Consider the following 72,089-nt stretch of genomic DNA (forward strand, 5'->3'; position numbering starts at 1 on the left):
TGTATGAATGTTTACATATGTAAATGTTACGTGTATGCCAATGAGTATGTGTGTAGGATAATCCCCACATTTGATATCCTTATCACCCACTGATTTTTTTTTGTTCTTCTTTTGAGATGTTTGCGAATCCTAGTTCGAATTGTATTTGAGGAGATATAAGGTAATGTCTTACATAAGACTACCTGAAGAGGTTTCCTGAACAGGGTAGATCATTGACTGGTGTAAAATGATTAGGCTTTAAACAAAGCTCGGGGAAGAAGTGTCTTAGAGAAGACTGAATAAGGAAACTCTTTGAAAGAGCAAGGTATGTCTTTAGAAAAGATTAGGTAAATTTTTGAAGAATATTACTTAAAGAAGTTAATATACGTCTTAAACAAGACTAAACTAGAAAGGCTCCTGAAACGTTTTAAACAAGATTACCTAGAAAGGCTCCTAAAAAGGATATGAAACGTCTTAAACAAGACAACCTTGACAGGTTCCTATAAAGGATATGAAACTTCTTAAACAAGATTACCTAGAGAAGCTGAGATATGTCTTAGAGAAGATTGGATAAATATTTGAAGAATATTACCTAAAGAGGTTGAGATATGTCTTAAACAAGACTACCTAGAAAAGGCTCCTAAAAGAAGATATGAAACATCTTAAACAAGACAACCTTGACAGGTTCCTATAAAGGATATGAAACGTCTTAAACAAGATTACCTAGAGAGGCTTCTAAAAAGATATGACATGTCTTAAACAAGACTAACCTAGAGAGGTTCCTTGAAAGGATATGAAATGTCTTAAACAAGACTACAAGGTTAACTTAGATATGTCTTAAACAAGACTGACATAGAAAGACTCCTAGAGAGGATAAAAACGGTCTTAGTGAAGGCTACCTAGAAAGGTTGATAAGCGTCTTGGAGAACACTACCTTAAAAGGTAAGAAATTCTTTGATTGTTTCTGAATTGCCTTTGAAGAGAGGCCCGGAATGAAGCATCGAAATTGTTAGGATTAAATCGTTGAAACGATCGTATTTGCACCGTATTTGGATGATGATATCCTTTTGACTTTGGAGTGACCTGAAGAGGCAAATGTTGATTTCATGCAATGTTATGATGCATGTGTCATGTAATGAGATTCTCAAAATAAATGAGAATTATGTATGCACGATGATCCCACATTGTAGGTCCTAAATAATACAGGCGTAGGAAGGCCAATTATGCAACAATGCTCCTTGTGTGATACTAGCGTGATTTCCCCAATATCAAAAAATTTGAGAGACGCAACAATTATCCTGAAGGGAATATCCTTAGAGGGAACTCGGATATTACCATGTCATGCCACGAACCTGACATGTATTGCCCCAGTATTTGAATTCTTGAAAGATATGCCCCAGTCGATAGGATCATTGATTGTATGCTCCTGTAATCCTCGAAATTTTCGCCCCTGTTTAGGAAAACCCCCTAGATGTGGTTCCCCCGGTTCAGGGATCTTTATCAGCAATGATCGCCTTTGATTAACCCAATCTCCCTGATGCTAAGTATCGATTCGAATGTGAAGCAGATGCTTTTCAAAATTAGTCGTGCGTCTTGGTCGTGTCCGATGGAAAAAAAATTCGTTGAATACTCCGAAATGAGATGATGTCTTCTAAGAGATTACCTGAAGAGGTTCCTGGAAAAGATATGAGATCGTCTTAAACAAGACTGTGCTTTAAACAAAGCCCGGGGAGGCACGTTTGTAAAGAAGGTCAAAAGATTCCCATAGAGGACAAAGACTATTTTAAGGAATGTAGTGTTTTAAACAAAACTCAGGAAAAGACATTTCGAAGAAGACTACCCTAGAAAGGATGGGATACCGCCCTGAAGAAGACTGTACTTTAAACAAACTTTGACAAGGTTTATAAGAGGAATTTGAACATGTCTTAAAAAAGACTAACTGAAAAGATTGACGGGTGCCTTAAAGAAAATTACCTAGAAAAGGTTCCTGAAAAGATGAGGGATATTTTAGAGAATATTACCTGAAAAGGGTAAGGAATATCTTAAAGAAGGCTGCTTGAAAAAGTTAAGAGATGTCTTACAGAAGACTACCTAGAAAAGGTTCTCAGAGAAGACTATCTGAAAAGATTTATGAAAATGACGAGAGACACCTGGAAAGGTTTGTAGAAAGAACGAGAGGATGTGTCTTAAAGAAGACTATTTGAAAAGGGCTCCTAGAAAGGACAATAGATATTTGAGCATGTCTTAAAGAAGACTGCCTGAAAGGATTAAGAGACGTTTTAAAGAAAATTACCTAAAAAGGTTCCTAGAAAGGATGTGAGAATAGTATTAACACCATCTTATATTGAGTGACCTTTGCAAAGTGCCCCCAGGTAATGGATTTCCCCCATGGGCTATTCAGCATCATTGAGAGATTCCATGGATCTTGATGAGATTGCCCCAGATAAATAGGATAATAACGGGCTATGCCCTGTGTATCCAATAGCCATCCGAGTCACGCGTAAGAGATATTTCTTCTTTGATATGCTTTTAAAGCTATTTCGCCTGTCGGTAGGATTTTTAGCCATTAGCCATACCCCATGCAACTTCTCCCCGATGTTAAAACATTTGAATCTATATAGACCAGTGTGCTTTACGATGGAATTCATAAGATGCGAATGCATATGTCTGTCTTGAAAGCTTAAAAACATTTTTGATTAAAACAAAGTTTTTTTTTTTTAGAAAGTGATATCAACTCAAGAGTTATAGTAGACCTTAAGGAGTCGGGATACCTTTTGGTAACGGTATGTTTTCAAACTAACCATGCTTCAGTTAGGACTTTTAAGGGTTGTAACGTGGCCTGGTTCACGGTTTTAAGAAACAAAGGATAATGGCTCAAAGTTTATTTGTACTCGTCCCAATCTTCGTGACGTTTTCCAGTCCTACGCTCAGTTAACTATGCATTTAAGCTCCAAAAGACTTTGGGAATTATAACATTGACATTTATGATGGTTCAAAAACCAAAGGTTTATCTGCAGAGGCAGTCATCCTCCTTTTGTAATATTTTCCTTTTGTCGAGGGTATGTAGTGACTTCTTTTTCACTTTATTATCCCTAATTTTTGCCTGTACTGTTTATTTAAAACTACAGTCAGCGGGATGCCCCAATTTTGCCTAAGTCTCCTTAATAGGTTTTGACTTGGCGGGCCTCGCGTTGTTTTTTCTTTTTCTTTGCGGCTATTGACTGCCGGACTTAATGATGACGGGGAACCATCGGTGATTATGTTCAAAGGAACAATTTGGAATAATTAAGTTAGCTGAGCATCTACCCTACCCCAGGTTATATTTTGAGGGTTTTTATTTTGTACGTGAAGGAAAACTCCTACTTCTTAGGCTCAAAGGGGTTGACGAGGGATTAACATCCTTATATCTCCACTGTATTGGAATTGAAACAATGCCTGTACATCGTCAACACGGTCCGTTCGAAAGCGTACTGTATGAGATTGTGGTATCGTTTTCGTCATTCTCCCTCTAAAGGTACACATCTTTGAACAAAAGTTGAATATCACAAATAATAAAACCAAGTAAAAACACAGTTTTGAATATAGTGAAAACACTAGGAATAAACCAAGACAAACGTAAGCAATGCATTAATGATTATTGTAAAGTACATAGCGTATACCGTAAAACCAATGTTTAAACAAACAGAAAAGAAATTGCGAATGAAAAAACAAAACTAATGATATAAGAAACCCTCCTTCTAGCCACTTATAGCATTAGACTTGCGAGACTCTTCGAACTCAATGAGTCCTTATTCAATTAAATCTTGGATCTTGTGCTTTAACGGCCCACAATCTTCTGTATCATGACCAGGACTATCTGAGTGATAAGCGCACCTAGCATGATGCTAGTACCCAGGAGCGGGGTTAGCTGGAGCTGAGTATGGAGGTAGCAGAGTTATCAGGTTCTGACTGAGCAGATGTTGTAAAGCTTGAGACAGTGGCTTATGCAACAGGGTGAATGCTCGTTTTGGCTTTGACCTCCAGGTGCGTTGGCCACCCTGTTGCTTTTGCTGATCCATTGATTTCTTTTGCTGAAATCTTGTCCGATAAGACGGTCGGGATGTTAGATTATCCTTCCCAATGGTCTCTTGCTCTGAAGGCAAAAGAGAAATCTTCTTTCAATGCCATGAAAGTGATATGCATGCCATGAATGATATGTTTTATTCATGTTTATGTCTTATCCACATCCATTGATTAAATATAATAACTCCTTTTTTTTTGTTTCTCATTATTTTCGTGGATAAGACATGATGCAAGAATGCACATGATGCATGATGAATGCCACAGTTATACGATATATATATATATATATAAAATAATGAAAACGTATAATTAAACACATAAGCACATAAGCCCTAGGTTCATAGGATCGACGTAACGGCTTAGGGTGGCTACCCTTCCCATTGATATGTTCTAGAAGGTCTCATGGAACGTTCGTAGCCGCCGAGACTTTTTGTCTCTTTGGATTTTGGAACAACTCATTGGTCCATGAGGTTCGAATTTTAGGGGTTGGTTCCCAGAGAGACCAGCTAAATACCCAGTCCAGCCCTCAACAAGGTCGAGCCTCGTATCAGACCTTTCTGAATATTTAACCCACTCTGAGTGGAATTATAATAAGACTCGTAGGCGATGTAATTCCCCTCTGGTCAGTATTATAATTCCCACGCTTAGGTTTAACAACAGTTTTATAATCCCAGCAGTGCAAATATATTAATATACATTTAAACATTTAATGCAAATATATTAACATAAGCAATTAATATTTAGGCAAATAATAATAAAAATTAAATAAATAAACCAGAAATTAAATATTATTTTTTTAAAAAAAAAAAACATAACCCTAAATCAAACCCTAAAAATGGCGAATTAGCCAAACCCTAAAAATTTGCCAAACCCTAAACAGTTTATCAAACCTAAACCCTGCCAAGCCTTAGGAGCATAATAATTCACCATTGATGATTTGTCCCCAGCAGAGTCGCCAGCTGTAGCAACCTGCCCTAAAAATTAAAGTTATTTAGAATCGCCACCTATTCTACCAGGGCGAATAGGAAACCCTACGCAGTTAAGAGATTCAGGGTAAGATTATTATAATCAGGTCGAGGGAAGGTGTTAGGCACCCTTAACCCTTTCCTAAGGTTTACATTATAAAGTTAAGGTTTGTGGCTAAAAGATAAAGAAAGATGACAGACAGGAATGTTTAGGATAATAGCTAAAGAAGTGAAAAGGGCGATTTGAACTGAATGGAGGTTTTAGGGAAGGGGACTTGCCTTGGTTATCCAAGTGCCTACGTACCTCCTTATGGAGGATCAGAGTCTACGTAGTTCGGGAACAGGGTTGTACGCCTTTGAATTGATTATGAAAGTGTTTGAAGGCTTTTTGAATGGCCTGTCGTAGTTTTGGAAGTTGTGATTTGAAAGGCATCTTGAATTGCCTGATTGGAAAGGATGAAAATCCGTAGTGCCGTGGTTTAGTGTGTTTTGAAGGTTTTGGCATACAACCCTGATTTGATTTGGCACCGTTAGATGCGATGATCAATAGATTTGATCAGTATAGCTAACGGGTTAAGGGGCATTGCTGGTTACTCAAATCGATAGATTCATCGTCGCGGGCAGCAAATTAAATATCTTTTAAATTATATATATATATATATATATATATTTTTATCTCTCGTCTAATGCGACTAATAGATTTAGTCGGGTCGAGGAGAGAATTAAGCTAGAATCAATTATATTATTAATAAATAAATTAACTAAAAAAAAATTATTTCTCGTCTAATGCGACTAATAGATTTAGTCGGTTCGAGGAGAAAATTAAGTTATATAAAAAACAATCATTTAAATAATTAATGTTTTGCAAAAATAATTAATTAAATCTTATTTTAAAGGCAGGGGGTGTATCTTATATTTGGCAAGTAATTTGGGGGGGGGGGGGTGCGGATAGGTATTGGGTTTAGCCCATGAAGCTAAGGATCCGTTGGATCCAATGTTACGCAGGCGCATGATGTTACGGTGTGTGTAGGGATCCAAGCCATTTGATCTAACGTATGAACATCCAACGGTCTGCATGCTTTCTTTGATTTAGGGAGTACGATGAGAGAGGCACACTAAATCACGTTCAGTGGCGTGCCAAGTGGCCATGAGAGGCCAAGTGGCAAAGATCTGACGGTTAAGAGGAGATTGGCCCTAAAAAAATAAAAAAAGGGAAGAACAAAAATCATTTCTCCCAATCCCTCTCTCTCGTTCTTCTTCTCTCTTTCGTTGGCTCTCTCTCCTCTCTCAAACAACAAACCCAGCAAACTTAAAAACGCTCCACCGTGAGCCGCCCCGAGAACCGCCCTCCATACCCAGTTTCCGATTAACACCCAACCGGAAAACTCATATGTTCATACGCCTCGAACCCATAACACATAATCCAGATGAAGATCCATATGATCTTCATCTTCAACCTTCGAACCCCGCCCCAAATACCAGAACCCTAACACCTTTTATGAACCCTAATCCCCAATCATGAACCCTAGCCACTTAATTAAACCCAAATTCACAGATAAACACACATAATCATGCCATCGAATGCGCCCTAAGCTAAGTTTAATGTTCGATTACCTTGTGTCTTGCGTTCTGGTTTGTGTGTGCTTCTAGTTGCTAATCCTTTTCTCTTATCGCAGGTACAAAGACAGAGATGAGGATTCGATTCGCTCAGAGTTCACGGCGCCTTCAAGCTATCTCTCCAGAAATTCTCCCCCTCTAACCTAATTCTTCTTTTTCTTTTATAATGTTAGGGTTTAGACTTATTAGGAATTATTAGATTTAGGATTTGATTCGTTCATTGATCTGTAATTGATTCAATCTTTCAATAAAAATCCTATTTTGATTTTGTTTATGAGTTTAGATTTGATTGCAAATATTTCTCAGATTTCATTCGTGATTGAAGATTTGATTGGATTAGATTCCGATTCTTGGACATTCATGGGCTTGGATTGATTTCGCCGCTAGGGTTTGCAAGGTTGATGGAAGCGGCGCTGCAGATTGGAGGGGAAGGTGAATAGCAGCCGGGTTCAACCCGATCCAACTCGACCCATGATCCGGCCCTATCCCAGTATCCACGCGGCCCAGTTTATTAAATTTCTTTTCTCGTTTTGGCCCAAACGGACAATAAAAAGAAACAAGCAAACAAAACCCAATAACCCTTTTTTTACTCATCCAATTATTTTTAAAAAAAGAACTAATTAGTTAATAGATATCCACAATTAATTAATAATGGCAAGGTTAATTTTAACTGATAGACAAATAATAAAGATTACTAATATTCAATAAACAAATAAAATTAATAATACTTTTCAATGTAAACGTTAGTGAAATATAACATGGGCTTTCAATACTTTGTATAATTGGGCCTACTGCTTGAATCCAAAAAAAAAAAAAAATAAATACTTGCTATTCCAACTCCCATTTTATTTTAACCAATTGTTAAGAGAATTTTATAAGAGATCGAGTTTAATAATAGATATATTAAACCCTATGGCTCTTAATTTTTAACACACTTAACAAATTGAAATGGGAACTGTATCGGGTAAATTTTGGGGTATGACACACTGTTTGTCCGAAGATACAACAAGTACATAAGGAAAAATGGAGCAAAAAATTCCAACAAAAGTTTGATCAACTATAGGAAGCAATTCAACAAGTCCAAACAAGATGATAACAAAACTCACAAGAATCAACACAAAACTCACAACAAACCTAGAAGAGCTTACATAGCATGGGAAAGTGAGTCCTCAAGTGAAGACTAACCAAGCGATGAAGAAGAATATGCAAACTTAGGTCTTATGGCTCATCAACACAAGAAAAAGAAACGTGTAAGTCATCTAAAACCTGAACTTGTAGATAAGGTATCTCATGCTCAATTAAAATTAGCTTTTGAAGAACTACATAGAGACGCGATTGAGGCTTTCAAACTTTTGGCCTCAAATAAGAAATTTTTTTCATATCTTGAATCAAAAGTTTAGAAGACCGAAAAGAACATGGAAGCCTTAAAACAATCTATGCTAGATATTCAAAAGAATAAAGTTGAGGAAGATCCTCCATCATGGTTTGGTTGTGAGACATGTCACATCTGGCAAAAAGAGGTAAGAGATCTTAAGGCCAAATTAGATAAGGCTCTACAACCAAAAGTGACTTTTGTCGTTGATCCTACTAAGTTCAAAAGATCGTATACTCCTTTGTATAGAAAATACACTTTTGTACCAAAAGTATCAACCAGTAAACCAACACATTCTCATGATATTACTTGCTATTATTGTTGCAAAAAGGGGCAAACCATTGAAAAATTCAAATTTAGGAGAATTCTAGTTCCTAAAGGAGTATTTCAATGGTTGCCAAAGTGCAACAATTTATGTACTCACTACTAAGGACCCAATGAAAATTGGGGACCTTCCACTCTAAATTAATTTTGCAGGAAAAGTGTCTTGACATTGCCGAAAGGTTGTGGTTCCTTGATAGCGGATGTTCAAGACACATGACGGGAGAGATATCACTTTTTGTTGAGTTTCATGCTAAGAAAAAGGGGTATGTCACCTACGGAGACAACAATCGGGGAGCTATACTTGGTAAAGGAAGTGTAGGTAACCCATCTACCACAACCATATCTGATGTATTACTAGTAGAAGGTCTTAAACACAATCTCTTAAGTATTAGTCAATTGTGCGACAAAGATTTTAAAGTCACATTCACAAATTCTAATTGCATAATCGAACATATTAAGAAAAGAGATATTGTGTTTAATGGCACAAGAGTCAATAACATTTATATGCTAAATTTAGACGAAGTATCTAAGTCAAATGCCAAGTGTCTTATTGCCTTAGGCGAAGACTCATGGCTTTGGCATAGACGCCTTGCTCACATAAACTTTGACTTACTAAAATAAGGTTGTTACAAAGGATTTAGTAACCGGTTTGCCAAAAATAAAATTTTTAAAGGATCGTCTATGTGATGCATGTCAAAAGGGGAAACAAACAAAAGTTTCATTTAAATCAAAAAATATGGTTTCAACATCACGACCCCTTGAACTTCTTCACATGGATCTCTTTGGCCCTTCAAGGACTAAAAGCATAGGTGGAAACATCTATGGTTTTGTCATTGTTGATGATTACTCTAGATTCTGTTGGACAATCTTCCTACCTAGTAAGGATCAAACGTTTCCCGCATTTACTCAATTTGCAAGGTTGTGTCAAAACAAAATGAACACCAAAATAGTTGCAATCCGTAGTGATCACGGTGGAGAATTTGAAAATTATCATTTTGAAAAATACTGTGACAAACATGGAATTGATCATAACTTTTCAGCTCCTAGAACACCACAACAAAATGGTGTGGTCGAACGTAAAAATCGTGTTCTAGAAGAGTTGGCAAGAACAATGCTCAATGAAGGAAATCTACCTAAATATTTTTGGGACGATGCTATTAGCACTGCATGTTATGTTTTGAATAGGATACTAATTCGTCCTATACTAAACAAAACGCCATATGAACTATTAAAGGGTAGAAAACCTAATGTGTCACATCTCGACGTCTTCGGTTGCAAATGTTTTGTGTTAAATAACGGTAAAGATAACCTTGGTAAATTTGATGCTAAAGCGGACGAAGGCATATTTCTTGGATACTCTCAATCTTGTAAAGCATATAGGATTTATAACAAAAGACGACTTATCGTTGAAGAATCAGTTCATGTGTCCTTTGATGAATCTTACTCAAAATGTATCGAGAAAGGTATCTCTTTTGATAGTGCAGGCCCATCTTCTAAAGATATTGTAAAAGAAAAGGAAGAAGAAAGTGAGATAATTAAATATGAAGATGCTAAGGAAGAGGAAGATAAATCTCATGATAGATTTGAAGAAGAAAATATCTCAAGCAACGTAGAACTTCCAAAGGCCTGGAAAATAATAGTAAATATAACCTTGGTTAATTTGATGCTAAAGTGGACGAAGGCATATTTCTTGGATACTCTCAATCTAGTAAAGCATATAGGATTTATAACAAAAGACTACTTATCGTTGAAGAATCTGTTCATGTGTCCTTTGATGAATCTTACTCAAAATGTATCGAGAAAGGTATCTCTTTTGATAGTGCAGGCCTCTCTTCTGAAGATATTGTAAAAGAAAAGGAAGAAGAAAGTGAGATAATTAAATCTGAAGATGCTAAGGAAGAGGAAGATAAATCTCATGATAGAGTTGAAGAAGAAAATATCTCAAGCAACGACAATCAATAACATAAATATAAATTTTATTAAATTTAAACATTATTTTTTTAAAATTTAATATTTGAAGATAAATTTTATTAACAAATAAATAAAAGGATTAAATATATTTTTTATCCCTATAAATATCCCAACTTTCATTTTAGTCCCTAATTAAAAAAGTAATATATTTTAGTCTCTACAAAATTTGTATGCATGTAATTTTAGTTTCTCCTATTAAACTAATGTGTATTTTTGAATGATTATTTTGAAGACATGATTAGAACGTTATAAAAAAAAAATTCTGAAAAAAAGAAACTCAAAAAATTTATCATTATCTTTTGAAATTTAAAAAATTTATATTTAATTCTTCTTATTTTAAAAAATTCTAAAATTTGGTAAAATAATGTTTTATTGTATTCTAAACATGTATGAAAAAAATTATTCAAAAATTTGAAAGTCTAAGGACAATTAAACAGTTTTCTAAATTTTAGAAAATAACAAGGACTAAAACTGTATGCATAAAATTTTTGTAGGGATTAAAATATATTATTTTTTTAATAGAGACTAAAAATAAAAGTTGAAATATTTATAAGAATAAAAAACACATTTAACCCTAAATAAAATATGAGATGATTAAATATTTGAAAATTAATTAATTTATATTTTTCAAAAATACTAATGATTACATTTAAAGGCATATTTCTTGGATACTCTCAATCTTGTAAAGCATATAGGATTTATAACAAGAGACGACTTATCGTTGAAGAATCAGTTCATGTGTCCTTTGATGAATCTTACTCAAAATGTATCGAGAAAGGTATCTCTTTTGATAGTGCAGGCCCATCTTCTAAAGATATTGTAAAAGAAAAGGAAGAAGAAAGTGAGATAATTAAATATGAAGATGCTAAGGAAGAGGAAGATAAATCTCATGATAGATTTGAAGAAGAAAATATCTCAAGCAACGTAGAACTTCCAAAGGCCTGGAGAAACTTAAAAGATCACCCAATTGACAACATCTTAGGTGACATCTCAAAGGGCGTTACAACGCGCTCCAAGATAAGTAATTTTTTGTCATCATTTTGCTTTTGTTTCACAAGTTGAGCCGAAAAACGCTAAAGATGCATTACTTGATGAGCATTGGCTAATGGCCATGCAAGAAGAATTAAACCAATTTAAAAGAAATGATGTATGGGACCTTGTCCCTCATCCGGGAGAACATCAAGTAATTGGCACTAGGTGGGTTTTTCGTAACAAACTTGATGAAAACGGAGTTATTACTAGAAACAAAGCTAGGTTGGTAGCTCAAGGCTACAATCAAGAGGAAGGTATTGATTATGAGGAACCATATGCTCCCGTAGCACGTCTTGAGGCAATTCGCCTCTTACTTGCTTATGCTTGCTCAAAAGATTTTAAACTTTTCCAAATGGATGTTAGAAGTGCTTTTCTAAATGGTCATATTAATGAAAAGGTCTATGTAGCTCAACCACCCGGTTTTGAAAATTATAAGTATCCAGCATATGTTTACAAGTTGAAACGTGCTTTATACGGTCTCAAACAAGCCCCTAGCGCTTGGTATGAGCATTTAAGAAAAATTTTACTTAGTCAAGGATACTCTAGGGGTAAAGTTGACACTACTCTCTTCATTAAAAGAAAAGAAAAAGATATACTCTTGGTTCAAATTTATGTAGATGATATAATTTTTGGGTCAACTAATTCAAAACTTGTCAAAGAATTTTCTAAGCTTATGCAGAGTGAATTTGAGATGAGCCTCATGGGGGAATTGAACTTCTTCCTTGGTCTTCAAATCAAGCAGCTAAGTCATGGGACTTTCATTTGCCAAACCAAATATTGCATCGAATTACTAAAGAGATTTGGAATGAGTGAGGCAAAGGAGATTGATACACCTATGGCCACAAACGGTAACCTAGGCAAGGATGAAAACGGTAAGGAGGTTGATGTCAAATTATACCAAGGCATGATAAGCTCTCTATTGTATCTCACGGCCTCAAGACCGGACATTATGTTTAACGTGTGTATGTGTGCAAGATACCAATCTTGCCCAAAAGAATCACACCTAAAGGCAGTAAAATGAATTCTAAGGTACCTCCGTGGAACTACAACATATGGTCTATGGTTTCCTAAGGGAAATGAATGCTACTTGGTGGGATTCTCCGACTCTGATTTTGCTTGGTGCAAATCTGACAGAAAGAGCACTAGTGGCACATGTCATCTCTTCTCAAATTCATTGGTAAGTTGGCACAGCAAGAAACAAGTATCAGTCGCGTTATCAACAGCCGAAGCAAAATACGTAGCTACCAGAAGTTGTTGTGCGCAAATATTATGGCTCAAACAAAAACTTATTGATTTTGGTATCAAACTTGACCGCATACCAATCATGTGTGACAACACAAGCGCCATCAACTTAAGTAAGAATCCTGTTCTACATTCACGAACCAAGCATATAAAAATAAGGCACCACTTCTTAAGAGACCATGTAGAAAAAGGAGAAGTTGTGTTTGAACATGTTGAGAGCAAGAAACAATTAGCGGACATCTTCACGAAACCTCTTGCAACCGAGCCTTTCTTCAACATTCGCATAGAATTAGGGATATTGGATATCTCTAATTTAAGATAAATATGGTTATGGCTATCTATTTATATTCATGTCTATCTATCTATTACATTATTGATGCTAACATCTTACTCTAGTGTGAAGGTAGTACGCAAACTGACAAGGATTGTACTACATTGATCGAGGTAACATCCTTCTACTTATATCATGATGACACAATATCTAAAGATCGAGAAAGCGGTAACATGTTTGTTGTTCACTTCCAAAAATATTATTGATTTTGTAATATGTAATCAATTAACATGCTTATAGTGACATCCTATGTGCTTATCATTCTTCTCAATTACCTATAGATTATTATACTGTGTGCAAATTTAGTGTGACTTCTCCTATTACCTTCTGTGTTTCATTTTGATGTTGTCAAATGGGGAGTAATATGAGAGTACGGGGGAGCTTACGCGTTGAAGTACGGGGGAGCTTGTATCATTCAAACAATATTTTCCATCATCAAAAAGGGGGAGTATGTAAGTGCATGTACACACTCAACAATGGTTTTTGATTCATGGAAAACATCTAAGTGGAACAAACTTAAAGCAGTAAATGAATGACATAAGAAGAAACAAGTTTTGGCAAGTTTGAACACATTAGGTCGACTCAACATAAGCCTAGGTTGACCTAGACCACTGCACAAACTCTATGGAGGATTCTAGTCCATTTAGGTCGACCTACCTTCAACCCAGGTCGACGTAAACTGAAGAATCAAATTGTCTTTCAAGTCTGCCTCATTTAGATCGACTCAGCAACCCACCTAGGTCAACCTGATGAAATTAAAATCAATTACGTCGACCTAGAACCTCCTCAGGTCGACGTATCTGAAGAATAATTAACTGACTTTTGAATCTGCTCCATTTAGGTCGACCCAGACATCAAGTAGGTTGACCTATCGCGCCAAAAATGTTTGAAAATTTCCTCTGTCTTCAGCCTATCTTGCTAGCACCTATATATATTATTTCATGGTAATTATGGAAGGTCAACACCAACAACTGAAAGATACATAAAAACTTCTCATCTTCTCTCTTCTTCTTAACTCCAACACAATTACACATAACAATTCTTGTGGTGAGGGTTTATGATCAAGATTGATAACGTTCATGGAAAGGGATTGAAGGTTCCTAGTGGGTGAAGATTTTGGGGTTATTGGTGAATAAAATCTGCGGATTTTTGTCCTCCAAGATTGGTGAATTTTGTGGGTTTTTGTCAAGAGGCTTCATCAACGATTCAGCTGAGTGTAGAAGTTGAAGAACAAAGGTTCGATCAATTCACAACACTGCAGAAAGGGAATCAACGACAAGCTCTTGGAAGACACTTGATCTTGCTTAAGATCAAGGGGAAGGAGATACAAAGAATCAACATAATCGGTTTTATCGTTATTGCTTTGTTATCTTCTTGTATAAACGTTTTTCAATCAATAATGAAAGACATCCCAATTCCCGTTTGGAATTGGGGGCAGATGTAGTCGTAGCGAGGACGACCAACGAACTGCCTGAACAAATATCGTGTTCTCTATCGCATTTATCTTTTCGTTTATGTTGTGCTTATTTCTGGTTATAATTGCAAATTGATTAACAAATCAAAGTGTTAAACTTGTGTGATAAAATCTGCAAACACATCACAAGTCACCACACATTGATCTATAACTCAATTTGGTTATTATACACCACGTGTTTGATATATTGCTTACTTTGGAAATTATTCATACTGCATAGTATAGATCGTTTCCTATTGCTTACTTTCATCAATCAAATTCATTGGAAACAAGCTTATTTAAGTTAAACATTTAAACGATTTATCTTATCAAATAATTTGTTGATTCATTGAAAGTACTTCCATCTAGAATGGTTGGCAAGAACAATGCTCAATGAAGGAAATCTACCTAAATAATTCTGGGCCGATGCTATTAGCACTGAATGTTATGTTTTGAATAGGATACTAATTCGTCTTATACTAAACAAAACGCCACATGAACTATTAAAGGGTAGAAAACCTAATGTGTCACATCTCCACGTCTTCGGTTGCAAATGTTTTATGTTAAATAACAGTAAATATAACCTTGGTTAATTTGATGCTAAAGTGGACGAAGGCATATTTCTTGGATACTCTCAATCTAGTAAAGCATATAGGATTTATAACAAAAGACTACTTATCGTTGAAGAATCTGTTCATGTGTCCTTTGATGAATCTTACTCAAAATGTATCGAGAAAGGTATCTCTTTTGATGGTGCAGGCCTCTCTTCTGAAGATATTGTAAAAGAAAAGGAAGAAGAAAGTGAGATAATTAAATCTGAAGATGCTAAGGAAGAGGAAGATAAATCTCATGATAGAGTTGAAGAAGAAAATATCTCAAGCAACGACAATCAATAACATAAATATAAATTTTATTAAATTTAAACATTATTTTTTTAAAATTTAATATTTGAAGATAAATTTTATTAACAAATAAATAAAAGGATTAAATATATTTTTTATCCCTATAAATATCCCAACTTTCATTTTAGTCCCTAATTAAAAAAGTAATATATTTTAGTCTCTACAAAATTTGTATGCATGTAATTTTAGTTTCTCCTATTAAACTAATGTGTATTTTTGAATGATTATTTTGAAGACATGATTAGAACGTTATAAAAAAAAATTCTGAAAAAAAGAAACTCAAAAAATTTATCATTATCTTTTGAAATTTAAAAAATTTATATTTAATTCTTCTTATTTTAAAAAATTCTAAAATTTGGTAAAATAATGTTTTATTGTATTCTAAACATGTATGAAAAAAATTATTCAAAAATTTGAAAGTCTAAAGACAATTAAACAGTTTTCTAAATTTTAGAAAATAACAAGGACTAAAACTGTATGCATAAAATTTTTGTAGGGATTAAAATATATTATTTTTTTAATAGAGACTAAAAATAAAAGTTGAAATATTTATAAGAATAAAAAACACATTTAACCCTAAATAAAATATGAGATGATTAAATATTTGAAAATTAATTAATTTATATTTTTCAAAAATACTAATGATTACATTTAAAGAGTTTATCATGATATTCTACTCGTGGTACAATGCAAAATCATATGAGGTGTTTCTCATTGTTATTTTTATAGTTGCTTTCCTTTTTTTTTGACATCTTTTGTTTTACATCTTATCATTTGTTTTAAAGTTTTTCTATTTTATATATATTTAAAAAAGGTAAACCTAATGTTAAAATAAAATATTTTATATAAATTAAAAAAAATAGTTTTTGAAAATAATACTTGATTTTTTTTAAAAAAATATCATTGATTAACTATAAGGATTAAATAATTTAAAAGGATATGTTTATTTTTTTAAATAAATAAAATAAAACAATAAAAATACTAATATAATGTGTATTGGAAGAAAAACATGATTGAACTTTAATCTAATTTGTTTTTATATATAAGTATCATGCCTTATGATTGAAACACTTCACATAGATAAATGTTTAAAAAAATAGAATACTTAATTCTTATTTATTTAAGAATCAATTGTTATTTTCTTTTTTGTGTGAATGAATATATATATATATATATATATATATATATATATATATATATATATATATATATATATATATATATATATATATATATATATATATAAATTAAAACCATTTCACTCCAATAGAAAATCAACTAAACCTAAATAAAAAATAGAGAGAAATAAGAATATCAATTTTTGTTGTAAAATACTTAATATCTAACTACATTTTCTATTTCTAACCTACAAACAAATATAATAATAATAATAATAATAATAATAATAATAATAATAATAATAATAATAATAATAATAATAATAATAATAAATAGAGAGTTTAGATAGAAAGTATAATTTTATTGAGTTATTTTGTAAAATAAAAGTTAAGAAAGAAAGTCTATTACAAAACATCAAATATAACAAAATATTTAAATAGTACAGTATATTTGATCACATTTTGTGCCAGTGTTACAAAGTAAAAAAATAGATTCGAACGGGAGACCTACAGGCTTCAAGAGCTTGCCCAATACCGCCAGATCAATTCTGTTAGTTGTGACAATAATAGCGAAAATTATATTTAATATTTAATATTTATTTTAATCTTTTACGATTCAAGGCCCCCGATTTTTTGAGGCCCTGGACCGTGGGTCTGGTTGCCCTGGCCCAAGGCCGGCCGTGGGGATTGATCCACTCAACTTGTTGTCATTCAAAAACAATGATGTCAAGTTTCGAAGATTCAAAAAAGTTTCAGGTATTTGGCTGTGGAAACGGTTTGATTTAAGATTCAAATAAGAAATTCCACTTATATTGAACAACCAAATAGGAAAATTAGAGGAGAAATCAGAGGTCAATATATTCAAGTGTAGTGAAATTGGCATATTGAAGAGATGCGCTCACTCTTTCAAGTACGCAATTACTCAAATGTAAATCAAAAAGCAAAGAAAACTTACTGAACAACTGAAGCCATTGAGTTTGTTTGTGGAGATTAATGGAATCCAAGTTGAGATATTCTAAAGATGATGATAGACGAAGAAGCCATCTTAAATCATCAACTACAAGATTCTCATTTTGTGACAAGTCAAGATGAACAAGATTGGAAAAGTCGCATTTTAATTTAGATATGGGTTGGTTCTTTGGATTAATTTTTTTGTTGGACTATATGGAAATGTAGGAATGAGATAATTTTTAATGGGTTGGTTTTGTCTAAGTTCGATGGATTGGGTTTTATTAAATTCTTTTCTTGAGAATGGTTCATGATTTTTTTTAAGGTGCATGACACAATTCTTTGGCCGGATTGGTGTGTCGATCCGAGACCGTTTTTGTAGGAATGGATTTGGTGTGATTGGTTTTTCCGGTTGCATCCGGTTTGGGTTTGATGCCCCCTTTGTTTCTTTTTCTTTATTGTAACTTTGTTTGAGTTGAACACCTCTAGTGCTTGTTATTATAATCCAATTTGCTTATAAAAAAGAAAATAAAAAAAACATGGAATTCACCTGACAAACAATGTGCTTTGTTATTTTGCTTTTCAAAAATAATATTGTCATCAGTGGAACAATGGAGGTTAAGATCTGTGACTCTACCATTGATGTCTTTTAAATCATTGTTATGCACTATTTTTTTTATCGAGTAGTTTATAATGAAGCTAAATAAAAAGAGCGGTTGAATTCAAAAAATATGTTAAAACTCAAAATAAAAACAAAATTTTATTTTGAAATTTCAAAATAGACACCAAAAGCCACCATTGAGATGATTCACACAAAAACTTAAATTACATAATTTTGTAAAAAATGAAAATAACACTAGAGTTTATTAGACACCACAATCAAAAGACACTCCAAATACAAGACATGGTGTGTCCATTAAAGTCGCCAAAGACAATAAGTCCATGATGTTTTTACCTGACAAAAAAAACAGTAAAAATATCATGAGTTACATTAATTCACGAAATATTATGAATCAAATTATATTATGAAAACTTTACACCAATTAATCATTTTTATGTGGAAAGTAAAATTTAATAAATAAAAGTAGTAAGAGTAATAGTGATTAGTCATAAAATTTTAAGAAATTATTATGTAACAGATCATGTTAGTCTCCAAAATTTGTACTTAACTTTCGTCATTACGAGAAAAAAGTATGCCTTGAAGTTGCAATGAATTTAATTTTTATGAAGTTTTTTCTAAATAGTTTTCTAAAAATATAAATGCTTACTTAAATTAATTTTAAATGTGTAATTGAAAGGGAATAAAAATAGTTAATTTGATAAGTATACAAAATACATCTATATTAATAAATTATTTTTCTTACCTCCATGATAAATTTTCAGGCAAAGGAGTTGATTTCAGAACCATCTTGACATGAACCAATCTTTGACATCATAGAGAAAATTGAAGTAAGCATGCCTCCATGTCCGTTTGAATAAAAGGGTACCAAATACAATCCAAAAGCTTGTTGCAAATCCAACTCCCATGCCCATGTAGAACCATTGCATTACCTCAGATTCTTCCTCTTCATTTTCCATCAATTTTGTGTCACCACCACCCGGGGCTTCATTGTTGTTGCATTTCTCAATAAGTGGAGTTCCACAAAGTTGAGGATTTCCAATATAACTAAGATTTGAAAAGCCTTGAAGTTGAGTTCCTAATGGGATTTGACCTTGAAAGTTATTGAAGGAGAGATTCAACACTTCAAGAAAAGACAGAGAAGACATGGTTTGAGGAATTTCTCCTGATAGTGTGTTATTTGAGAAATCAAGTGACTCTAATGCTTTCATGTTTCCTATTTCTTCCGGTATGTTTCCTATTAATTGGTTTTGTGACAAGTTTAATGATTGTAATGCAGTGAGGCTGAATACTTCTAAAGGGATTCTACCCGACAAATGGTTGTTAGAAAAGTCAATAACACGCATATACTTGTAATAGTTTAAGTCGATGCCCTTTGCTAGCAATGGAACTTCTATACTATACAAGAAACCAATACTTGGAAGGTTGATAATGATTTTAAATTCATCCCTTTCTAAAGTATTATTGGAAATCATGGCGGTGATATTATGTAGGCAGTGAGGTATTGTCCCTGTTAATCTATTGCTTGCAAGATCCAAGACCATGAGAGATGATAGTTGACATATTTGTAGAGGAATATCACCACTAAATTCATTTGATCTTAATTGAAGAACTTTGATATCATGTCCAATCCAATTTGATATATTTCCCGAAATTTTATTTCTACCAAGATTAACAATCACAAGTTTTGGTAAACTTTTTAATGACACAGGTATCTCTCCATGCAACTTATTATTATAAATATGCGGTGACAAAAGGTTGGATAATGTACCCATTGAGGGTGGAATCATGCCAGTTAGATTATTTCTTCTCAAATCAACATGAACAAGTGATTTCCAGTTTTTCCAACATTCAGTGAGCTCTCCGGATAAATAGTTATTAGATACATCCAAGTACTTCAAATTGTTTTTCTCTTTCATATTTTGGCACAAGAGAGAAGAAAGAGATCCAGACAAATTGTTACCACTTATCCGAAAAACCCTCACATTTGCCGTTAATTTAGGAAGATCACCACTCAAACCATTTCCATCCAGCACTACATTATTAGAGTTCAACAACACATTGGAGATGTCCCAAGTCATGTTATTGTTGGTTAGATAGAGATATGCACAATTATTTGCCAAACTCCAAAACATGTCTTGAGATACATTTTTAAAGAAGGAGTATTCAATTTTTAAAGTAGTTAGAGATTCTTGAGTATACAGCCATGGAAGAAGTTTAACATCTGCGTACTGCAAGTCGAGTCTTTGAAGTTTAAAAGGAGGCATCCAGTGGGATTCAAAATCAAAGACAATGGAGGGTGAACCCAACCCAAGTTCTCGTAACTTTGAATGCTTTGCAAAATTTCGATCAGATACAACTCCAGTCAAATTGTTCGAAGAAAGATCTAGTGATAGTAAGGATGATAGATTCCACAGAGTAGTGGGAATAACACTAGTAAGTAAATTCATGGAGAGGTCAAGGTTGCTTAGCCATGCAAGTTGGCCTAATCCATTTGGAATTGTTCCATTCAACTTGTTGCCTCCTAAATACAATCCATGCAAGTTTCGAAGATTTGATAAAGTTTCAGGTATTTGGCCATAGAAACGATTGTTCCCAAGATCCAAATAAGAAAGGCGGCTTAGATTGAACAACCAAATAGGCATTTCTGAGAAAAAATCATTGTAAGAGAGATCAATATTTTCAAGTGAAGTGAAATTGGCACGTAGAACAGATGGACTCGCATTTTCAAGTAGGCAATTACTCATATATAACTCGGAAAGAGAAGGAAGCATAGTTAATATTTGAAACCATTGAGTTTGTTTGTGGAGATTAAGGGAATTCAGGTTGAGATATTCTAAGGATGATGATAGACGAAGAAGCCATCTTAAATCATCAACAACAAGATTCTCATTATAGGACAAGTCAAGATAAACAACATTAGAAAAGTTTCCACTTCTATGAAGAGGGTTAACTAATGACATGTTTTGACAATCCAAGGGTGAGTGTATGGCTTTGAAGTCATGATTGCTTAAATCCAAGTAGTTCAAAAATTCAAGTTCAAATAAAGAAAGATGGAATTCACCTGATAAACAATGCGTTTTGTTGTCTCCATAAGTGATACAACGGAGACTGAGATTGATGACTCTACCATTGATGTCACAAAGAACTCCTCTCCATTCACAACAATCTTCTTTATCAGACCATGATGACAATATGTGTGATGGATCAGTGAGTCCATGCTTAAAACATAGAAGTATTTGTTTATCTTTTTGGTTGCAAGAACCCTTTGTTTCATATCTGACTAAATTGCATATGATTATGAATGACAATAATAGAGATAGCAGTTTGGTTTGGGGAGGGAATCTCATTCTTAGCTTGAAATCTCAGTAGAAATGAAGGTTTAAAATATTGTATTGGCTTCAGGTTGGTTCTCAAGTCTACCTTGATTGCATTATTTATAGGTTGCAAATATGGAGTATCAATTGGTTTAAAGACCATAATAGTCTTCTTTTTTACATTGGATGCGTTGTAGTTGATTAATCACATGCAAAGATGTTTAATTCAATAGAATGAATGATTGATTCAAATTCACTATAAATTGGGATAACTTCAACTATATAAATTAACACATAAAAAATTATGGACTTTTTTTTTTTTTTAAGATTTAGTATACGGATCAACACATTAAAATATGATAAAAAAAATCTAACACATAAAAATGAAATTTTTGGAGATATACCTCCACATAAAATATTGCTATTCTCTGTTTCATAATAGAAGTTTGTGAATTGATTATAAGTATTATTGGGATTAAATTTTTTTCTCATGTTTTAAAAAACTTTTATTTTGTTACAATTTTAAATGAAAACTTTTTGATGTGTTTTATTGTCTTATGCTCCCTTTAATCAGAAAAAAAAATTAATATGATATTATTGATAGAATTAATTTAAATATTCTCTAGATAATAATATAAATTTTCTGTTTCTTAAAAAATTAAAAATATCATACAAAGTGTACCTCACTTATTCGTGATTTAAAAGCAGCACGTGTGGAATGTGAATTGGCTTACCAGACCTTGACTCATGAAGTCTACCCTAAGTTTTATTACATGAGTTTGTACATGTTTGTTTTCTCTATATATATCATCATGATTGTTTGATATATTGATAACTCGTAACATTATTTCAACTTAATAATTCATACTTACGACTTTTGAACCGTAACTTTAAATTTGTCACACGTTTACCTAATTTTCCCTACCATTTTTGTCACATAATGTTTTTATCACGCTTTAGCTTGTCTCGCTAGTTTCGTTCATCTTATTATTGTACTCTATTGATAATGATTATTCATGCGATGTTGAAATCAAACTATTCTAAGAATACAGTCAATGTCGTTGACGCATTAATTGATGTTTTCTTCAAAGAGAATTTGGTTAGAACTCTCTTCATCAAAATATGCATGATGTGAGCTTACCTTTTGGAAAATTGTGAAATTTTTTTAAGATATCACATGAATCACCTTTATCAACAGAGTACAATAATCATGAGATAGACAAAACACTACAAAAAAGTAAAAAAAAACTCATTAGTGACGTGAAAATCACGCCACAAAGTGCAAAAACACATCACAAACCAAAATTTACGACGTGAAAAGTTACGCCGCAGGAGATAAGGTGGCAACTCAGTAGTGACGTGATTTTCACTTCACTAAATAGTGAACTGAAAATCACGTCACTAAATTTGGACCAAACTTGTAAATAACAGAATATTTTTTTGAATTGTAAAAACTTGAGCATAATAAGATATTGCTTTTCATTTATTAGATAACTTTTCTATTTTAAAAAAAAAATCATCATTCACTTTAATAATTTTTAATTTTGACATATAAATATATAGCATGCTATTTTAATTATTATTCTCTTATGTATTTTATTTAAAATAACTAAATATCTAAAGACAAATACATTAATATTGGGTATGAGTTAAACCCATTTTAATACAAAAAGTACATAAAATGAGAAAAAAAATATGGTAACTAAAATTTGAAAAAAATTGTTTCAATACTCACTACAAAACAATATTAATTAAAATTCAAGCATGTTTCTTGTACATTTCTAGATTCATTATCAAGTAATTTATTCAGCCTTATGAAGTATAGTTGCTGCACTTGAGAAAGAACTAGTTTTTTTATTAGTAACATAACCCAAATTATTATTATTATTATTATTATTATTATTATTATTATTATTATTATTATTATTATTATTATTAATTGAGTGAAGATTTTGTTGATGATGATGCAAATATTACATTTGTTATTATCGTTAAGTGCAATCAAACCTTAATATTATTGTATCATAACTTCTTTATAGAGTTTGTTAAAATTTTATTAGAGATATTTGAAGTATCACATCAGGATGTTGTTGTTAAACTAACCTATGTGATATAAATATAAAGACCATTTGGAGTGGTGGGCCCAGTAGCAAATTTTTTTTATTAAATTAAATTAACATACAAGTATTGTGTTACTTTATGCAAACATTGATGTATCAATTAAAATTAGAGAATTTCTTTATCCACCTCCCGATCTTTTTGGTGACCCTCAACAAAATTCCGTAATTCTCCCTTTATTTCACAAATGCATTTCTGAAGTTCACATTTTTGTTGTTTAAATAAAACAGCCTCCCCCCAAAATCATTTACCCTAAATCATTCAAAAATCTAAAAATTCGTCTGAACCAGTTGCATAACCACAAAAGGCAAATTCAAAGACCATCAAAGACTCTTAAACTACTTCTAAAGCACCTCCAACAACATCTCAAATCTGTAAGTTTTCTAAACTTTCAATTTAGGATTGAAATTGATATTAGGGGTGTTATAGTGTAGTTCATTTAAGTTATTACATGTCACTGGTGTTGTTTAGATAGGAAAATTGAGGTTTTGATGCACTTAGGGCAAACTTTTGGGTTTCTGCAAAAATGGTGTCACGGGTATTTTCGGAAATGCACTTCCGAAGTTGACCCAAATGTTTTTTTTTAATTTTGTTGATTGTTTAGCCTTCTAACATGTTCGCTTATGGATTTCAATTGTTTCAGGAAAATGGCAGACAACCCAGCTAGAATTAGACAGGGGAGAGAGACATGGACAGCGTCACGCGAGCGGGCGGCGCAGCTGGCATCGACGCTGGGACGGGGTAGAGTACGAGCACTCGTCCAGACAGATGAGCCTGGTTCCTTGTCTCACTATGCCAAACAAACACATAGACAGCGCTTTTTTTGGCCTTTAGCAGCACTTTAAAGCGCTGTCTAAGCCAGCGCTGCTATAAGTAATGGCAGCGCTTTGGATTAATTCAAAAGCGCTGCTATATGTCCCTTTTAGGCAGCTTTATGACTTTAAAAGCGCTGCTATATGTCCACTATAGACAGCGCTTTTGCATTAGACAGCGCTTTTGTCAGTACCCCTTTAGCAGCGCTTTTGCATTAGACAGCGCTTTTGTCAGTACCCCTTTAGCAGCGCTTTTGCATTAGACAGCGCTTTTGGTCATCATTTAGGCATTACTTTAGATAGGCATTACTTTAGATAGCGCTTTTTTTTAAAAGCGCTGTCTATTCCCACCTTTAGGAAGCGCTTTTCCCCACTTCAGGCAATGCTTTTCTCTTTAAGCGCTGTCTAATGTGCACGAAATTTTTATAATATAATAATTATTTTCACCATATTTTGCACCAAATTTGGTAGCTTTAATATATAAAACAACAACTTGAAATTCTATATATATATATATATATCACCAAATTTACATATAAAAAAAATCTACATAGATAGAATTGATGATATATACAACAACTTGAAAACTCTAAAATGCTAAATTGATGTTAAAAGTACATATTACTATCTTCGAGAATTTCTAAAAAACAACAACAATATTGAACTTGTTAGCTCTATCTTTTACATCTGCACCTATATAATATCTTGATCCATCACACATTTCAGATAGTGTTTTGGTGTTTCACTAATTTTAAGGGTTGTGACAGCATACCCTCCTCACTAAAGCCAAACAGAGATGACGCTTAATATCTCTTCGAAGATCCTTTGGTAGGCTCTGAACTAAAATATCTTCATCTACTCCACATGTTGCCAACCACTTATATTAATCATACCGTCTCACACGCTCTCTAAGCTCTTTTCAGAGCAAGCGATGATGCATCCATTGTTCTGAATCCCGCCTTTTGACTCTCATTTCCTCAAGCCTAAGGGTAAGGGACTGAAGATATGTCTGCAATCACGGAAAATAAAGAAACCTCAGTAACAATGATAGTTTACAAACAATCTGATATTTCATAATTTAAAGAGAAACAACATTCAGAACAAGCTTAATAGAGTCAAGAGCTCAATCCTTATTATCCACGTGTTCCTCCTGTGAATGAATAATTTTACAACATCTTAAGGCAGAACAACCTAGTTCTCAACTACGAAGCACATAAATTGATCCTAAAGCAGTCACAACAGAAACAATTATGTTTAGAGGAATATATATCAGGTGAGAATATGAGTGTGAGAAGAGCTAATCTTGATCAGCCATGACAAGAACAGTTATGGTCCAAATAAAACTCTTTTCACACTCTTATAGATATGCCTCCAACCCCATATATATATATATATATATATATATATATATATATATATATATATATATATATATATATATATATATATATATATATATATATATATATATATATATATATATATATATATATATATATATATATATATATATATATATATATATATATATATATATATATATATATATATATATATATATATATATATATATATATATATATATATATATATATATATATATATATATATATATATATATATATATAGGGAAAAAGACGGGTAATTCGTAACTGTCACATACATAAGCTACAAATTTATAATTTCTTGAAATGTCACATCAGTCAACATGAAATGAAAGAGTTGAGAGAAATAAAATTGGTATAAGACAAAAGCAATAAATAGAGCTAGATAGCAAGAATAATAGTGTTTATATAACTCAAATAGAACAAGGCAGGGAAGATAAAAACAAAAACAAAAAAAGATAAAAAAAAAACACTTACATGATTGGCAAGCGTGTATAACATCAAATAATATATAGCACCTGCCCATGTAGTTTCAGCAAAAACACACTAAATATTTTGTTGAAAAAATATTCTAAATTAAATTAAAAAGATAAACTTCAATATTGAATTTTAAGCTTGAAAAATATGTTGGTCAAACTGGAACATTGTTAGTGGAACCAGCTAGTTACAGTTTTTCATTTATATGAAAGTACAGACATGGCCCCTCTTCCATCTCCTGCCTACAAAATGCCTTTAATTTCAATTAGAAAAGTTTAGTCCAACACTTTTATTATAAATACACGAGGTAATCATATTCAAACAAATAATATAATATGTGATATATACAAAGCAGGACAGTTCAAAACTAACATAAACTCAATGAAATAAATCCACAAGGAGAAAACAATTGCAAAATATCAAATAAGAAAAAACCACCTTACACCCTTTTCCATTATGCTCTAACAAGGAGAAAACAACTAAGATGGAACTGTACATAAGTTTTGTCTATTAAAATATAGGTTGGGAAGTTTTGTATCTCACTTCAAAGAATCAAATGACATTACTCATATTTAGAGAATTGAGCAACATACCTTGAAACCATTAAACATTTGTTTCATCACCTTTTATTAGGAGCTCTAAATCTTCTAAATATGTATAGACATTCAGTAATCAGTATCTTAATACAAGTTTTAAGACAAAGCAAAGTAGACTAGTTCATAAGACACCTTACACAACCTAATGCTTATTTGAGAAGATGAATACTCATTGTGAATGAACTTACCACAAAACTTATCATTTCTTCTATAAATTCATAAGCCTGCCTAAGCCTCCTGTCAACAATATGTGAAGTGGCTCATTGAGATGCTCATATCCTGTTCATCCTCTCTATTTCTCTTCCTAAAGATTGATATGACAATAATTTCAGTTTTTAAACAAGAAAACATACACAACCAAATAAATAGAAAGAAACATCATATATTTTTACACATTTTTCCTAATACCTAATACATAGAGAGCCAACACGAATATACCTGATACTGCTTAAAATGAAGAAAACCTATCAGATAACAAATGTGGATTAATAAATCAATTAATATCTAGTTAAAATCTAAACTGAAACTTAATTAGGTTGATTACTCGTATGAGAGCAACAATAGTAACTTAATAAAATTACATAGTAAAACAGGAACATATGACCAAGATTCAACATAAGATAAAATAAAAGGTTAGCACATGCATATTAAATAGCATACATACCCTCATCCATGTCATCAACTACTACAAATTTCTCATACAAATGTTGATCTCACAAACAGTGAGGTGTAGAAGGAATTCCATTTATTCCTCCATTATAAATCTTATAAAGAGCAATATCACCAACAACAAAAATAACTATTGTTTTCATTATCTAATACATTTATTCTATTGTCTAGACATCTTTATTATTTAAGGTTTAACCTTAAACCTAAACCAGCTCTTTAACATTAAAATTAACTAAACAAGAGTAGAAAAACACAAAATACTAAATATACAATAATTAATAGAGTTTCGTGTGAATACCTTTTTGTTCTCTATGAATGGATTATTTAATAAGAAAATGCTATAGAAAAGATAGATTATAATACATTATGACATTATGATACACTAGAATTTAAACATCATCTTAATGCATGAGAAAAAGTTCATACCAAACGGCCATTTCCATGGAGAAACCACATGTAGTAGTAACAGCTACCTCAGAAATTTCATTTTTATCTTCCATATGTTTCTTTATGTAAATCTATAAAGCTTTGTGATGAAATCAGGTCTCACCTGAGGACCAATTTTATTTCCAGTTTGTGTTTTGACAAAAACAGGGTATTATTGAAAATCCCCTTCACAATCATAAAGGGAAAGTATTAAATATTAAGTCAAATGAAATTCTGAATATGCTCACTGAGTCGAGTTGAAACCAACGAAATCAAATAATTAATAAAAATTAAAATTAGAGGAGAAAGACAACATAGAGAGATATACAGACAACACAAGATCATGAAACATGACTAACTTTGAGAATTTTGACTAAACCCAAATCAGAATCCATATCTATATGCACTGAACAATATAGTGTTATGAATGAAGAAATACAAGAAACTCACATGTGTAAAATAGAATCTCTAGTGGTGTGAGCTAGCTAGTTGCTACTAAGATCTTTGCAAATCCTAGCAAACTCAGCAGATCGCATCCTAACAATGGCATGATATTCAGCCTCAGGAATTCCAAGGTGTTCTCTATCAATGTCCAAGGTGTTTTCAACTATAGACTCCACGCATATGAAAATTATACTAATCACATGAATCTTATGTGAATCGATAGAGGAAATGAAATGGAAATCACGGATGAAGAGTACGAATCCAGATCTGAGAATGATGGGAGAAAAACATGACTTACCTGATTGGGATCCATGTGTGAAAAGGAGAGCTTCAGAAGAAGAAAGAACGAAGCTTGTGAGGAATCAAAGACGACGGAGCATACCCATAGAAATCCAATTAAAACTCACGCAGCAATGTGCATCACAGCTACCACACTGACCGCAACCGTGATCGCAAATTAAAATCATGCAAGCAACAATAAATTAACACTTAGCAAAGTCAACTAAACAATTGACACCATTCAATTCATCCTAAAGAAAATGAACAAAAAGAAGGTCCAGTATTGCAATAACCAACCTATTCACATAATTCTTGAATGCAGAAAGTAACTACATCATAATGTTCTATTTATCGCTGCAAATGAATAACCTCCGGACACCGTCGACAACGCCGTCGTTAACATGACCAGCAGCAAACCCATAGAAATCAGTTATAAACTTACCAACCGAAACAAGATGATCAAAAACATAATTAGGGATAGGGATAAGAAGCATCTCAACTTTGATTCTCTTGTCATGGTAATCAACGGCATCGTTTTTGAGAATTTCGAGAATCTTATCGACGACGAATCTAACTGTACTGAGCGGCTGACCGGGGAGGGACTGCTGGATGAGGGTGAGGAGATTGTCATAGGCGGCGCGGGTTCTCTTGGACTTTGGTTGGTAGACGCCGTCTCAATGACCGGGAAGATGCTTTCGTCTTCGACGTGGATGGCTGGGAATACGAAGGTGTCATTTTCGACGCGGTACATGTCGAAGGGGTTGGGTTTTGGGATTATAGAAGGAGGGGAGAGGGGTAGAGGGTTTTGGGGGATGTACGTGTATTGCTTGAACCGCGATTCTGCCATTTTTGACTCAAAGGGATGATGAAAGAACCCTAATATGTTCGAGAGAGGGAAAATTGTATACGATTCAATGAAAGTTTTCTCCTTTGGTAAGGTTTTGGGTTTGAAAACATCTAATTTAAGGTTTTGGCTTTGGGAGAACGGTTAGATTTGCGATTAAAAATGTGTTCATTTCCTTTCACTTCTGTTCCTTCTTGTTTATGAGTTATGGATCTTCTTCTTTGTTTTGTAGACACGAGAGAAAGAAACCATGAGATGAAGTGAGAAATCCTAAACCAGATCTTACTTTTTGTGTAATTAATTTGTCCATTTCTTTTAACTCACAATTGATTAAAATAATTTAAATTAAAACAAAAACTAAACCCCTATAAAGGCAGGGGTTCGATCCCTGTGGTGAACCTTTTTAATTTTAAACAAAAGAAAATATTATGACTCTAGACAAATGGCAGCACTTTTAAAGAACATCTTTAGCAGCGCTTTTCAGAAGCGCTTTCTAATATGTGGCCTCTAGCAGCGCTTTTATAAAGCGCTCTCATACGTATAACATTTAGCAGCGCTTTTTCTCAATTTAGTAAATAGTTTTAATTTTTTTTAACTTACAGCAGCGCTTCAGGATTAAAGCGCTATCTTTGTTGTGCTGCCTAAAACCAGCGCCTTTTTTTTTAGGATTTATAGCAGCGCTTTGGGAAAAAAGCGCTGTCTATGGTGTGCTGCCTAAAACCAATTTTGACGTAGTGTCTGGATTGAGGAGTCGGCTGGCTCGGGTAATTTCTTCCCGCCAGGAGGAGGAGGAGGTGAGATACCAGGACGCGGAGGAGGAGATACCTGATGCTGATCCTCCACACGGTGAGGAGGAGGAGGAGGAGGGCTACCCGGGAGGGCCTAGGGACACGTCCGTGCTGATTTCCTACCACGAGCACGTCGCTCGACGTGTATGGGAAGGAGAGGTATTTTTTATAATTTATCCGACTTTATTATTTAACGGTTTTTTATTTAGCTTTTTATTCTATATTTTCTTAACGATCTAATTAACAAATTTTTTTGTTTTTGTTGTAACAGGAAAGGCCGACTTTTAAAATGGTGAACCACGCGCGGAAGCTTTTTGGTCTCTTTAAACCAGAGGCGCAGTGGTTTAATGATGCGGTGACTGCTTCCGGGCTAGGTGGGTTGTGCATGACTGGGTATACCACCATCAGCCACGGCATGCAGGGGGATTTTGTGGAGCGATGGCATAGGGAGACGTCTTCTTTCCACTTACCGGTTGGGAAGATGACAATCACCTTGCACGATGTGCATTGTCTTCTCCACTTGCCGATTAGGGGGGTGCTGCTGAACCATTCCCGAATCTAGAGGGTCGATGCGATCGAGTGGATGGAGATCTATCTGGGTATGGACCCTTATATGGTTGATTATGAGTGTCGGACGACAAATGGGCCTCATATCCGGTTCTCCACATTGAGCGATCAGTATGAGCACCACTTGGTGGCGGCGGCCGATTCCGATGAGGCGGATAACGACCTATTTATGGAGTATCACCGTGCCTGCACTCTCCGGTGCTGGTTCATGTTTTTGGTAGGCACTGCACTCTTTGTGGACAAGAGTGCATGATACGTCGACGTGACATGCCTCTGCTACTTCATGGACGTAACTACCATTCACCAGTGTAACTGGGGGTCAGCTATTCTGGTATACATATACCAGAAGCTGAATGAAGCCTCCAACTGGAGGACACCGGATCCTCCACACTCCTGACGGTACGTTTCATTTTAATTGTTTCACATTTATTTGTGGTTCGTATTTATTTTTAATACATTATCGTATTTGTGTTTCAGGGATGGATCATCTCCTACTTCCCCCGCATCCACGGCTTCGCCATTGATCCTGCGTACGATGACGCCATGCCCAGGGCCGCCTGATACGTTCTCTAAAGGGGGAACAATCCAGTGGGACCATATCGCGGGTACCTCGACCGCACAGCTCACGATGACATTCGTTGGAGGCCATTTAGTGACTACACTATTGTTTCCCCAAGGAGTAAAAGAAAGGATTGACTGTTACTTGGTCTGACGAAGACTCAGATTCCGAAAAAGAAACTGCAAAACATGTTAGAGTTTCAACAAGAATCTATGAATCTGATGATGATTTCAGTGATGATGAGCTAACCTTTGATGAACTAGCTGCCTTGTACAAGAAGTTGTGTAGGGAGAATGTTGAAGTCTGCAAACAAGTGGAGAAGCAAGAGATAATCATAAGAGAGCTAGAAACTGAGAAGAATAAACATCTTGCAACCATAGACTCCCTCAATAGTGAAGTAAGCATGTTGAAACACAAACTTGATCAAATGACCAAGTCATTCAAAATGCTGAACAACGGATCTGATATTCTAGAAGAAACTCTGGAATCTGGACAAAGAACAGGAGACATGTCTGGAGTGGGATTTATGGCTAAAGAGGAACTCATCTCTGGATTCAGGAGAGCAAAGTCTGAGACCTGTGTGACCAACCAGATGTCAGCACCAATGTCACAACTTCAAGACAATAGAAGAATGAGGCATTCAAAGAAGAAATTCCAAAAATGGAAGTGTCATCATTGTGGGAGATTTGGTCACATAAAACTGTTCTGCTTCAGAATAGTTGGATATCCAGACCACCCTCATCGAGCCAAACCCGAGTTTAACACCTACAACAGAAAGCAACGATGGGCAGCTAAGAATGTTGCTCTGGTAGCACACACTTCTCTAAGGATGCTAGCAAAAGAAGATTGGTACCTTGAAAGTGGTTGTTCAAATCATATGACCGGGAGGAAGAGCTCTCTAGTAGATCTCAAACTAGAAGGAAACAACTATGTAACTCTGAGTGATGGAGAAATAAGAGAAGTCAAAGGCGTTGGAAAGACAGACGGGGTGGGTATACCTATTCTAAACAATGTTCTACTTGTACAAGGACTGGCTGCAAACCTTATAAGCATCAGTCAGTTGTGTGATGAAGGATTTAATGTCAGATTCACCAAAGAAGAGTGCATCATCACTAATGAAGCAAATGAGGAAGTCATGATGGGATTTAGGTCTAAGGATAACTGCTATCTATGGAAGCCTGACACACCTGTTCACCCCTCTGACTACTCCATGATTAAAGAAAAATTAAAAGTTTACCGTCACGAATCTGATGAATCTGATGAAGAATCCTAGGACGGGGAACTCACCATAAGTGAACTGTCTACTGGTTTTTCTGAGACCTGTTTACTGAATGAGAAACTGTGTTCAAAAGTAAGGGAGTACAGAAGTATCAATAGATTTCTGCTAGAAGAAAGAGTAAGCCTTGTGATGGACATTACAGATTGGGAAAGAAAACTGGAAAAGTCAAATGTGAGCAATGATCCTAAAAGACTATCTGAAAGCAATGTCATAGAGAATGTTGCAACAACATCTAAAGACATTATGACAGAAAAGTGTATGTTGGGTATCTACTACCAAAACATATTATAGCAATTAACCCACGTGAGGGAATACTATTTGGGCTTTGTAAAAATCCATGTTTTGAAATTTCCCTCACTCAGTGTGCATATAAAGCTCCCTCGATCCCCTAGTATTCTAAAAACGACAAAACTTTTCTAGTAGTTCTGCTAGCTACTCCCTGGGGTTGAACTACTTCAATTGTTCTCACAGGCGTGAAACAAGTTCTGGTTCTCAAAGATTCAGAATGTCTCAGCAATCGAATGATGAATCTCCCGTTTTGAACTTAGCAACACTGGAAGAGTCCTCTAACCCTAATAGGATTCTTAAGGTTGCCCCTTTAAGGACGATTAGCAGTGACGAAGTAAAGGCCACAAAGCCTAAAACGACTCATGCAAAACGGCCGAAGGAGGGTATCCACAACAAGGGTACCAAATCCTGTGCATCTGCTACCATGGAGGAACTTACTAAAGAAGGATCCAAATATGTCGATAGCGCAATTACCAGGATTGTTACTCGTATTCTGAAGGAGAATCATCAAGTGCCTGGAATATCTATTCCTCTTCAAACCATAATGGCTAATCCCCTCAATAACACCAGTAAGGCTGAGACTGTTCACACCGTTGATAGTGACCTAGAAATCAACAAGGATGAACAAGGGATTCCTAAGAATATCAATGTTACTGAGGATGTCAATGACATCGACAATAATGAGCACCCTAAGGCCAATACTGAAATTGATACTAATGTGGTAGACTTAGATGAGTACTCTGCCGATGAATTACTTACCTCCTTGAATCTTAGTGTAGCCAACAGGCTAATGACAAGAAGAAAAGGCAAAGCTGTTGTACAAGGATCTCCTAAAAGGAGCACTCAAGTAAACAACCCTGCCAAAGACGCTGTCAGGAAGAAGAGTACTTCTGCAGGTCCTGTTAAGAGCAAAGCTGTAACCAAGAGTAAAGGGGTTGGTCCATCAAAATCTTGGAGTAGGGTCATTCCAAAGAAAAGAAAGGAGCGGGAAATTGTTGAACCTGAATCTGATGTTGAAGTGAATGTCCCTGACATTCCATCGAGGAAGAAGCCTACAACCAGTAAGCTTGTTGCTAGTATTCCTGAAGTTCCCATTGATAATGTGTCTTTCCACTATGCCTCTAGTGCCAGCAGATGGAAGTATGTTCTCCAAAAGAGATTGGCTGTTGAAAGGGAATTGGCTCCAAATGCTCTTGAAAACAAGGAGGTCTTAGAGCTGATTCAAGAAGCTGGGCTGCTAAAAACTGTTTGCAATCTTCCCAAATGTTATGAGAAGCTGGTCAAAGAATTTGTGGTGAACCTATCTGAATATTGTGGCAACAGCAGGAGTGCAGACTACATAAAGGTGTTTGTAAGAGGTAAGTGTGTATCGTTCTCTCCTTCTGTGATTAATAAATTCTTGGGAAGAACAGATGAAGCTCAAACTGAGCTGGAAGTAACAGACAACCAAGTTTGTCAAGTGATCACAGCCAAACAAGTAAAAAGCTGGCCCATGAAAGAGAAGCTAACTGCAAGAAGTTGAGCATCAAGTATGCAATGCTTCATAAGATAGGAGCAGCTAATTGGGTTCCAACAAATCACAAGTCTACAAATCGCAAGTTTTTCTCTGGTATGGTGTGACAGGTTGTTTTAGCCAAAAATTTGCCAAAGGGGGAGGTTGAAGGTGTTTTCATGTTGGCTGCATTATTGGTAAAACATACCTGGTTGATATTGTTTTATGCAGGTTGCATATGTGTGAAGCTAATGCAGTTTTTGTAGTGAATGTCATGATCGATGTCATGACATCCGTGTGTGACAGCATGAGTTGTTATTGTTTATTAATTGTGTTTCCTGATTTATCCCTTTTATCAGTTTAGGAAAATTTTTATTGAGTGCTGCATATTTCGTCCAGAAGATCCTGCTGACAGAACATTGTGTATGTGTTTCTTGATTGAAGCTTTTAAGCAGATCAAGGTGTGTTTTTTAAAGTGTCTTCTATCTGTAATTGTTTATGTGTTTATGTGTAATCACTGCTGTGATTGAGGGGGAGTGGAATGGAAATATTCCATATCTAGGTAGAACCTAGGTAGAAGGGTCATTGGGTAGTGATTAAGTGAGAAGTTGTAAACGGGGGAGTTTAGCTTTGAATTGATACTATTGATAGTGGACTTCATCCCTGGCTTGGAAGCCCCCAGAGTAGGTTGTTTGAACCGAACTGGGTAAACAATTCTATGTGTTCTTTACTGTTTTTTTATGCTGTTTTGTTATTACTGTCTGTGCTGCGTAATTGTGGATGTCATAACATCCAGTTTGACATCGAGCGTGTGTTGCTAGAATTTTCAAATTGGACTCACTACTCACACTTGTTATTCTAAACAAATACGATTTAATTGTGGTTAATTTCATAAATCATCGTTTTACCACGATGCAACCATAACTAATATTTATTATCATGTACTAAATTACCATAGTTAAATTACAATTTGAATTTGTTTGAATATTTGCAATGTTACCTTTTTTTAGATATCAGTAAAAACTGCCATTATTTAAGATGCTTTTGAGGTTTCTATTTATTTATTTGGGAATCGTACTTTCAACAAATCTTTGTCCAAATCATAAGAATTTCAAGCGTTAAGAAATTGAGCCATCTGCAGTTCCTTGGGATTATCATATCTTATAGCTTTAATAACCTTGCCAAATTGAGTTTTTACCAGGGTAAAGAATTATTTTATCTTGATATTAGCCTCTGATTTGTTAGCTATCAAGTAAATCCATGTAAACCGACTAAAATCATCAATAATTATTAGAAAGTATGACTTTCCACCATAAGTAATTTTTCCAAAAGGACCCCATAAATCACAGTGATAAAGATCAAAACAATTGGGAGAAAAATTATTAGCAAATTTGAAAGGAAGCCTTTTTAATTTGGCAAGGGGAGAAATGACACATTTATTGGAATCAAAGTCAATGGGCTTAATGATTTGTATTTTACTACTAGCAGTCCTTAACATAGAATCAAAAAGATGTCCTAACCTATTATGCCATAGTTTGGCATTGTTATTGTGTGAAACTGAATTACAATAGCTAAGAGTATTACAAGACCTATGTGAACTATCAAGAGGCTTAGAATTGTTGGTTCTGAGAATGTATAATCTAGAGATGAGGTCACCATTGCCAATCATCTTGGATTGTTTGGTGTCCTGAATGAAAAAATGATGACCATCAAAAATCAATTTTAGATTGGCTACCAAAAAACAACTTAGCAACTGAAATTAGATTAACATGAAATGTGGGAATATGGAGGACATTATGAAGAACCAACTCATTATTGATAATGACTTTTCCAATAGTCTTTACAGGAATTTGGACTCCGTTAGGAAGAGTGACAACCTTAGCTATCAAGGGTTTATAGGACTCAAAAAGGAAATGTTGCAGCAAATATGGGAATTAGCACCTGAATTTATGATCCAAGTACTAGAGGATTGTGATTTATGTGAGTTAATAGTGGAGAAACATATACCTATGATTGAGTTGACAGATAAATTGGGTTCAGAAAATCCAGACTTGGACATTTAAGCTTGCATGTAGTCAATAATCTACTAGAAATTTTGTGAAGACATAGTTGCCTTATCAGATCCTGTTGCATTGCTTGAAATGTTCTGGTCATTACCATTGTTGCTTGGTTCCAATGGCTTAGAACCTTGAGCAGTTTTCCTATATCCTAGAAGATAGCCATGAATCTTGAAACCCTCTTTAAATGACATATACCAACGCTTTTAAAAGAATGTTTTGTGTATATGATTTATAAAACCACTTTTATAATAAAACCGTTGTCTAATGTTTAGATTAGACAATGCATATTAAATGAAAATGTTGTTTAAAAATATATAGCATCGTTTTAAGTAAAAAGAATTGTCTAAATGTTGCTTACAACAATGCTTTTTACATGATAAATAAGTGTTATCTTTGTTTACAACAACACCAAAATAGATATCACTTTAAAGAACTTTCTAATGTCCATAAAACCTTTGTCTAAAGCTTTATCTAAAGTTTTTTTCAGAAGTTTCCGTCACTGCACTATTAGAATTTAGAACCTCTACTTTCAATCACTAGTGTTTTTTTTAAGCAAGGAATATATTGAAATTAGAACCAAAGTTCTCCAAACTTGATAAAAAAACGAAGATAAGTTAGATAGAAAAATTACACACTAAACGATATCTATGATAAGTAAAACAAATGATTTTTGTTAAACTCGTAAAAGTCACAATTGGGATAGTTAATTTTTTCGATAAACGCTCATTTCCAGACCAAAGCTTTAACGTCCCAAACAATATCCGAAATATTCCACGAGTCGCTTCTAAAAACTATTCTGTTTCTCACTGTCCAAAGAGTCCAACACAAAGCCAACCAAACTACTCCCTCCTTTTCTTTCTTGGTCTTTCTGAACTTGCAGAACAAAGACCATTTCAAGAAACTTTCCTTAAAACCAACCGGTTTATAGTCGACCAATTCAATCCAACAAGTCACTTCTTTGCAAACCAAAAGAGAATTGCAGCATAGAAGAAGAGAATGAATGGATGTTTCTTCTTTCAATCACTAATTGTTAAAATTATTAATAAATAATAATAAATTTATAAGATATTCTTTAATGGGAAGGGATCATTAGACACCGGTGTCAAACACTAACTCTTGACATCAAATTTTATCCGTTTAGTATTATTAATCTAAAGGTTAGGATATATTCACTTAAAAACTAACATGAGTTTTTTAAGGAAATTTATCTTACCCATTGAATCAATAATAATAAATGGATAGAATTTGGTGTCAAAAGTTAATGTTTGATACCGGTGTCAAATGATCCTCTCCCATTAATTAAATACTTATTATTTTTCATATTTTTACAGCAACTTTAATTATGGAATTATGTTTTCTTTATAAACCATTTTTATGCGTTATTTTTTGCCGAGTCATTTATAATGAAACAGTATAAAAAGAGTGGTTGAATTCAAAAAATAGGTTAAAACTCAAAATAAAAACAATTTTATTTTTTAAATTTCAGAATAGAAACCAAAAACCTCAACTGACACAAACTTATACTTTATAAATTTACACAAAGCTTACATTACATAATTTTGTAGACAATAAAAATAAAACTAAGGTTTATTAGACACGACAGTTAAAAGACAGTCCAAATACAAGGCGTGGCGTGTCCATTAAAGTGGCGAAAAGACAATAAGTCCATGATGTTTTTACCTGTTAAATAGAAAAATAAAGATATCATTAGATACATTAATTAACGAAATATTATGAATCAAATTATATAATCAAAGTAAAGGTAGCATGGTGGGCATACACAGGCATTACAATTTTACACCAACTAATCATTTTAAGTTGAAAGTAAAATTTGGGTAAAAATAAAAGTGGAAAGTAAAATTTAATAAAATTTAATAAAAGTAAAATCATGTTAGTCATCAAAATTTGTAGTTAATTTTCCCTCATGTGTTACGAGAAAAAATATAGAGGTAAAAGATAGTGCACGTAAAATAATTTGGTTTTTTCTTTACCCAACTCCCTATAGGGGTCACCTCCAGCGAAAATTCCATTTTACCCCTGCTTCGGAAATACATTTCTAAAATATTTTTTTTTCTAAATTTTTTCAGACATCGGAAGTGCATTTCCGAAAAAATCCCAAAAATTGGGATTTTGATTAATTCGGAGATGCATCTCCGAAAAAACCAAAAAAATCTAAAAATTCCAAAAATTAATTTTAGAATATGAATTAATTTATATATTATAAATTTGATATAATTTATGAGTAATAAATAATAATAATTATATATTTTGATATAATTTATTAGTTATGAATAATAATTATTATATATTTCTATTCTGATTCATATTTTAAAATTTAAAATAATTTTAATTAAAAAAATTAAAATAATTTCACTACAAAATGAGTTATAATTTTTTATTTATATATTTATATATTTATAATAATCATTATGTATTTACAAAAAAAATTAAAAAAAATGAGTGTTTTAATTTATATATTTATATAATAATTATAATAATTATTATATATTTATAAAAATTATTATATATTTATATATTTTTATAATAATTATTATATATTAATTATAAATATATTTATATATTTATATAATAATTATAAAAATTAAAAAATGAGTATTTTAATTTATAATAATTATTATATATTTATATATTTATATATTAATTATTATATATTTATATATTATATATTTATATATTTCACTTACAAAATTAATAATTATTATTATATATTTATATATTTCTATTCTGATTCATAATTAAAAATGAGATAATTTTTTATTTAGTTTAATAAAATTAAAAAAAGATTTTGTCTTAATTTTATTTAATGAATAAATTTTATATTTAATTCTATATAATTCAAAATTTATTTATGGAATTAAAATGTTTTTGATTTATATAAGTTAGTAAAATAATTTTTAACTTTCAAATAGTTTAGGATATTTTGATTCACCTTGATTTTATTGATTCAACTTCATTTTATTGATTCACCTTGATTTTATAACTATTAATTGTATTGATAAACATTCCAAGACCAATTTAGTCTTGGAATATTTCGGAAGTTCATTTCCGAATTCCTCCAAGGGGGTGCGTCCGGAGATGAACTTCCGAAAACACCACATTTTCTGAAAAGTAACTTTATTTCGGAGATGCATCTCCGAAATCAATATTTTATATTAAAAAAACACGTTTTCGGAGATACATTTCCGAAAACACCATTTTTAACAAAAAAAAAGTACCTTTTCGGAAATGAACTTCCGAAACAAGGGGTAGTGTGGTAAATTCACCAGGGGTGGGCAAGAAGGTTAGGAGGTGGGTGAAGAAATTTTCAATAATTTTACACTGTTATTCAATTGGGATTCATCTATTAGCCATATCACATAATTTATTTTAAAAATAACAGTGTGACTTGACATTTAATATGGTTGTGATAGGTTGACAGTAAAAATATATCTTAAAAATGTATATTTTATCTGAGAGAAAACGTTTTCTGCAAATAGTTTTCTAAAATTATAATTGCTTAGTGCTCACGTAGATTAATTTTAAATGTGTATTTTAAAGGGGATAAAAACGTTAATTTTGATTACTATACAGAAATACTTTTAGATTAAGCTTTTCTTCTTACCTCAGACATAAGTTTTCAAGCGAAAGGGTCTATTTCAGAACCACCTTGACATGAACCAATCTTTGACATCATAGAGAAAATTGAAGTAAGCATGCCTCCATGTCCGCATGAATAAAAGGGTACCAAATATTATCCAAAAGCTTGTTGCAAATCCAACTCTCATGCCCATGTAGAACCATTGCATTACCTCAGATTCTTCCTCATCATTTTCCATCAATTTTGTGTCAGCGTCACCTAGGGCTTCAATGTGGTTGCATTTTTCAACGAGTGGAGTTCCACAAAGTTGAGGATTTCCCATATAACTGAGATTTGAAAAGCCTTGAAGTTGAGTTCCTAACGGAATTTGACCTTGAAAATTGTTGAACGAGAGATTCAACACCCCAAGAAAAGACAGAGAAGACATGGTTTGAGGAATTTCTCCTGATAGTGTGTTATTTGAGAAATCAAGTGACTCTAATGCTTTCATGTTTCCTATTTCTTCCGGTATGTTTCCTATTAATTGATTTTGTGACAAGTTTAAGGACTGTAATGCAATGAGACTGAATACTTTTGAAGGGAGTCTACCCGACAAATGGTTGTTAGAAAAGTCAATACCACACATATACTCGTAATAGTTGAAGTAGTTGCCCTTTGGTAGCAATGGAACATGGATTCTATACAAGAAAATCACACTTTCATAGTTGATACCAATTGTGAATTCATCACTTTCTAAAGTATTATTGGAAATCATGGCGGTGATATTATCTAGGCACTGAGGTATTGTTCCGGTTAATCTATTACTTGCAAGATCCAAGACCAAGAGAGAATGTAGTTGGCATATTCGTAGAGGAATATCACCACTAAATTCATTTGATCTCAATTGAAGAACTTTTACATCCTGTCCAATCCAGTTGGATATATTTCCAGAAAATTTATTTCTACCAAGATTAACAATCACAAGTTTTTGGAAGTTTTTTAATGATACAGGTATCTCTCCATGCAACTTATTATTATAAATATGCAGTGACAAAAGATTGGATAATGTACCCATTGAGCGTGGAATCATGCCGTTTAGATTATTTGTTCCCAGATCAACATGAATAAGTGATTTCCAATTTCCCCAACATTCAGTGAGCTCTCCAGATAAAGAGTTATTAGAGACATCCAGGTACTTCAAATCACTTTTCTCTCTCATATTTTGGCATAAGAGAGAGGAAAGAGATCCAGACAAATTGTTATCGCTTATTTGAAAAACACTCACATTTGAAGTTAATTTGGGAAGACCACCACTCAAACCATTTCTATTCAGTACTACAACTTCAGAGTTCAAAACTACATTTGACATGTCCCAAGGCATGTTATTGTCTGTTAGAGAAAGATATGGACAGTTATTTGTCAAACTCCAAAACATTTCTTGAGAATCATTTTTAAAAATGGATTTTTCAATTACTAAAGAAATTAGAGATTTGTGTGTATACAACCATGGAAGATGTTTAAGATCCGCATACCCCAAGACGAGATCTGTAAGTTTAAAAGGAGGAATCCATTGGAAATCAAAATCGAAGACAAAGGTGGGTGAATCCAACAGTAACACTTGTAACTTTGAGAGCTTGGCAAAATTTCTTTCAGACACAACTCCAGACAATAAAGGATTTCTATCAAGAAACAACTCCTCCAAATTAGACAGTTTCCCTAAACTTTCAGGAAGGCTTCCAGTCAAGTTGTTTGAAGAAACAGAGAGGAATTTTAATGACGAAAGATTTCCCAAAGCTTCGGGTATTTGGCCGTGGAAACGATTGTATCCGAGTTCCAAATAAGAAATGCTACTTAGATTGAACAACCAAATAGGCATTTCTGAGAAAAAATCATTGTTATAAAGATCAAGATGCTTAAGCAAAGTGAAATTGGCACGTAGAACAGATGGACTCGCATTTTCAAGTAGACAATTACGCATATATAACTCGGAAAGAGAAGGAAGCATAGTCAATATTTGAAACCATTGAGTTTGTTTATGGAGATTAAGGGAATCCAAGTTGAGATATTCTAAGGATGATGATAGACGAAGAAGCCATCTTAAATCATCAACTAGAAGATTTTCATTTCCGCCCAAGTCAAGATCAATAACATTGGAAAAGTTTCCACTTCTATGAGAAGTGTTAACTAATGACATGTTTTGACAATCCGATGACCAACGCATAGTGTTGAAGTCATTATAGCTCAAATCCAAGTAGTTTAAAAATTCAAGCTCAAATAAAGAAAGATGAATATTACCTGACAAACAATGTGTTTTATTTTCATAAGTGTAGCAAGAGAGGGTGAGATTGGTGACTCTACCAATGAAGTCACAATGAACTCCTCTCCATTCACAACAATCTTCTTTATTGGACCATGTAGACAACATGTCTGATGGATCAACGAGTCCATGCTTAAAACAAAGAAGTATTTGTTTATCTTTTTGGTTGCAAGAACCCTTTGTTTCACATCTTACTAAATTGCATATGATTACAAATGACAATAATAGAGATAGTAGTATAATTGGGGTGGGAAAACTCATTCTCACCATGATATAACTAGAAATGAAAGTTTAAGAAATTGTATTGGCTTGAGGTTGAGTCTACCTTGATTGCATTATTTATAGGTTGCAAATATGGAGTGTCAAATGGTTTCGAGACCATAATAGTCTTCTTTTTTACCCATGCATTGTGCTCCATCCGTCTCATTAAATGTTTCATTTTAGCTATGCGTAGTTCTTTAGAAAATAATTTGATTCGTTGATTTTATTGATAAAAGTAATTTCATTTACTAGAATGTCCCTATTAATTGTAGTTAATAGAGTTGAATAAAGTGAAAATTAATAAAATAAGGGTATAATAGTGAAAAATAATAATAAATACTACATTTTTGTTATAAAAGGATAATTATTTTAAAATAAAACAAAAATACAAATGAGACATTTTTTATAAGACAGAGAGAGTCGTTGAGTAATCACATTCAAAGTTTTTTTCAATATATAGTCTCCTAATTTTTTACGCGTGCGTTGCATTATTTAACTTTATCAGTATTATTGGGATTTATTTATTTTTCTCATGTTTTAAAAAACTTATATTTTGTTACCATTCTACCCTCTTTTATTACTTTTGTTATTCCCTCTGCTAATGTTTTGTTACATGAGTTTGTACATGTTTTTCTTTCTTCTATATTATCATTATGATGGTTTGATATATTGATAACTCGTTACATTATTTCAACTTAATAATTCATATTTACGACTTTATTTGACCTTTAAATTTGTTGCACGTTTACCTAATTTCCACTACCACTTTTGTCACATAATGTTTTTCTCATTGGTTTGCTGGTTTCACTAGTTACATTCATCATTTTGGTTCCTTTTTGTATTTTATAGATAAGTCTCATTCCCTATTATTTTACTCTGGAGTATTAATTATGATGGTTCATGTGAGGTTGATGAAATCAATGATTCTAACAAAGCAATCAATATCATTGACACATCAATTGATGTTTTCTTCAAAATACAATTTGATTAGAAATCTCTTCATCTGAGTATGCATGATGTCGAGTTATCTTTTTGGAAATATGAAGACTTTTCATGGTATCAATTTTTTTTAAAAATGGGACCGAAATTATGAGAGATATTTTGGTATCAATATAACAATGACTACTAGTATTCTGGGCCGATCGTGACTTTTCAAAGGTCCTTGACTAATAATAAAAATAGACTTTTAATGAAAAATTAAACAATTAATTTTAAATTTTGTTCATATAATAAATTTTTAAATGTCTATCATAAATATATAAAATGTAAAGTACCTGATAATTACAAGTTAACGCAACTGATTAAAAGCTTAATCTAATAATCTAATTACAAGGGTAAAAGAGACTAATTGCACATTAGTTGATTTATATTGATTTGATATTTAATACCGCTGATGTGGCATTCCAAAAATTTTTGTTGCATTTTATATATTTTTTTTTTATATTCCATTAACAAATAACTTGAATTGAACGAATCAGGGGTGTATGGATGCATTTATAGTGGCAGACAAAATTGAACAGCCAGCATAAATATTTTATTCTTGGAATCAGAAAATCACTATTTACATTGCAAAAAATCCTTTCCCGAGATTCATTCATTTGAATCTCGCCTAAACCATATCAATAGATGTTTTGAATTTTCAATTTTCAAATTATGCTTAATATGTTCTGTTGTTTTCTATATTTCTTTTGTTTTTGTTTATGTTTTGTAATGGGTAGTAAATTTCCGGGCATTGTTTGGCTGTTTGAGATGCTTGATGCCGATGACGGTGGTGGTTGAGAGGGAGGTGAAGATCTACATCTTTCTTTAATTTTCTTCTCTGTTCCTTAATGTTTTTCACCAGGAAATTGAGGAGCATGCTATTAGGTGTGGAGAAGAAGAGGAAACAATAAGAAGAGCTTGATTCTAATTTCACCTCAAGACCTCAGACTTCGAACATGGATCTGGTATTCTATTTCATGTATTTTTGTTTTTATTTCCTTGAAAATATGATGCTGCTCATAAATAGTGAATCTTAAACATTGTTGAGTTTCTCTAAATGTAAGTTTTGTCATAGTGTGTTGATTTGTTTTTATATACCATGGTATTGAAATCAATGTCATATATATGTGTGTGTTTGTTACTCAAGATATATTCAAATAAATATCTCATCTGTTATATTGTTTAAATTAAAGTTTTGTTATCATACTCTATCTGCTTTGGAGAGGAAAGCACCACTTATGCTAAATCACCCGTCCTTTTATTCACCAACCTTCAACTTCACAATTCCCGCCTACGGCAACAACTTTCGAAGACCACCACCTAACAACGACGATGATGAACAAGCGCTTGACCTCTCCAAAATTAGGTATTCAAATTCATCCTTTAGTTTTTACTGGTCATCACTTCATATTTGTATGCAAACTATTGATATTTGGTTCAAAGGATCTTTAATAAAAATTCCAATGTGTGAAATCTATTTGTAATGTACTGCATAAATTGTGTATGAGGAAAGTTTTAGATTACTTACACCATGACATAAATGAAAATAATTTTCTAACAAAATTGACCTAACTTATTAACTTTCTTAATCATAATTATTACAAGGGAAATTTTTTCAGTACAAAATACCTCAATATTTAAACAAACTCTAAAATAATGCAGAAGAAGTTGAATTTGTAAACTATATTATAATCTCATAAATTTCTATTCATGATCCTAATTCAATAGTAAGGATATTATGCTATTTAAAATATATCTGCTTCCAGGCATTGATTTTTTTTAATAGAATTCATGGAAAAGCCAGCCGAAATTCTTTGAACTTCACTAATCAGCAAGCACCTTCAGTTATTTTTGATGTTGTTTTTTTAATATGGTTTTGATTTGTTTGGGAAAGTATATGATGAAGTAAATTGATGAGGTTGAGTGCTTATTGTTTTGTCATGTTATTTGGTTATTTTGTTTTGCAAAGTCGCAGCAAGTCGGTTTTTGGACTGGAGCATGGCTCAAAACTAGAGTAGGTTCATTGGCACGATAGGTATGTTGCAACAAGTTTGGTACATGTTTAATATGCATAGATCTCTGAACCGTATGCCCCTTTGGTTTTACGTGAGCCATTGAGGTACTCTGAATATAACACCAGATTGCGCTGCCTCTGCATATTGACTTCAAATAAGAGGATGTTTGATTAATGCTTGGGTTTGGATGTGTATTTTGGATGCTATTTCCTGTTAGTTAGAAATGTTATACTAATTGAAGTAGTTTGAAAATCATTAGAGAATCTTCAATCAACTGTTAGTATGTTAGCTTTGGGACTGTTTTGTATCAAAATTGAATTTCCTTTGATGTTGCATGGTGAATTGACATGAATGATGAATGGTGATAGTTTATTGTTCTGAATGGTTTTGTTAAGTTATGTAGGTTATCTAGAATTAGTGTTATATTGCTAGCAAAAGGAAGCTTAGAAAATGACTCAGATTGTGTGTATGTTAAATGTATACAATGTGTTAGACGCTGGCCTTGGGATCTAGAGGGGGGGTGAATAGATCGTTCACAGTTTTACGGAGTTAAATGACTTTTCAGCGGAAGTGATTCTGAATCGACTCGCGTATATTCCGAACCACTATCGAAACGATTATATATGTGTTTAAAACCAGTCAAAGACTTGAGATAAGTGATAAAAGTATACGTTGCAGAATCAAAGCGTTGCTCTTATTGAAAATCAGATTAACTTCTTGTATGATGGACAATGTTTGCAATGCAGTAAGAGTGATAGAAACAAATATACAAACACTTGGTGATAATGATCAAATTGAAGGTGATTCAATGTGTGGTGGATTGTGATGTTTACGTAAGTTCTTAATTCACAATCTTAACACTCGAATCGTTGATCAATTTGCTATTATAACCAAATATGAACAGAATGTAAATGAAAAAGTAAAAGCGACAAGAACACGATATTTGTTTAGGCAGTTCGTCGATCGTCCTCGCTACGACTACGTCTGCCCCCAATTCCAAACTGAAATTGGGTAATCTTTCATTAATGTTGAAAGTAGTATATACAAAGAAGATAACAAAGCGATAAACCATAAACCAATTATGTCGATCCTTTGAATCTTCTTCCCCCTTAATCTTGAGTCAGATCAAGGTTATCCAAGAGCTTCACTTTGATCCCTTTCTGCAGTGTCTTCAATTCCCTCGAACCCTTGTTCTTCAATCTTCACACTCAGCCGGATCCTCGATGAAGCCTCTTGATAAAAACCCCCAAGAAACACCTATCTTGGAGGACAAAACCCGCAGATTTTATTCACCAAAAACCCCACAAATCTTCACCCACTAGGAATCTTCAATTCCGTTCCATGGACGTTATCGAACTCGATCACTAACCCTCAACGCAAGAATGATTATGTGTAATTGTGTTGGAGATGACGAAGAACGAAGATGAGAAGCCTTTGTGTATCTTTCAGTCGTTGGTGTTGATGAATAATTAACATGGAATGAAATATATAGTTGCTGGTATGTTGGAGCAGAGAAAACACATAATTTGGGAAGTTTTCAGCAAATAGGTTGACCTACTTTAGTGCTTAGGTCGACCTAACAGAAGCAGAGTTGAAATTGTCCCAGTTAGGTTGACCTGTTAGTTTGGCCTAAAATCTGTTAGGTTGACCTGCTGAAGGTTTAGGTCGACCTAAAGTCAGTTAGGTTGACCTGTTGAAGGTTTAGGTCGACCTAAAGGCAGTTGTTTCCAGTTAGGTCGACCTGTTGAAGGTTTAGGTCGACCTAAAGTCAGTTGAAATGCATTTTTGTGACTTTTCTTCAGTTTAGGTCGACCTAGGAGTGTGGGTTGGTCGACCTAACAGTGACATGTGTAAATCCCTTCAGTTTAGGTCGACCTAGGAGTGTGGGTAGGTCGACCTAACAGTGACCTTGTCAGTTTTGCTGAGTTTGCTCTGGTTTTGAGTCGACCTAGGGCTTTGCTTGGTCGACCTAACAGATGCAATACCATTTTCTGAATGATTTGAGCTTCATAATCTTCCATTGTCTTGAGTCATTCATTTATGCTTTTGTATTTGGTTGCTTGTGATGTTTGCCATGAATCAAAAACTCATTTGTGAGTGTATGCTTGTTCTTACAAACTCCCCCTTTTTGATGATGGCAAACATTTGATTAAATGACGAAAGCTCCCCCGTACTAAGCTCCCCCGTACTAAGCTCCCCCGCACTCTCAACTCATCTCCCCCTTTGACAACATCAAAAGAAACCAGGAGAATAGTAGAAGAGAATAACAAAATAATCTAAACAAAACAATGTCTTACATAACACAATAGTAAAGAAATAGAGCATAATATTCAAACATATTTAAAGGTACAAACCAAGCTTAAGTTCAAGTAATAAAAGACATAATAACATGACAGAAATGAGATGCAATGCAATGAAACGAACTAATGCAATGCTCGCTAACGTTTGCCCAAACATGTTAGATGTATGCTTATTCTACTATTTTTATGTCCAAACATGATATGTTATGCGTAATGATGAACAACATATACATGTAAATGAGATAGGTGGAGAAGCATATAAGAAGTCACTATAAACATGTTAATTGATAGCATATTATAGCATCAATGATATTTTTGGAAGTGAACAACAAACATGTTACCACTTTCTCAATTATAGGTATCTCGTCATCATTTCGTAGAATGAAGTATATTCCTCTAGTCAATGTGGAATGATACTTGATGTGATGATGAACTACCTTCATACTGAGAGAGATGTTAGCTTGAGCATAATCAATATATATAAAGTAAAGGAATAAAATTAAGAAAACAAACGCATTTAGCTCAAATTAGAGATATCTAATATTCCTAATTCCCAATGAATGTTGAAGAACTGCTCCGTTGCAAGAGGTTTGGTAAAGATGTCAGCTAGTTGCTTCTTGCTCTTCAAGTTTATGGCACTTGTGTTGTCGCACATGATAGGTATACGATCAAGCATAGGCCATATGTAGGAGTTCCACGTAGATATCGCAGAATTCTTTTGACAGCTTTTAAGTGAGATTCCTTTGGACAAGATTGATATCTTTCTCATCTTTGTCTAGGTTAGTATTTGTTGCCATAGGTGTGTCAATCTCCTTCGCTTCACTCATTCCAAATATTTTGAGCAGCTCCATGAGACTCATCTCAAATTCACTCTGCATGAGCTTAGAAAATTCTTTGACAAGTTTTGCATTAGTCGACCCAAATATAATATCATCCATTTGGAATAGTTTGAAGTCTTTTGAACAAGCATAGGCAAGTAAGAGGCGAATAGCTTCGAGACGTACTACAGGAGCGTATGTCTCTTCATAATCAATACCTTCCTATTGATTGTAACCTTGAGCAACTAATCTAGCTTTGTTTCTAGTGATAACTACGTTTTCATCAAGTTTGTTACGAAAAACCCATCTAGTACCGATTACTTGATGATCTCTCGAATGAGAGACAAAGTCCCAAACATCATTCCGTTTAAGTTGGTTTAATTCTTCTTGCATGGCCATTAGCCAATGCTCATCAAGTAATGCGTCCTTCACGTTTTTCGGTTCAACTTGTGAAACAAAAGCAAAATGATGACAAAAGTTACTTATCTTGGAGCGTGTTGTCACGCCCTTTGAGATGTCCCCTATTATGTTGTCGATTGGATGATCTTTTACATTTGTCCAGGCCTTAGGAAGTTCTTCATTGTTTGAGATGCTTTCTTTTTCAACACTGTCATGAGACTCATCTTTCTCTTTCTTAGCATCTTCCTTTGCAACACTTTCACTTTCGTCTTCCTTATCTTTGACAATGTCTTCAATAGATGGGCCTGCACTATCAAAAGATATACCTTTCTCGACACATTTTGCATAAGATTCATCAAAAGGACATATGAACTGACTCTTCAACAATAAGTAGTAACTGAATTGAGAGAACCTATATGCCTATATGCCTTACTAGATTGAGAGTAACCAAAAAAAAAATGCCTTCGTCCAAGTTTTAGCATATAAATGTGGTTTACTCATGTGCCATTAAACATGATATCTCTTTTCTTAATATGTTCTATTGTGCAGCCAGAATTTGTAAAAGTTACTTTGAAGTCTTTGTCGCACAATTGACTAATACTTAGGAGATTATGTTTAAGACCTTCTACTAGTAACACATCAGTTATAGTTGTGGTAGACGGGTTACCTACACTTCCTTTACCAAGTATAGCTCCCCGATTGTTGTCTCCATATGTGACATACCCCTTTTTCTTTGCGTGGAACTCAACAAAGAGTGATATGTCTCCCGTCATGTGTCTTGAACATCCGCTATCAAGGAACCACAACCTTTCGACAATGTCAAGACACTTTTCCTGCAAAATTAATTTAGAGTGGAAGGTCCCCAATCTTCATTGGGTCCTAGGTGGTGAGTACATAAATTGTTGCACTTAGGCAACCATTGAAATACTCCTTTAGGAACTAAAATCCTCCTAAATTTGCATTTTTCAATGGTATGACCCTTTTTGCAACAATAATGACAGGTAATATGATGAGAATATGCTGTTTTGCTAGTTGATACTTTTGGTACAAAAGTGTATTTACTATATAAAGGAGTATACGATCTTTTGAACTTATTTGGATCAACCGCAAAAGTCACTTTTGGTTGTAGAGCCTTGTCTAACTTGGCTTTTAGATCTCTTACTTCTTTTTGCCAAATGTGACATGTCTCACAACCAAACCATGATGTAGGATCTATTTCAACTTTATCCTTTTGAATGTCTAGCATAGATTGTTTTAAAGCTTCCATATCCTTTTCGGTTTTCTCAACTTTTGATTCAAGATATGAAAAGATTTTCTTATTTGAGGCCAAAAGTTTGAAAGCTTTAATTGCATCTCTATGTAATTCTTCAAAAGCAAGTTTTAGTTGAGAATGAGATACCTTATCTACGAGTTCAGGTTTAAGATGACTTACAGCTTTCTTTTTCTTGTGTTGATGAGCCATAAAACATAGGTTTGCTGATTTTTCTTCATCGCTTGATGAGCTTTCACTAGATGAATCACTTTCCCATGCTATGTAGGCTCTCTTAGATTTGTTATGACCTTTGCTTTGGTTCTTCTCTTTTTCCTTCTTAAGGTATGGACAATCCGGTTTGTAGTGACCGGCATTCCCACAATTAAAGCAAGGGCCTTTGATTTTTCCTTTGTTGTTGTCATCTTGTTTGAACTTGTTTGATTGCTTTCTATAGTTGATCAAGCCTTTGTCAGAATGTTTTGCTCCATTTTTCTTTAGATATTTGTTGTATCTTCGCACAAACAGTCCCATTTCCTCATCATCGGAGTCTTCGTCATCACTTGTATCACTATCCTCTAGCTCTTGTCTTGAGGTCTTGGAGCTTGAAGCTTTTAGAGCTATTGAATTCTTCTCTACCTCTTTCTCCATGTTCTTTTCTTTCTTTGCCCTTTTCTCATGCATGTCAAGGCATTTAAGGTGTTGTTCATGTTCCTCTAGTTTACCAAAGAGAGTGGTAATGTCTAAGGTGTTTAGATCATTTGCTTCCTTTATTGCTGTAACCTTGGGTTGCCATTCCCTGTTCAAGCATCTTAAGATTTTGTTAGTAGCAACTGCATTGGAAACAGGTCTATCAAGAGAATTTCACCGATTTTTCAGGTGAACGAATCTCTTCTGCATGTTTTCGATGGATTCACCATCTTCCATGTGGAATAGTTCGAAATCTTGAGTTAACGTATTGATCCTAGCTAGTTTGACATCATCAGTTCCCTCGTGGGCAACTTGCAATGTGTCCCACATAGCTTTAGCGGATCTACAATGGGAAACGCGATAGTATTCATCAACTCCTAGAGCTGAGATTAGAATGTTTCTCGCTTTCCAATCGTATGCATATCTCTTTTCATCTTCAGCATCCCAAGTATTTTCTGGTTTTGGAACAACTGCACCAGCTGCATTTGTCATGGTGATTTGAAAGGGACCATTGACAATAGCTGTCCAGATGTTCCTATCAATTGCATTGATGTGGACACACATACAATCCTTCCAATAGCCATAGTTTTCACCGTTGAAAACTGGAGCTCTATTGTGAGCCCCTTTAGGTCCGGAAGCCATCTTTCCAATAAGTGTTTCACGTAGCACGGAATAAACCAGAGCTCTTGATGCCACTTGTTAGACGCTGGCCTTGGGATCTAGAGGGGGGGTGAATAGATCGTTCACAGTTTTACGGAGTTAAACGACTTTTCAGCGGAAGTGATTCTGAATCGACTCGCGTCTATTCCGAACCACTATCGAAACGATTATATATGTGTTTAAAACCAGTCAAAGACTTGAGATAAGTGATAAGAGTATACGTTGCAGAATCAAAGCGTTGCTCTTATTGAAAATCAGATTAACTTCTTGTATGATGGACAATGTTTGCAATGCAGTAAGAGTGATAGAAACAAATATACAAACACTTGGTGATAATGATCAAATTGAAGGTGATTCAATGTGTGGTGGATTGTGATGTTTACGTAAGTTCTTAATTCACAATCTTAACACTCGAATCGTTGATCAATTTGCTATTATAACCAAATATGAACAGAATGTAAATGAAAAAGTAAAAGCGACAAGAACACGATATTTGTTTAGGCAGTTCGTCGATCGTCCTCGCTACGACTACGTCTGCCCCCAATTCCAAACTGAAATTGGGTAATCTTTCATTAATGTTGAAAGTAGTATATACAAAGAAGATAACAAAGCGATAAACCATAAACCAATTATGTCGATCCTTTGAATCTTCTTCCCCCTTAATCTTGAGTCAGATCAAGGTTATCCAAGAGCTTCACTTTGATCCCTTTCTGCAGTGTCTTCAATTCCCTCGAACCCTTGTTCTTCAATCTTCACACTCAGCCGGATCCTCGATGAAGCCTCTTGATAAAAACCCCCAAGAAACACCTATCTTGGTGGACAAAACCCGCAGATTTTATTCACCAAAAACCCCACAAATCTTCACCCACTAGGAATCTTCAATTCCGTTCCATGGACGTTATCGAACTCGATCACTAACCCTCAACGCAAGAATGATTATGTGTAATTGTGTTGGAGATGACGAAGAACGAAGATGAGAAGCCTTTGTGTATCTTTCAGTCGTTGGTGTTGATGAATAATTAACATGGAATGAAATATATAGTTGCTGGTATGTTGGAGCAGAGAAAACACATAATTTGGGAAGTTTTCAGCAAATAGGTTGACCTACTTTAGTGCTTAGGTCGACCTAACAGAAGCAGAGTTGAAATTGTCCCAGTTAGGTTGACCTGTTAGGTTGGCCTAAAATCTGTTAGGTTGACCTGCTGAAGGTTTAGGTCGACCTAAAGTCAGTTAGGTTGACCTGTTGAAGGTTTAGGTCGACCTAAAGGCAGTTGTTTCCAGTTAGGTCGACCTGTTGAAGGTTTAGGTCGACCTAAAGTCAGTTGAAATGCATTTTTGTGACTTTTCTTCAGTTTAGGTCGACCTAGGAGTGTGGGTTGGTCGACCTAACAGTGACATGTGTAAATCCCTTCAGTTTAGGTCGACCTAGGAGTGTGGGTAGGTCGACCTAACAGTGACCTTGTCAGTTTTGCTGAGTTTGCTCTGGTTTTGAGTCGACCTAGGGCTTTGCTTGGTCGACCTAACAGATGCAATACCATTTTCTGAATGATTTGAGCTTCATAATCTTCCATTGTCTTGAGTCATTCATTTATGCTTTTGTATTTGGTTGCTTGTGATGTTTGCCATGAATCAAAAACTCATTTGTGAGTGTATGCTTGTTCTTACAAACTCCCCCTTTTTGATGATGGCAAACATTTGATTAAATGACGAAAGCTCCCCCGTACTAAGCTCCCCCGTACTAAGCTCCCCCGCACTCTCAACTCATCTCCCCCTTTGACAACATCAAAAGAAACCAGGAGAATAGTAGAAGAGAATAACAAAATAATCTAAACAAAACAATGTCTTACATAACACAATAGTAAAGAAATAGAGCATAATATTCAAACATATTTAAAGGTACAAACCAAGCTTAAGTTCAAGTAATAAAAGACATAATAACATGACAGAAATGAGATGCAATGCAATGAAACGAACTAATGCAATGCTCGCTAACGTTTGCCCAAACATGTTAGATGTATGCTTATTCTACTATTTTTATGTCCAAACATGATATGTTATGAGTAATGATGAACAACATATACATGTAAATGAGATAGGTGGAGAAGCATATAAGAAGTCACTATAAACATGTTAATTGATAGCATATTATAGCATCAATGATATTTTTGGAAGTGAACAACAAACATGTTACCACTTTCTCAATTATAGGTATCTCGTCATCATTTCGTAGAATGAAGTATATTCCTCTAGTCAATGTGGAATGATACTTGATGTGATGATGAACTACCTTCATACTGAGAGAGATGTTAGCTTGAGCATAATCAATATATATAAAGTAAAGGAATAAAATTAAGAAAACAAACGCATTTAGCTCAAATTAGAGATATCTAATATTCCTAATTCCCAATGAATGTTGAAGAACTGCTCCGTTGCAAGAGGTTTGGTAAAGATGTCAGCTAGTTGCTTCTTGCTCTTCAAGTTTATGGCACTTGTGTTGTCGCACATGATAGGTATACGATCAAGCATAGGCCATATGTAGGAGTTCCACGTAGATATCGCAGAATTCTTTTGACAGCTTTTAAGTGAGATTCCTTTGGACAAGATTGATATCTTTCTCATCTTTGTCTAGGTTAGTATTTGTTGCCATAGGTGTGTCAATCTCCTTCGCTTCACTCATTCCAAATATTTTGAGCAGCTCCATGAGACTCATCTCAAATTCACTCTGCATGAGCTTAGAAAATTCTTTGACAAGTTTTGCATTAGTCGACCCAAATATAATATCATCCATTTGGAATAGTTTGAAGTCTTTTGAACAAGCATAGGCAAGTAAGAGGCGAATAGCTTCGAGACGTACTACAGGAGCGTATGTCTCTTCATAATCAATACCTTCCTATTGATTGTAACCTTGAGCAACTAATCTAGCTTTGTTTCTAGTGATAACTACGTTTTCATCAAGTTTGTTACGAAAAACCCATCTAGTACCGATTACTTGATGATCTCCCGAATGAGAGACAAAGTCCCAAACATCATTCCGTTTAAATTGGTTTAATTCTTCTTGCATGGCCATTAGCCAATGCTCATCAAGTAATGCGTCCTTCACGTTTTTCGGTTCAACTTGTGAAACAAAAGCAAAATGATGACAAAAGTTACTTATCTTGGAGCGTGTTGTCACGCCCTTTGAGATGTCCCCTATTATGTTGTCGATTGGATGATCTTTTACATTTGTCCAGGCCTTAGGAAGTTCTTCATTGTTTGAGATGCTTTCTTTTTCAACACTGTCATGAGACTCATCTTTCTCTTTCTTAGCATCTTCCTTTGCAACACTTTCACTTTCGTCTTCCTTATCTTTGACAATGTCTTCAATAGATGGGCCTGCACTATCAAAAGATATACCTTTCTCGACACATTTTGCATAAGATTCATCAAAAGGACACATGAACTGACTCTTCAACAATAAGTAGTAACTGAATTGAGAGAACCTATATGCCTATATGCCTTACTAGATTGAGAGTAACCAAAAAAAAATATGCCTTCGTCCAAGTTTTAGCATATAAATGTGGTTTACTCATGTGCCATTAAACATGATATCTCTTTTCTTAATATGTTCTATTGTGCAGCCAGAATTTGTAAAAGTTACTTTGAAGTCTTTGTCGCACAATTGACTAATACTTAGGAGATTATGTTTAAGACCTTCTACTAGTAACACATCAGTTATAGTTGTGGTAGACGGGTTACCTACACTTCCTTTACCAAGTATAGCTCCCCGATTGTTGTCTCCATATGTGACATACCCCTTTTTCTTTGCGTGGAACTCAACAAAGAGTGATATGTCTCCCGTCATGTGTCTTGAACATCCGCTATCAAGGAACCACAACCTTTCGACAATGTCAAGACACTTTTCCTGCAAAATTAATTTAGAGTGGAAGGTCCCCAATCTTCATTGGGTCCTAGGTGGTGAGTACATAAATTGTTGCACTTAGGCAACCATTGAAATACTCCTTTAGGAACTAAAATCCTCCTAAATTTGCATTTTTCAATGGTATGACCCTTTTTGCAACAATAATGACAGGTAATATGATGAGAATATGCTGTTTTGCTAGTTGATACTTTTGGTACAAAAGTGTATTTACTATATAAAGGAGTATACGATCTTTTGAACTTATTTGGATCAACCGCAAAAGTCACTTTTGGTTGTAGAGCCTTGTCTAACTTGGCTTTTAGATCTCTTACTTCTTTTTGCCAAATGTGACATGTCTCACAACCAAACCATGATGTAGGATCTATTTCAACTTTATCCTTTTGAATGTCTAGCATAGATTGTTTTAAAGCTTCCATATCCTTTTCGGTTTTCTCAACTTTTGATTCAAGATATGAAAAGATTTTCTTATTTGAGGCCAAAAGTTTGAAAGCTTTAATTGCATCTCTATGTAATTCTTCAAAAGCAAGTTTTAGTTGAGAATGAGATACCTTATCTACGAGTTCAGGTTTAAGATGACTTACAGCTTTCTTTTTCTTGTGTTGATGAGCCATAAAACATAGGTTTGCTGATTTTTCTTCATCGCTTGATGAGCTTTCACTAGATGAATCACTTTCCCATGCTATGTAGGCTCTCTTAGATTTGTTATGACCTTTGCTTTGGTTCTTCTCTTTTTCCTTCTTAAGGTATGGACAATCCGGTTTGTAGTGACCGGCATTCCCACAATTAAAGCAAGGGCCTTTGATTTTTCCTTTGTTGTTGTCATCTTGTTTGAACTTGTTTGATTGCTTTCTATAGTTGATCAAGCCTTTGTCAGAATGTTTTGCTCCATTTTTCTTTAGATATTTGTTGTATCTTCGCACAAACAATCCCATTTCCTCATCATCGGAGTCTTCGTCATCACTTGTATCACTATCCTCTAGCTCTTGTCTTGAGGTCTTGGAGCTTGAAGCTTTTAGAGCTATTGAATTCTTCTCTACCTCTTTCTCCATGTTCTTTTCTTTCTTTGCCCTTTTCTCATGCATGTCAAGGCATTTAAGGTGTTGTTCATGTTCCTCTAGTTTACCAAAGAGAGTGGTAATGTCTAAGGTGTTTAGATCATTTGCTTCCTTTATTGCTGTAACCTTGGGTTGCCATTCCCTGTTCAAGCATCTTAAGATTTTGTTAGTAGCAACTGCATTGGAAACAGGTCTATCAAGAGAATTTAACCGATTTTTCAGGTGAACGAATCTCTTCTGCATGTTTTCGATGGATTCACCATCTTCCATGTGGAATAGTTCGAAATCTTGAGTTAACGTATTGATCCTAGCTAGTTTGACATCATCAGTTCCCTCGTGGGCAACTTGCAATGTGTCCCACATAGCTTTAGCGGATCTACAATGGGAAACGCGATAGTATTCATCAACTCCTAGAGCTGAGATTAGAATGTTTCTCGCTTTCCAATCGTATGCATATCTCTTTTCATCTTCAGCATCCCAAGTATTTTCTGGTTTTGGAACAACTGCACCAGCTGCATTTGTCATGGTGATTTGAAAGGGACCATTGACAATAGCTGTCCAGATGTTCCTATCAATTGCATTGATGTGGACACACATACAATCCTTCCAATAGCCATAGTTTTCACCGTTGAAAACTGGAGCTCTATTGTGAGCCCCTTTAGGTCCGGAAGCCATCTTTCCAATAAGTGTTTCACGTAGCACGGAATAAACCAGAGCTCTTGATGCCACTTGTTAGACGCTGGCCTTGGGATCTAGAGGGGGGGTGAATAGATCGTTCACAGTTTTACGGAGTTAAACGACTTTTCAGCGGAAGTGATTCTGAATCGACTCGCGTCTATTCCGAACCACTATCGAAACGATTATATATGTGTTTAAAACCAGTCAAAGACTTGAGATAAGTGATAAGAGTATACGTTGCAGAATCAAAGCGTTGCTCTTATTGAAAATCAGATTAACTTCTTGTATGATGGACAATGTTTGCAATGCAGTAAGAGTGATAGAAACAAATATACAAACACTTGGTGATAATGATCAAATTGAAGGTGATTCAATGTGTGGTGGATTGTGATGTTTATGTAAGTTCTTAATTCACAATCTTAACACTCGAATCGTTGATCAATTTGCTATTATAACCAAATATGAACAGAATGTAAATGAAAAAGTAAAAGCGACAAAAACACGATATTTGTTTAGGCAGTTCGTCGATCGCCCTCGCTACGACTACGTCTGCCCCCAATTCCAAACTGAAATTGGGTAATCTTTCATTAATGTTGAAAGTAGTATATACAAAGAAGATAACAAAGCGATAAACCATAAACCAATTATGTCGATCCTTTGAATCTTCTTCCCCCTTAATCTTGAGTCAGATCAAGGTTATCCAAGAGCTTCACTTTGATCCCTTTCTGCAGTGTCTTCAATTCCCTCGAACCCTTGTTCTTCAATCTTCACACTAAGCCGGATCCTCGATGAAGCCTCTTGATAAAAACCCCCAAGAAACACCTATCTTGGAGGACAAAACCCGCAGATTTTATTCACCAAAAACCCCACAAATCTTCACCCACTAGGAATCTTCAATTCCGTTCCATGGACGTTATCGAACTCGATCACTAACCCTCAACGCAAGAATGATTATGTGTAATTGTGTTGGAGATGACGAAGAACGAAGATGAGAAGCCTTTGTGTATCTTTCAGTCGTTGGTGTTGATGAATAATTAACATGGAATGATATATATAGTTGCTGGTATGTTGGAGCAGAGAAAACACATAATTTGGGAAGTTTTCAGCAAATAGGTTGACCTACTTTAGTGCTTAGGTCGACCTAACAGAAGCAGAGTTGAAATTGTCCCAGTTAGGTTGACCTGTTAGGTTGGCCTAAAATCTGTTAGGTTGACCTGCTGAAGGTTTAGGTCGACCTAAAGTCAATTAGGTTGACCTGTTGAAGGTTTAGGTCGACCTAAAGGCAGTTGTTTCCAGTTAGGTCGACCTGTTGAAGGTTTAGGTCGACCTAAAGTCAGTTGAAATGCAAACTGACGATGACTACCTATTGTCGAGAGATAGTTCGAGAAGAGTCATAAAGGCACCTCAGAGGCTTGGGTATGCAGATCTTATAGCTTATGCCTTAATCTCTGCAAGTGAGGTTCTAGACGAAGAACCTAGAGACTACAAGGAAGTTATGAGGAGTCGAAATAAGACTGAAAGGCTGAAGGCCATGGATGATGAGATGAAATTTCTTCATGATAATCATACTTGGGAACTGATCAAGAAACCTGCTGGGGCAAGGTTAGTCAGCTGTAAATGGATTTTCAAAGTTAAGGAAGGAATTGAAGGAATGACGTCGAAAAGATACAAGGCAAGGTTAGTTGCAATGGGTTTCACTCAGAAAGAAGGTGTCGACTTGAATGATGTGTTTTCTCCTGTTGTGAAGCATAGGTCCATTCGAATGTTACTTGTCATGGTGGCACAGTTCGATCTTGAACTGGAACAGATGGATGTGAAGACTGCGTTCTTGTATGGTGATCTAGATGAAACGATCCTGATGAGGCAACCTGAAGGGTATGTCGAAAAGGGGAAGGAAGATTATGTGTGCAAGTTAAAGAGATCTTTGTATGGGCTGAAACAATCTCCTTGACAGTGGAATAGGAGATTCGACAAGTTCATGGCACGCATAAGTTTCATTAGAAGTCAGTTCGACCACTGCGTTTACTTCAGATTTCGACCTGGTAATTCATTTGTTATTTTGTTGCTTTATATGGATGATATTCTCATAGCAAGCAACAATGTTGAAGATGTGACGAGGGTGAAGGCTGAACTCAATAAGGAGTTCGATATGAAGGATCTGGGAGCTGCTTCCAGAATTCTTGGAATTGACATTCGAAGAGATAGAAAGAAGTCTAAGTTATGCTTATCTCAAGAGGCATACCTACGGAAGATTCTTGAAAAGTTTGGTATGTCGAATTCGAAGCCAGTTGTGACTCCAACAAACCCTCAATTCAAGCTGAGTATTGATCAGTGTCCCAGTACTAATGTCGAAAGAGCCTATATGAATAGCATCCCATATGCTAATATAGTCGGTTCTTTGATGTATGCTATGGTCTGTACTAGACCCGACATAGCATACGCAGTAAGTCTTGTAAGCAGGTACATGGCGAATCCTGGAAAGGCTCACTGGCAAGCATTGAAGTGGACTTTAAGGTACATAAATGGGTCTATGAATAGAGTCCTAATTTATGGTGGAGCCTTGGGTGAAGATAGTAAAGCAGTAATATAAGGATATGTCGACTCTGATTATGCAGGTTGTATGGATTCCAGAAAATCTATTTCTGGATATGTTTTCACTATGTTTGGCACTACAATTAGTTGGAAAGCAACACTTCAGAAGGTTGTTGCCCTATCAACCACTAAAGCGGAGTATGTTGCCCTAACTGAAGCTGTGAAAGAAGCATTGTGGCTTGAAGGTTTTACGAAGGAGCTGAAACTTCAAGATCGAGGTATCACTGCTAAATGTGATAGTCAGAGTGCAATACACCTGTCAAAGAATTCAGCCTATCATGAGCGAACTAAGCACATTGATGTGAGGCTGCATTTCGTCAGAGGAGTAATTGAGCATGGAGAAGTCCAAGTGCTGAAGGTTTCGACTGAAGACAATGCTGGTGATATGATCACCAAGACATTTCCGAGTTGCAAGTTTTTCCACTGTATGCAGTTGATAAAGCTGCATGAAGAAAGCTAGTTTGTTCCTTTGATGTTGTAGAGTTAGATCCAAGGTGGAGATTTGTGAGATATTGGATCGAACTCTAGTATGGTTGAAGGGTAGCTTCTTGGTTCGACAGGATGAAGCATGAAGTCGAAGGTTGTTCACATGCTTGTGTCGAAGATGCTAGGGTCGTTAGCATGTTAAATTAGGTTTTAGTGTTTAAACCCTAATTTGTTAAGTTAGCTTGTTTATTAAGTTGGCTTGTATAATGGGCCTTGTGGAAAAATCCCATTAGTTAGTATGTTAGGTTTTATTATAAATAACATACTAGTCTCTCATCATTGCTAAGCTGCAAATCCTAATTTAGGGTGAGAGAGGTGATTTGTTATTCTTGTTTTAAGAGAAAGTAAAAGAATAGCAGTTATAACCAATTATTGTGTTCCTCTTCTTCCTTGTCCTTTATTCTTCCTTGTTTTATACTTTGTTCTTGACATCGTTTTTCACAACAGACTTACTTGTGTCTCTTTGGAATAATACTACCAATGATCTCTATTGAGGTAACAACAATAATTTGTGTGTGTGTAATTTTGTCAAACACTTGGTGTGCCAAATTCACCAAATTCTAACAGCTCACACTAACACAAATTATGTAAAAAGAAAGTAAAATGTGATAAAGTAACACACGATTTGTGTAGGCAGTTCCCCTTGTCGTCCTCGCGTAGGGTACGTCTGCCCCTAATTCTAAACATAGAATTAGGATAAATGGTATTGAATTGCAAAGTGTTTACAAGAGAAGAAATGCTACCAACAACCCACTACAAATGCAGAAAATTGATACAATATTCTTCTCTCCCCTTGATTCGAGCTGAACCAAGTATGTCACCGATCTTTGATAAACCTCTGGTTGTAGCCACCTTGTTGAGAACCCAATTTGATTCTCAAACCCTCTGGTCGGCTGATTTAATCCCAAGATCGTAACCCCGATTCTTCCTTCTTTATTCTCCGATTGTTTCTACCTTGTTGAGTGAACCCATGATTCCTCAATCCCTTAAGCACGTCTGAATATTCATGAAGCAAAGAATCGTCAAAAACCCCCAAATCTCAATGGTCTTGGAGGACAAAACCCTCAGATTTTATTCAAGAAACACACAATCTCTTAACCCGAACAAGAACTCAATCTACCGTAGGACGTTATCAACACACACTCTTCACCTTGATCGACAAAAATTGTTATGTGTAGTTGTCAATGGATGAATGAGAGGTTGAAGATGATAAGAACCTTGTGTACCTATTTCATTTTAGAGTCGTTAATCATTAGAGAAGTTGGATATTTTTGTGTGTACAACCATGGAAGAAGTTTAAGATCGACAGATTCCAAAAGTAGGTATGTAAGTTTAAAAGGAGGAATCCAATGGGGATCAAAATCAAAGACAAAGCCCTCCAAATTTGATAGTTTCCCCAAACATTCAGGAAAGCTGCCAATTAAATTATTTGAAGAAACATCAAGGAGTATTAATGATGAAAGATTTCCCAAAGTAGTTGGAATAACACTAGTAAATGAATTAAGAGAAAGATCTAGATAACTTAGATCTCCAAGTTGGCCTAACTAAAACAATGATGTCAAGTTTCAAAGATTCAAAAAAGTTTCACATATTTGGCCGTGGAAACGATTTGATTTAAGATTCAAATAAGAAAGTGCACTTATATTGAACAACCAAATAGAAAAATCAGAGAAGAAATCAGAGGTCAAGATATTCAAGTGAAGTGAAATTGGCATATTAAAGAAATGGGCTCACGCTTTCAAGTAGTTCAAAAGTTTAAGTTCTATGAGGAGTGTTAACTAATGACAAGTTTTGACAATCCAAGGGTAAATGTGTAGCTTTGAAGTCATTATTGCTCAAATTCAAGTTCATGTAAAGAAAGATGGAATTCACCTGACAAGCAATGTGCTTTGTTATTTTGCCTTTCAAAAATGATATTGTCATCAGTGGAACAATGGAGGTTAAGATCTGTGACTTTACCATTGATGTCTTTTAAATCATTGTTATGAACTATTTTTTTTACAGAGTACTACTCCGGCCTGATTTATAAGCAAAAATGCTCTTTTTAGATTCATTGAATAATGAATGTATCTAGTCTACATAAAAGACAAAATACATTCATTATTCAATGAACCTAAAAAGAGAATCTTTGCTTATAAATAAGGCCGGAGGGAGTAGTTTATAATGAAACTGAATAAAAAGAGCGGTTGAATTCAAAAAATATGTTAAAACTCAAAATTAAAACAAAATTTTATTTTGAAATTTCAAAATAGAAACCAAAAGCCACCTTTGACATGATTCACACAAAAACTTAAATTACATAATTTTGTAGACAAAGAAAATAAAACTAGAGTTTATTAGACACCACAATCAAAAGACATTCCAAATACAAGGCATAACGTGTCCATTAAAGTCGCGAAAGACAATAAGCCCATGATGTTTTTACCTGACAAATAGAACAGTAAAGATATCATGAGTTACGTTCATTCACGAAATATTATGAATCAAATTATATTATGAAAATTGTACACCAATTCATTATTTTTATGTGAAAAGTAAAATTTAATAAAAAAAGTAGTAAAAGTAATAGTTATTAGTCCTAAAATTTTTAGAAATTATTATGTAACATATCATGTTACTGACCAAAATTTGTACTTAATTTGGTCCTTAGGAGAAAAAAATATGCCTTGAAGTTGCAATGAATTTAATTTTTATGACGATTTTTCTAAATAGTTTTCTAAAAATATAATTGCTTACTTAAATTAATTTTAAATGTGTAATTGAAAGAGAATAAAAATAGTTAATTTGATAAGTATACAAAATACGTTTATATTAATAAATTATTTTTCTTACCTCACTGATAAATTTTCAGCCAAAAGAGTCGAATTCATGAAGCAATCTTTGACATCATAAAGAAAATTGAAGTAAGCATGCCTCCATGTCCGCTTGAATAAAAGGGTACCAAATACTATCCAAAAGCTTGTTGCAAATCCAACTCCCATACCCATATAGAACCATTGCATTACCTCAGATTCTTCCTCTTCATTTTCCATCAAATTAGTGTCACAATCATCCGGGGCTTCATTGTGGTTGCATTGTTCTATGAGTGGAGTTCCACAAAGTTGAGGATTTCCCATATAACTAAGATTTGAAAAGCTTTGAAGTTGAGTTCCTAATGGAATTTTACCTTGAAAATTGTTGAAGGAGAGATTCAACACTCCAAGAAAAGACAAAAAAGACATGGTTTGAGGAATTTCTCCTGACAGAGTGTTATTTGAGAAATCAAGTGACTCTAATGCTTTCATGTTTCCTATTTCTTCTGGTATGGTTCCTATTAATTCATTTTGTGACAAGTTTAAGGATTGTAGTGCAGTGAGGTTGAATACTTCTAAAGGGATTCTACCCGACAAATGGTTGTTAGAAAAGTCAATAACACGCATATACTTGTAATAGTTTAAGTCACTTCCCTTTGCTAGCAATGGAACTTTTATTCTATATGAGTAACTCATGCTGAAATCGATTCCATTCAAGAAACTACTTTTAAAGTTGATAACAATTGTGAATTCATCACTTTCTAAAGTATTATTGGAAATCATGGCAGTGATATTATGTAGGCAATGAGGTATTGTCCCTGTTAATCTATTGCTTGCAAGATCTAAGACCAACAAAGAATGTAGTTGGCATATTTGTAGAGAAATATCACCACTAAATTCATTTGATCTTAATTGAAGAACTTTTATATCCTTTCCCATCCAATTTGATATATTTCCCGAAATTTTATTTCTACCAAGATTAACAATCACAAGTTTCGGTAAATTTTTTAATGACACAGGTATCTCTCCATGCAACTTATTATTATAAATATGCAGTGACGAAAGATTGGATAATGTACCCATTGAGTGTGGAATCATGCCTGTTAGATTATTTCTTCCCAAATCAACATGAATAAGTGAATTCCAATTTCCCCAACATTCTGTGAGCTCTCCAGATAAAGAGTTATTAGAGACATCCAAGTACTTCAAATCACTTTGCTCTCTCATATTTTGGCATAAGAGAGAGGAAAGAGATCCAGACAAATTGTTATCACTTATTTGAAAAACACTCACATTTGAAGTTAATCTGGGAAGACCACCGCTCAAACCATTTCTATTAAGTATTACAATTTCAGAGTTCAAAACTACATTTGACATGTCCCAAGGCATGTTATTGTCGGTTAGAGAAAGATGTGGACAGTTATTTGCCAAACTCCAAAACATTTCTTCAGAATCATTTTTAAAAATGGATTTTTTAATTACTAAAGAAATTAGAGATTTATGTGTATACAACCATGGAAGATGTTTAAGATCTGCATACCCCAAGACGAGATCTGTAAGTTTAAAAGGAGGAATCCATTGGAAATCAAAATCAAAGACAAAGGTGGGTGAATCCAACAATAACACTTGTAACTTTGAGAGCTTGGCAAAATTTCTTTCAGACACAACTCCAGACAATAAAGGATTTCTATCAAGAAACAACTCCTCCAAATTAGAAAGTTTCCCTAAACTTTCAGGAAGGTTTCCAGTCAAGTTGTTTGAAGAAACAGAGAGGAATTTTAATGATGAAAGATTTCCCAAAGTTTCTGGTATTTGGCCATGGAAACGGTTGTACCCAAGATTCAAATAAGAAAGGCTACTTAGATTGAACAACCAAATAGGCATTTCTGAGAAAAAATCATTGTTAGAGAGATCAATAGTTTCAAGTGAAGTGAAATTGGCATATTGAAGAGATGGGCTTGCGCTTTCAAGTTGGCAACTACGTAAGGATAACTCAGAAAGCAAAGGAAACATAACCAATATCTGAAGCCATTGAGTTTGTTTGTGGAGATTAAGGGAATCCAAGATGAGATGTTCTAAGGATGATGATAGACGAAGAAGCCATCTCAAATCACCAACTACAAGATTATGATTATATGACAAGTCAAGATAAACTATATTGGAAAAGTTTCGACTTCTATGAGGAGTGTTAACTAATAACATGTTTTGACAATCCAAGGATAAGTGTATAGATTTGAAGTCATTATTGTTCAAATCCAAGTAGTTCAAAAATTCAAGCTCAAATAAGGAAAGATCGAGTTCACCTGACAAACAACGTGTTTTGTTTTCATAAGCGTCGCAAGGGAGGATGAGCTCGGTGACTCTACCATTGAAGTCACAATGAACTCCTCTCCATTCACAACAATCTTCTTTATAGGACCATGATGACAACATGCCTAATGGATCAGTGAGTCCGTGCTTAAAACAAAGAAGTATTTGTTTATCTTTTTGGTTGCAAGAACCGTTTGTTTCACATCTTACTAAATTGCATATGATTATGAATGACAATAATAGAGATAGCAGTTTGGTTTGGGAAGGGAATCTCATTCTCACCATGAAATCTCAGTAGAAATGAAGGTTTAAAATATTGTATTGGCTTCAGGTTGGTTCTCAAGTCTACCTTGATTGCATTATTTATAGGTTGCAAATATGGAGTATCAATTGGTTTAAAGACCATAATAGTCTTCTTTTTTACATTGGATGCGTTGTAGTTGATTAATCACATGCAAAGATGTTTAATTCAATAGAATGAATGATTGATTCAAATTCACTATAAATTGGGATAACTTCAACTATATAAATTAACACATAAAAAATTATGGACTTTTTTTTTTTTTTAAGATTTAGTATACGGATCAACACATTAAAATATGATTAAAAAAATCTAACACATAAAAATGAAAATTTTGGAGATATACCTCCACATAAAATATTGCTATTCTCTGTTGCATAAAAGTTTGCAAGGAGTTTTTCACTTAACAACAACGTTGTTCACCTAGCAAATAGTTAAAGAGTTCAAATTTCATAATAGAAGTTTGTGAATTGATTATAAGTATTATTGGGATTAAATTTTTTTCTCATGTTTTAAAAAACTTTTATTTTGTTACAATTTTAAATGAAAACTTTTTGATGTGTTTTATTGTCTTATGCTCCCTTTAATCAGAAAAAAAAAAACTAATATGATATTATTGATAGAATTAATTTAAATATTCTTTAGATAATAATATAAATTTTCTGTTTCTTAAAAAATTAAAAATATCATACAAAGTGTACCTCACTTATTCGTGATTTAAAAGCAGCACGTGTGGAATGTGAATTGGCTTACCAGACCTTGACTCGTTTACCTAATTTTCCCTACCATTTTTGTCACATAATGTTTTTATCACGCTTTAGCTTGTCTCGCTAGTTTCGTTCATCTTATTATTGTACTCTATTGATAATGATTATTCATGCGATGTTGAAATCAAACTATTCTAAGAATACAGTCAATGTCGTTGACGCATTAATTGATGTTTTCTTCAAAGAGAATTTGGTTAGAACTCTCTTCATCAAAATATGCATGTGAGCTTACCTTTTGGAAAATTGTGAAATTTTTTTAAGATATCACATGAATCACCTTTATCAACAGAGTACAATAATCATGAGACAGACAAAACACTACAAAAAAAAAAAAAACTCATTAGTGACGTGAAAATCACGCCACAAAGTGCAAAAACAGATCACAAACCAAAATTTACGACGTGAAAAGTTATGCCGCAGGAGATAAGGTGACAACTCAGTAGTGACGTGATTTTCACTTCACTAAATAGTGAACTGAAAATCACGTCGCTAAATTTGGACCAAACTTGTAAATTACAGAATATTTTTTTGAATTGTAAAAACTTGAGCATAATAACATATTGCTTTTCATTTATTAGATAACTTTTCTATTTTAAAAAAAATCATCATTCACTTTAATAATTTTTAATTTTGACATATAAATATATAGCATGCTATTTTAATTATTATTCTCTTATGTATTTTATTTAAAATAACTAAATATCTAAAGACAAATACATTAATATTGGGTATGAGTTAAACCCATTTTAATACAAAAAGTACATAAAATGAGAAAAAAATTATGGTAACTAAAATTTGAAAAAAATAGTTTCAATACTCACTACAAAACAATATTAGTTAAAATTCAACACTATGCCAAATTTGTCTTTTAGCAGCACCCCTACTAAAGCGCTTTTTAGAGAAAGCGCTGGCATAGGTTTCGCTAAAAACAAAATAAAAAAACACGCAAAAAAAACGCTCTTAAAGGGGAGAGGGGGTACGAAAGCGCTTTCTAAAAGCGCTCTTATAGGGGGGGTACGAAAGCGCTTTCAAAAAGTGCTCTTATAGGGGGGTACGAAAGCGCTTTCAAAAAGCACTCTTATGGGTGGCTTATGAAAGCGCTTTCAGAAGCGCTTTCATTATCAAGTAATTTATTCAGCCTTATGAAGTATAGTTGCTGCACTTGAGAAAGAACTAGTTTGTTTATTAGTAACATAACCCAAATTATTATTATTATTATTATTAATAATATTAATTGAGTGAAGATTTTGTTGATGATGATGCAAATATTACATTTGTTATTATCGTTAAGTGCAATCAAACCTTAATATTATTGTATCATAACTTCTTTATAGAGTTTGTTAAAATTTTATTAGAGATATTTGAAGTATCACATCAGGATGTTGTTGTTAAACTAACCTATGTGATATAAATATAAAGACTACTTGGAGTGGTGGGCCCAGTAGCAATTTTTTTTATTAAATTAAATTAACATACAAGTATTGTGTTACTTTATGCAAACATTGATGTATCAATTAAAATTTGAGAATTTCTTTATCCACCTCCCTATCTTTTTGGTGACCCTCAACAAAATTCCGTAATTCTTCCTTTATTTCAGAAATGCATTTCTGAAGTTCACGTTTTTGCTGTTTAAATAAAACAGTCTCCCCCCAAAATCATTTACCCTAAATCATTCAAAAATCTAAAAATTCGTCTGAACCAGTTGCATAATCACAAAAGGCAAATTCAAAGACCATCAAAGGCCCTTAAACTACTTCTAAAGCACCTCCAACAACATCTCAAATCTGTAAGTTTTCTAAACTTTCAATTTAGGATTGAAATTGATATTAGGGGTGTTATAGTGTAGTTCATTTAAGTTATTACATGTCACTGGTGTTGTTTAGATAGGAAAATTGAGGTTTTGATGCACTTAGGGCAAACTTCTGGGTTTTCTGCAAAAATGGTGTCGCGGGTATTTTCGGAAATGCATTTCCGAAAACACCTCCCTGACCAGTTTCGGAAATGCACTTCCGAAGTTGACCCAAATGTTTTTTTTTAATTTTGTTGATTGTTTAGCCTTCTAACATGTTCGCTTATGGATTTCAATTGTTTCAGGAAAATGGCAGACAACCCAGTTAGAATTAAACATGGGAGAGAGACATGGACAGCGTCACACGAGCGGGCGGCGCAGCTGGCATCGACGCTGGGACGGGGTACGAGCACTCATCCAGACAGATGAGCCTGGTTCCTTGTCTGGATTGAGGAGTCGGCTGGCTCGGGTAATTTCTTCCCGCCATGAGGAGGAGGAGGTGAGATACCAGGACGCGGAGGAGGAGATACCTGATGCTGATCCTCCACACGGTGAGGAGGAGGGGGAGGAGGGCTACCCGGGAGGGCCTAGGGACACGTCCGTGTTGATTTCCTACCACGAGCACGTCGCTCGACGTGTATGGGAAGGAGAGGTATTTTTTATAATTTATCCGACTTTATTATTTAACGGTTTTTTATTTAGCTTTTCATTCTATATTTTCTTAACGGTCTAATTAACAATGTTTTTTGTTTTTGTTGTAACAGGAAAGGCCGACTTTTAAAATGGTGAACCACGCGCGGAAGCTTTTTGGTCTCTTTAAACCAGAGGCGCAGTGGTTTAATGATGCGGTGACTGCTTCCGGGCTAGGTGGGTTGTGCATGACTGGGTATACCACCATCAGCCACGGCATGCAGGGGGATTTTGTGGAGCGGTGGCATAGGGAGACGTCTTCTTTCCACTTACTGGTTGGGAAGATGACAATCACCTTGCACGATGTGCATTGTCTTCTCCACTTGCCGATTAGGGGGATACTGCTGAACCATTCCCGGATCCAGAGGGTCGATGCGATCGAGTGGATGGAGATCTATCTGGGTATGGACCCTTATATGGCTGACTATGAGTGTCAGACGACAAATGGGCCTCATATCCGGTTCTCCACATTGAGCGATCAGTATGAGCACCACTTGGTGGCGGCGGCCGATTCCGAGGAGGCGGATAACGACCTATTTATGAAGTATCACCGTGCCTGCGCTCTCCGGTGCTGGTTCATGTTTTTGGTAGGCACTGCACTCTTTGTGGACAAGAGTGCATGATACGTTGACGTGACCTGCCTCCGCTACTTCATGGAGGTAACTACCATTCACCAATGTAACTGGGGGTCAGCTATTCTGGTATACATATATCAGAAGCTGAATGTAGCCTCCAACTGGAGGACACCGGATCCTCCACACTCCTGACGGTACGTTTCATTTTAATTGTTTCACATTTATTTGTGGTTCGTATTTATTTTTAATACATTATCGTATTTGTGTTTCAGGGATGGATCATCTCCTACTTCCCCCGCATCCACGGCTTTGCCATTGATCCTGCGTACGATGACGCCATGCCCAGGGCCGCCTGATACATTCTCCAAAGGGGGAACAATCCAGTGGGACCATATCGCGGGTACCTCGACCGCACAGCTCACGATGACATTCGTTGGAGGCCATTTAGTGACTACACTATTGTTTCCCCCTTTGACTGCATCGCGTTATACTCTGACTGGTTGGCATGCGGGACCAACACCATGGTGAGGTATCTCCCTCAACGGTGCATGCGGCAGTTTGGACATGTGCAGATGATATCGAGGTCACCGTTTGAGGCTGCCCCCGACACAGTTACGCGAGTGGAGTGCTCACTGCCATATTTGAGGCTGGGAGCATCATTTGGTCCTGGAGGAGTATCGTCGCATGCAGGCCACCCAGGAGTGGCATTGTGTAGAGGGGTACGTCACACGGTTCTATCGGTTGTCACATTCTCGGATGACAGTCGACGCTCCCGGCGCTCCTAGGCCAGCATACGAGGAGATCCTGGAGAACCAGCTGGCCGAGGATGACCATGCCATTGATCTCCTGTCGATATGCCAGCGGATAGAGATGCTTGGGTGGGACGCGTTGGAGCGAGGTATCATTGATCAGGGCGGTCCAGAGGCAGTCACCGTGGTGGAGAGGATGGTCGGTGATGCGGGTGGTGCGGCGGCATATAGGAGGCAGAGGAGGTCCCAGGGAGTTAGAGTTAGGCATACACGGTAGGGGTTCCGGATTATTTTTCTTGGATTTTATTTTATTCGGGTTGTATTTCTTGACATTTACGTACATTTTCGCACACTATTACTATTTTATTCGGCTTGTATTTATTATATTAGTATTTTATGTTGATATGTCGTTTATTTTATTCAGCGTTTTCGTTTAATTAAAAATACGGGACTGTTAAGAAAAACAATAAAAACACAATTTCTGCATAATTCGGAAGTGCACTTCCGAAAACTCTCAAAAATGTGAAAAAGGTGTTTTCGGAAGTGCATCTCCGAAAACACCCCCCATTTGGCGTTTTCGGAAGTGTATTTCCGAAGTCTGGAAAAATCTAAAAAGAAATACTTCGGAGATACATCTCTGAAGCTGGGGCAACTTGGAAATTTCGCTGGAGGTCACTCCCATAGGGGGTCAATAAAAAAATTCTCTAAAATTATAATATTTGAGACCTTTTACTTCTTTAAGGCCTTGTGATGTTGCACAGTTTGCACAACCACAGGGTCGGCCTTGTACTAATTAATACATAAAAATGATAAATGTGAGGATACACACTCTCCACATAAAATGTTGTTACAAACAAATTATAAAACTGTAACAATAATTACTTATTAACATGAAATATTTGCTTAAGTGTAAAAAGTTTTTGTCATTTTTTTAAGTATTTTGTTAAAATTTTAAATTAAAATCTTTTAATATATTTAATTGGGTTATGCTCTCCAAAATCAAAAAGAAAAATTTTTTTAATATAATTTTACAAAAGAGTAATTAATTTTTTTTATCAAGATATATTAATACAGAAGAACCAAAAGTTTTAGAACAAGATTACAAAAGGACGAGACAAAATTCGAACAGAAGAAAAATTACTTTCCAAATACAATCTAAGATAAATAATACAAATGGGATTTGCTAAATTCATAAAAGTAATAATTGGAATGAGTAATTTTCCCTATGAACGACCAACGCCAAACAAGCACCTTAATGCTCCAAACGACATCGAAGACATAGTCAATTAATAAATAATTATGATTTATTAAACACTAAATTATAATGACAAATTTGAATTTGTTAAATATTATGTGTAAACAGTGTAACTCTTAAAAAAGAGATAATTTACCTCAGTTTTCTTCTTATACCGACGGTTAAACATATTTTACTTCATTTTTCTTCATACACTTAACACCTCGTGATTTAAAAATCGAGGGGTAAAGTTATATGCACATGATTTCGAATCCCAGAAGCAAAACTTTTATTATTTTCAAAATTAGTGTATCTAAGATCTCAGTTTATTTAGAAAATCGAGGGGTAAGATTATTAATTTTTTTTTTTTGAAAAATTGTTACTTAGTTTACTTAGAATATTACATTGTTTATACAGAATATTAAAATTAAAATTAAAATCAGATTTCTTAGACATCTAGATAAAAATTAAATTTCCTGAAGATCTAGATTTTAGATCTTTGAATTATTGAATTTTAGGAAAGATCAAATGTTGGGTGCAAGATTATTCT

General features: G+C 34.5%; 4 protein-coding genes and 1 long non-coding RNA gene across 10 annotated transcripts; 1 reads left to right on the plus strand and 4 right to left on the minus strand.

Moving 5' to 3' along the window:
* Positions 1–18,048: 18,048 nt before the first annotated feature.
* Positions 18,049–21,587, minus strand: LOC131618512 (receptor-like protein EIX2). Its single transcript, XM_058889718.1, has 2 exons — positions 18,681–21,587; positions 18,049–18,271 (listed from the first exon to the last, which is right to left on the minus strand). The coding sequence occupies exon 1, from the start codon at positions 21,283–21,285 to the stop codon at positions 18,715–18,717; it is 2,571 nt and encodes an 856-aa protein (XP_058745701.1). The 5' UTR covers positions 21,286–21,587; the 3' UTR covers positions 18,049–18,271; positions 18,681–18,714.
* Positions 21,588–24,556: 2,969 nt separating this feature from the next.
* On the minus strand, positions 24,557–29,582 carry LOC131616771 (uncharacterized). 6 transcript variants are annotated; one of them, XR_009288234.1, is made up of 4 exons: positions 28,756–29,582; positions 28,478–28,613; positions 26,045–28,342; positions 24,557–25,191 (listed from the first exon to the last, which is right to left on the minus strand). It is a non-coding gene; the product is annotated as an uncharacterized LOC131616771 (long non-coding RNA). The 6 variants fall into 6 exon arrangements; XR_009288230.1 differs by having other exon boundaries at positions 26,045–26,944; positions 27,079–28,613; XR_009288231.1 differs by having other exon boundaries at positions 26,045–26,944; positions 27,049–28,613.
* A 3,418-nt stretch (positions 29,583–33,000) lies between these two features.
* On the plus strand, positions 33,001–34,305 carry LOC131620161 (uncharacterized). Its single transcript, XM_058891174.1, has one exon. It carries the CDS (start codon positions 33,001–33,003, stop codon positions 34,303–34,305), a length of 1,305 nt encoding a protein of 434 aa, XP_058747157.1.
* Positions 34,306–37,843: 3,538 nt separating this feature from the next.
* On the minus strand, positions 37,844–42,549 carry LOC131616772 (receptor-like protein EIX2). The gene is made up of 2 exons (XM_058888212.1): positions 39,958–42,549; positions 37,844–38,015 (listed from the first exon to the last, which is right to left on the minus strand). Exon 1 carries the CDS (start codon positions 42,497–42,499, stop codon positions 39,992–39,994), a length of 2,508 nt encoding a protein of 835 aa, XP_058744195.1. The 5' UTR covers positions 42,500–42,549; the 3' UTR covers positions 37,844–38,015; positions 39,958–39,991.
* A 20,046-nt stretch (positions 42,550–62,595) lies between these two features.
* LOC131618514 (receptor-like protein EIX2) lies at positions 62,596–66,006 on the minus strand. The gene is made up of 2 exons (XM_058889719.1): positions 63,165–66,006; positions 62,596–62,757 (listed from the first exon to the last, which is right to left on the minus strand). The coding sequence occupies exons 1-2, from the start codon at positions 65,717–65,719 to the stop codon at positions 62,754–62,756; spliced, it is 2,559 nt and encodes an 852-aa protein (XP_058745702.1). The 5' UTR covers positions 65,720–66,006; the 3' UTR covers positions 62,596–62,753.
* Positions 66,007–72,089: the final 6,083 nt, after the last annotated feature.

This window comes from Vicia villosa, linkage group LG7, assembly GCF_029867415.1.
Source record: "Vicia villosa cultivar HV-30 ecotype Madison, WI linkage group LG7, Vvil1.0, whole genome shotgun sequence".
NCBI lineage: Eukaryota > Viridiplantae > Streptophyta > Magnoliopsida > Fabales > Fabaceae > Vicia > Vicia villosa.

Excerpts from the sequence above, each read along its gene's own strand:
- LOC131618512 (XM_058889718.1), bottom strand. The coding sequence starts at position 21,285 with ATGAGATTCCCTCCCCAAACCAAACTGCTATCTCTATTATTGTCATTC.
- LOC131620161 (XM_058891174.1), top strand. The coding sequence starts at position 33,001 with ATGTCTCAGCAATCGAATGATGAATCTCCCGTTTTGAACTTAGCAACA.
- LOC131616772 (XM_058888212.1), bottom strand. The coding sequence starts at position 42,499 with ATGGTGAGAATGAGTTTTCCCACCCCAATTATACTACTATCTCTATTA.
- LOC131618514 (XM_058889719.1), bottom strand. The coding sequence starts at position 65,719 with ATGGTGAGAATGAGATTCCCTTCCCAAACCAAACTGCTATCTCTATTA.